The sequence below is a fragment of the Pholis gunnellus genome, assembly GCF_910591455.1.
Source record: "Pholis gunnellus genome assembly, chromosome: 18".
Lineage (NCBI taxonomy): Eukaryota > Metazoa > Chordata > Actinopteri > Perciformes > Pholidae > Pholis > Pholis gunnellus.
Genome location: NC_136545.1, coordinates 4888247 through 4960335, shown reverse-complemented (window position 1 = coordinate 4960335; position 72089 = coordinate 4888247).

Genomic DNA, 72089 nt, shown 5'->3' with positions numbered 1-72089 from the left:
GACTCCGGAGGTACATTCGTGTCCCAATTTTCTGATGTGGTTTAGCGGTTTGCCTTACGATAATCTGTGTGTAGTATCTTTGTGTGGTATCTCTGTGGAAACGTCAATATTTTGACTTATACAAATGGGTCTTTCGATTTGCAGTTAACCTGCATATTGTTCCCCTTTATACTCAGAATCAACTTCCTCCTCCTCTCCTCCTTTTTTCTTCTGCGCAAACATCCAAGGTGCCTAGAAAGCCTTTTCTGTCAGAAGGCGGGCTTGTGAGCGAAGCGCTGCATTTGGCTGACCTTCAAGTTTTCGATGCTCTTATGTGCGAGAAAAAACTGTGGGTGTAGCTTCAGTGTTAGCTTCAAGTTTTCAAAGCGAGTTCACTTTGAAAAGGGACACATTTTAGTGCGGTTTTTGTACACATCATTTGGAAGGTCATCCTCAATCTTGGAAATAACAGTTTTGAAAAAAAATCTAATTAACTCAAGATTTACATATTAAGTGTTTTCAAGAGCCTTGAATGAACAAGCCAAATAAAGATCTGGAAAAAGCCAATAAGGGGAAATAGAATCATTATGCGGTCCATTATTTAATGCCCATCGTGTGTTTGCATTGTGTATCATAGTCATGGACAGATTTACAGTGCTGAGACACCAAAGAAAAGTAGCTTCTCCTCTGATATGACCACCAGTCATGTTTGTTATCAGTGTCTTGTCGTGACTTTATTTTTATGACAGCTGACATGGTTGCATTGTGTGATGCATGTTGCATTAATGTTGTATTTGTGTCGTTTCAATAACTGAATGTATCTGGTGTTGTGTATCTTGACTCATCTCTCATCATCCATCCGGTTTGTTTTTTTCCAGTCATAACCAGACGCTGCGGTTCCAAACATCATCTGTTCATTCTGTCGTACATAAGCAAAGCTGCAGAGTTACCACACAAAGACATGCTGGTGTTGCCCTATATAAACACTGGCTGAATTACTTTGCTACAGCGCATAACTGCTGTATAAACATTGTGGGAATTACATAAGATCTCCCTCTGCTCATTCTGCAGAGAAAAACAAGGAATGGGGAAACAAAGAAATGAATCACGAGCTGATGTTTCCCTCAGCATCACATTTTTTTGCTCATGAGCTTCTTTATGTCGTGTGGACTGCTATAGTTAAGTGCCATTTATTTGGAGTAAAGTGCACAGGTAATTGCAAATGATAAGCCTATTGTTACGGTGCGCAGCGTTCTCCCTTCCCGGAATCCAGGAGATCGGAGGGGAATTCTCGCGCAACAATTACCTCATCAGGTACATTACATTCTGTGGGAGATGGCGGATGGCAAGAGATGGCGGATGGTATCGTTAACAGGCCGGCCTCGTCCTCCACGGTTTGAAGCTGCATGTACAGCAAATAAAAAGGAACACTGACATCGTCTTGTTGCAGCCATTTCGAGGGGCTAATGAGACTGAATAAACCACTCCATAAAGTTTGATACTGGTGCCTGATGCTTAATAAAGTCTTTCTTCCACTTGCTGGATGACTGGATGAGACACTGGCCGGCGGCACCACTCCAAACTGGCGCACGCAAGTTTTATCTCTTCATTTTTATTATTTGATATTGTTTGTACATCTTAGTTCCAGCAGGACACTGAACAAGTGCTATTTTAAACTGGCCAATATATCCAATTTTAAATCACATAACGTGTACTTTCACCACCAGAAATGTTATGTACAGTACAGTACAGTATTGCAAAGCTTATTTGACCATCCATCTATCTATATGCTTCATCAGGGTCATGGTTGTTGTGGCAGTGCAGCAGCAGCATACTCGACAACGTCCTCCAGCTGGAGGACTCTTCTCCCAGACCAGCTGGGCATATATATATATATATACACACACACACACACACACACGTACACATGTAAACTCTGAATGGAATTTATTGATGCAACTGTTGTGTTTGTGAATGTCAGTTATACTGTTTGCATAACCAACGTGATCTCACAGAAATACATGAAATGAGCGTGACCTCTAAAACAGTGCATGACGTGGCGGCTGCACATAATGTGAAAAACGACACGCCGTCAACAAATAAATGTTAGGTGTAAGGAACATAACTATCATTAAGTTTATGCAAATAAACCAACCACTTGGTTAGGTTTAGTAAAATCATCATGGTTGGGCCTAAAAATAGCTAAGTATACTACGTTGATACATCACACATGTCACAAACATAACTTCACAATAACACCTGTTGAAAGTCCTGCGTTTACAAATTACTTTTGTTAACGCAAAGCAAGTAGTGAGCAAAGTTTTCATCAAAGTCACAAATAACGCTATCATAATTAGAATTTGACAAAGAGTATGTTCAATTGTACTTCAACGGAATGCATAGTCGTTGATTTGACTGACAAACAGGACAATAAAGTCACTCTGCAGAATAAGTAACAACACCTGTGTGTGTGTGTGTGTGTGTGTGTGTGTGTGTGTGTGTGTGTGTGTGTGTGTGGGGCTCCACGGGGTTTGTGGCCTCTGATGTAAAATTACAGCTTCAATTCCACTGGAATCCAGAAGACAGCAATACATATCTGCAGGGGTTCGACGGAGGTTTTTGATCAATAAGAGGGACTGAACCAACACTTGACTGTGTGCTGAGAGAAATAGAATCACAGAAACAATTTCCTGCCTGGATTTTTGTTTTGAAGCGAGTGTCTGAACACCAGCGGGAGGATGTTTACTTCAAAAGAGAGGAGGGGGGGAGTACTTGAAAGAAAATCCACACTTCTACACTTCATGAAATATGAACTTTTTCTTATTTATTAGATAGTTTAAACATTAATATTGAATATCAGTCTGTCAAAAACGCCCCATCTCACAATATACATGATTTTACATGAAAGAAACACCATTAGCAGAACCATCCATGACCCTTTTACCGTCTCCAGTTGACTTGCCCATCTCTATTATGCTATGCCATGTGATAAGCTTGCATAACTGTTTGGATACATATCTGTGATTCATCCTTGTCAAACGGCATAATGACACGGGCATATAACAGCATTTCCTGAAACAACCAAGTAAAAATAAAATGTAAATGCACTGCACTGTACATAACCTGGATGTGCTTAATGAGGCCAAGATGCCGCCTCACACACGCTCGCTAAGACGCACAGTGGAACTCGTGGGGCAACCGACGTCACTTTCATAAATCACTTTTTTCCGGGTCTGGATTTAAGACTTGAGCAGATTCTAAAATCCATTCTGATTTCCATCGGGCCATGAGGTAATAAATCATTAAGCCCACTTCCTCATGCATCCCGTTTAAGAGCAGTGAACACCGGCTTGTAAATATCCCGTGACTTTGCCAACCCCACTCTCTTTCGGTCTCGGGGTAAAAAGCAAACCTACTCATCCTCGTTGCAGCATGATTCACCCTGGCATTTCTGGCCTTTTGATGTCTCAGGGAGCAGCTGTGTTGTACTGTAATCGAAACAAGACATGGAACAGCTTTTACGGACAGCATGCTTTGATTCTCCCCTTCTGACTCAAGTCTTATACGTTCGCATACAATAAGCCTTTGAAGGTTTCTGGGGGGGAAAAAGCTGCTGCACCCCATTTAAAAAAAAAACACTGATCTAAGTGAGGAGAGGGAAAATGGAATTCATTTCTGCTTTAAAAAGCAACCAATGTCAGCAAGAATGCTGTTGGTATAGAGGTAATGCACTGTGACGGACCTGTGTTTAGAGATGCAAAACAATCTTTAAGACAACACAAAAATTACAGAATAACTGGACTGGAATCAGACTTAAGTTGCAAAAGTGAGGACCTTGTTTTTAAATTTTACCTTGCCTGTTTGCATATTTCCCCACTATGCTCATCCGAACTTGGTTATATTTGCAAAAAAAGACATATTATATATATATATATATATATGATATTACAGCTTTGAAAAAGAATAAGTAAATGTTGCATGTTGGTCAGCATTCAAAGACCTGAAAGACTTGTTTTGACTGGCTTGAGATCTCATTGCACAACTCTGTTACCATTTCAGGGATTGTCATTCATCAATTTCATTACTTAAATAGCTTAACATTCATCAAATGTTCTGATAACACCTTCCGTCAAACACACAAGAAGTCCCTTTTTTATTTGCACTCTGGTCTTAGAAATCAGAGGCATCTGACCAAGACTGTATGTGTGAAAACTATTTTACTGTGATACAGTCCTCTGATAATGGCATTATACGCCGTGGCATTTATATGTTGCCACAATTGAAGAACTCTTCTTTGGCATGACACTAAGAACTCACCTCCAATTTCTCTGTGAAGTTAACAATTTATAGCTTTTCTATTGAGTTCATTCTGGGGCAAATCTGTCAGGGTTTCAGATCAAAAAGTGGACACCAGGCAGGTAAAATCAACAAAAGCTTCAGCAGGAAACAGAAACTTAGGGAGCGGGCTCAGGAAATACAAAGTACAAAGGAAAAACACCCAAAAAAAACAAGAACAAAATGTGAAAGAAATCTGACATGAGGAAGACCAGGAAGAAATGCCTGAAAAGATACTGAAAGAGGGGAAACACAGACTAAATACACAAGGAAAGCAGGGGGATTAGACACAGGTGGAACAAATCAGGGCAGTGCAGTGAATCAAAAAGGCGGGAAAAAACAACCAAAAAGCGCGATCTTCTTTTCAGGCTCTAGTTCTATAGAGCTACTAAATGGCAAGAGTAGTTTTGGGGTCTGGTGCCTGAATTATTTGTCAAACATTACACATAAAAACAGGAAAGCCAGGAACATGATAAACGAAGACTAAAAGTAATCAGCCTTCCTTAAATTTGTTTTAAGTTCTACAAAATGCTGCTAGTTGAGAAGATAATGACCTCACAAATTTGACTTTAATGTACTTTTTTTTGATAGAGCAAGCAATACTTCATGCACATCATATTTATCTGACTTTTGTTATCTTGGATCAAAGCATCAGTGGGTTGGCCTCAGTCTCTGCGGTGAAAATTGTACTTTTAACTGTTAAACTACTTTTAATGAATTAATGAATGCGATAACGCGTTGACTTGCCCAGCACTAATTAAAATACAAAAATAAATGTGAAGCCGCAGACTCCACAAGTGGTCGCGGCGCTTGGTCAGGCATCTCTGAATTTTTGTAACTTCACACTCGCGCGATCACGGTATTGTGAAAAATAGTTCACTGATAAAAGCACTATCTACATGTGTAGGGGTTGTACAAAGAAGGCCAATTTTTTGGGGGGGGTTTTAGATGCTTTAGAAAAAGGAGGTCCTAAAATTCTTCATTTCATTATATATTTTGCAGCAAAATCAAATTGTTTACAGGATATTCAACCTTTGTTTCCTTATAATAAATGTAATACTTAACTTCTTTCTTTACAGGGCTTGTACAAAGGCAATACAGTAGTCCATGCCTATGAGTTTAAAAATAATTAAAATTCCTCCTCTACATTTCTCTGTTGGTGAAAAAATGGGATAGGAAAAGTGCTACCATCACCAACTGGTCTTCCACTTTAATTGTGTGCAACAAATCTAAGACTAGAAAGGCCTCATCTCACTGTGCAGCAAGGAAAAAGGTGCAATGAGTAAGGCATCCCTCTGCTCTGACTTGTACATTTTTAAACACAGAGTGCTCAGGGCTTTTCTACCAAGAAATGCAAGGTGCGCAGAGCGGATAAAAGGTGGAGATGCTCAGTGTGTAGACTGAGCCTTTATATGTCCTCATTTCCATACACCCCCAGCAGCCCAATTCAATGTCATAAAGGTGTGCAGCTTTTGCCTGGGAAGAAGACGAATCTGTAAGCTCATGCTTTATGTGCTCTGGCATATGTGCCTGGTTCCTTTCCGCTTTGGACCAATTTCCAACAGAAATTTCTGTTGAAGCTGCTATTGCATCAGTTAGAGAACTGTATATCTTCCAGGCGGCAACCTACAGGTCTGAAAAGTGAAGTCAATGCAGAAGTGACTTATTCTCTCGAATGGCCATCAGTGGGCGACTTCTGGCTGCAAAAATAAAAATCAGATTTGATAGAAATCTATGAGAAAATGACTCTACTTCTCTCTTGATTTATTACCTCAGTAAACATCGTAAACATGAGTTTATGGTCTCAATCTCTAGTTTCAAGTCTCCTTCAACACAACATGATGTTCATTTAGTAAAATATGGTCCATTTAGAGTCAAATAGATCATGAAGCAGGGTCTGATTTAGGGCGGGGCTACCATGTGATTGACGGGTCGCTACCGTGGCGTTTTCGGTCCAACAGTTGTCCGTGTTTCAATCTTACAACTTTAACCCTTTCACAGTGTGTTTTCAGTTCATGAAAGTTAACTATAACGGTCGCCTAAAAAATGTCTTATTCAGCGTTCGGTTGTACTTAGCTCCACCCTCTCGTGTCACTTCTGGTATGCAAAAAAACAAAATGGCAACAAGCACAATGTTAATAACTCAAGGCTTCATCATGGTTCACAAACCAGTTGGTGACGTCACGGCCATTTCTTATTTACATTCCATGATATATTTGCTCGAAGAAGAACAATCACATGCACTTTAAAGGTTTTTTTGAGAATAAAGACGTGTTTACAGTACTTCTGACAGGATTTGGCAAAAGTTATGAATACCAACTCATAAAATACTAGCTCATCTCTGTCCAGTCCATCTTTTTCCATCACGTAGGTGTTTCCCACTTGATTTGCGTCAAGTCTCGCCCCAATGTGCTGTCATTGGATGGTACTGCTGAGCTGTAACTGGCCATCTACACAGGGCGAACCTAATCAGTGGTCGCTCAGTGCTACGTCCCACTTTAATAAACCGTTAACAAACAGAAAAGGAACTAATTCGCATCTGCACTTTGGTCTGGCAGGCTACTGCAGCATGTTAAGTACGTTAAAACCTGGTATATCATAACTGATGGTTTTCTTGAGAGAACACCAAGTCTCGTTTCATAATCAACATTACAAAATATAGTTTTGGTACCTTAAAGGATTTTGGAAATATTCCAGTAAAGTACTTTTTAGAATATTAGAATCCTCAAAAATCTTGAATACGTTTATCTTTTTACAAAAGATTCTTAAACTAGGTTTTTGAAGGTGCATGTGTTCTAGCAAGGACAAGGTCAACTTTAAAATGTACTGATTTAAGGTTTCACTGTGTTTGCTTTGCTTCGTCTGTTCATCCTGTCACTCAGAGCAGCATAAACCACCCTGCCTCAGATGGGGAGGTATGACACCTAAGACCTCTGCCAAATCTGCTCAGTGAAGGTCCAGTAGCATTGCAGTAGAGTCAGCATGGTGGCTAAGGTAGTTGGTTTTTTTTCTAGACAGCTCTCAACATGTCTGATCTCAGCTAGTCAAATTTCCAGCGACGTGCAAAAAGGCTCGTCTTCGGAGACATGTCTAGTGATCCTGCACTGGGAACAAGAGAGCAGAGTGCCCGCAAACCTTAATTATTCACAGCAGGGAGGCATTGTCTGGCGCTAAGGACGGAGAAACAAGAACTAATCAGTAGGTGCCAGTCTCTCCGCAGCCTTTGGGATTCAGTATCCTGGAATTTGATTTCTCCTTCAGGCCCCTCTCCGTGGAAAATGTAACCTTCTGGGAAGGGCTTAATGGGGTTTTTGCTTTTGGGGGAAATCCATCATGGAAAACATGACATTTACTGCACCTTTTTACAGTTGTTAATAAAAGGTATTCACAAACAAGCAGTTTGCCTCTCTCCGTCTGCTCACAGCAGAGCTGATGATCGAACAACATGGCGTGCCACAAGGAAATAACACGATGTGCGGCTCAAACAGCAAGCCGAGCCCAGCGCTGAACTGCATTGTGTATTATGTAGCTATTTAGCCTTTGATATACAGTGTCAGCTTTTTTCCCCCCAGCTCCACATAAAAACAGCATTGTGCAGATGTGAGAAATCGGCCTCGACTGCGTCTTCTTGGTTTGTTCATTTAAATGCTGCTTTGCCGAACCCTGCGTGGGTCTGTTTGTGAGTATTGTTGTTGATGCGGTAGGTGACGAGTCATGAATGATGAATGCTGTATACCTTTTGAGATAAACAAGCTGTAGAAAATATGATTTAAAGTAAGATGTTTTGCAATTCGTTGGTTCCCCCGATTGAAAAGGATGAACATCCTGCAGCTGTCACATGTGATTATCACCACTTACTGAAGGAATTAAGCATGAATTCAGATAGAAATGCAATACAGATGACAACACAGCTTTTTTTAAACTGAACGCACATGCTATCAAGATTCCTTAAAAGTTTTGTTCCTTATTTCAAATGTAGTCACATGCGAGGTGCGAGATCTCAAAATTCTTAGTTCTTTGACGGAAACTTCTCTCTTGTCACATTTGCTTTTGTTTGTGAGGAGAACATTCGGTGCGACAAGTTACGCCTCGGAATGCAAATCCCTCCATTAAAGCAGTCGTCATGTTGGCTGAGACGCTGGCACAAAATGACAAAATGTTATGGCCCAATGAGCTGCGTCAGCCGCAGTCAATCTGAGTGAAACAGAAGTATCTGGTATCTATGACCTAATCTGCCGAAGAAATCAAAGTAGAAATTCTGAAGAAGGGACAGACTTTATGTAAATGTGTTTTAAACACTAAAATAGAGTGTTTAAATAGATACGGGCTTATCTCAGTTATATCTAACGCCATAATGAATGGATTTAATGACAATCGTCTATTAGCAGTCTTTTACATGAACCCTGTCACAGAAGTCAGCCCTGACAGGACAACATGACTGGTATTCCTCATTGGATTAAAAACTATACAAACTGAAAAAACAATTGCACTTGCAACATCCCTAATGCACTTCATTCTCCCCTGTGAATACTTGCATCCTGATGTGCTTCCTTTGCAATTAACTAATTGCAACAAATACTGTGACATTCATCATCATGTCACCAAGTTACTTTAAGCAACAGAAGAGCTAACTTGTGTCTACTTCTCGAAGGTGAGACATGTTAAAGAAGATTAATTCCAAACTGATATTATGTTAATATTGTTTGGTTAACCATGGTCATAATGCTAAATTATGGCCATTAGGTCAAGGACTACCTTAATTGGGTCACTGTTCATTGCTCTTTCTTAGCCAAAGATTGTTTGTTTGTTGAGATGTGTATTGTTACATTATTCAAAGAAGTTAGCATGTTAGATTGCTTCTTTTTTTTGTTCAAAAACAAAAGAAATGGTTGTCAAAGAGTCTTTCGGTGATCAAGGAACCCAGCTTTAGCTAATTTGATAACAGTCCAGTTGACTCCAATATTAGCAAATATTCAACACATTCTCTTTCCCAACTTGTCAAACACCTCTTAAGCACATCATCAATCAATATCTTGCACCTTTGTCTTTGGCAGTCTGATAAACTGTGTTAGTTAGTTAGCTTGGGTTAGCTTAGCAGCCAAAGTGAGACAAGGGTGTCAACAGAATTAATTTAGATTATACATTAAATAAATATTAAACTTAAAATGAGATATTGCCAGTAGTCAAACTGGCAGTGTGTTTCCTTCCATGAGTATTAATGCAATGTTTGAAAGTAATGACTAGTTTTGAGATTAGGTCAGTTTACACAGCCTAGCATTGTTGATATTGTTGATGAATTGAATGTTCTAATTTCTTATGTGCAATCAAAACAACAGCGTGTATGTATAAAACATGTCTAATATTCATACCCATATCATTTTAATATAAAGTATGATAGCATAAAAAGTGTAAAAAGAGTAGAAAGATCACAGACTGGAAAATCTATAAATGAAAAGTCAGAATTTATTCATAAGCCCTTATTTTTTTGCAGGCCTTTCTATATGAATAACCTCAAATACCCCGCAAAGACAAAATTACTCAGAAAAGGGGCTCACCTTGCCTTGAATTGTATCTCTCTTCATACCAAGCACTGACTTGGGATGCAGGATGGGTGTCAGTGTAAAAGGGTTGCGCTGTAACCTGTGACCTACGTGGACGATTCACAGCATGGTGAGGTCTGGACCCACATGTGTAATACGGGTTAGAGGTCTGGAACGCTGTTTGATAAGACTGCACCTGCTGCTGCAACACCTTCTGGCCTTGAAAGCAGCAGACTTTCTGTAGATACAGAAACCTTTGCCAGTTGGGAGCGAAAGAATGATTTTGTAGATGTCTGCATGTCTGTGAGTTTCTAGGGATACATAACTTTAACTAAAACTAAACAATCATAACAGTTAATACATTTTAGTTTACTTTTTTTTTTTTTATTACAAAAAAGTGATCAAAGATGTACTCAATTGAAAGAGAACCCTGGCCTGAGGGCACAAGAACACACCTATGAAGGAAGATTCATTCATTCTTTATAGGACATCAAGGACGACTTCATAATTCATGGCATTATTAAAGTGCAAATACTGGGAAGTTTTCTCTTTTCGTATAATATGACAGCTGTGGGAGGGAATTGCTTTGCTCGCTCACCTGTGAATTTGTCTTTTGGAAGAAGAAGTCACTGTCACTTCTTTAACTTACAAAGTAAAGATTCGCCACAAGTTACAGCTCCAGAAATTTCAAAGTCATAACGTGTTTACTTCATCACAGAAAGCACATCATGTTCAGCACGATCTACCTCCATTTGGCTTTGCATTTATTTATGACAATGTCTCATCCTCCTTTCCCTTTCTCAGTTTAATTTTCCCGGCCTGTCCCTCCACACTTTCCTCTTGGATTCCTGAACCTGTTTGAATCAATGGAACAAGGCTCCAGGCAATGAAAAGAACAAATCAGTCTTGTCAGAGGATACCTCTCACTTTCAATTTCCTCTCTGATGTTACAGGCAGTGTATCATCTATTTCAAGCCAGCTATGTTACGTTTCTTTTACAGAACATTCAGACAACCTTCCCTTTTCAAAAAAGCAATATCTGAACTATCTGCATCTGCTTCTACTGCGTAATTCAAAAGCCATAGTTGGAATTATGAAGTCAATCATGAAAGAAGACTTCATCTTTCTTCCACAGATGACTGCTGATTTATATTCTCGTAGTCTATATCTCCCTTTCACGCCTGATCTATACTGAAAAATAACCTAAACGAGGCAAGCAAACTTCATCCCAATTGTATAAAAGACTGCAATGCTCACCTTAAGGAAAAATACATAAATAAACCAAAGCATTCACAAATATATCTGCTCTGGGCGGCAAGCTCCTGATCTAAAGAGTGAAGCCAATGCGGAAGTGCTTAAAACTTACATTCTTTCTAATCAGGGGGGGTGACTCCTCTGATGTCATAAATAAGTCTGATTGTATTGAAGTCTGTGAGAAAATGACCCTCAACATGAGTTTATGGTCTCAATCGCTAGTTTCAAATCTTCAATACAGCATGATGTTCATTTAGAAATGATAGTCCCACTTACAGTAAAATAGACCATAAAGCAGGGCATGCTTTAGGGCGTGGCCTGCTTGTGATTGACAGTTCGGTGTTATCCGGTCTGGGAGTTGATTGCGATCACTTCTTAGATACAGTCAATAGTCGTTAAGACATATGGATCTGAACCATAATGTGCTATTGGGAACAGAGAAATACATCATTTATTCAAATATGTATTGGGATTCATACTCTGGAGAACATTTAATAAAATGTGTGCCGATCCATCTTTGAGATGTAGAAATGGTAAATGGTAAAGTGCCTTTCTAGTCTTCCGATTACTCAAAACACTACATGTCATTCAGAACGAAGATGGACGACCCGTTCTACCTTGTGAGGCTCTGTGATGTGCAAAGTGAACTTCAACAAGCTACGGTACAGGACAAGACGTGTCTGTGTTTGCAAGTTAGACAAGAAGGAGACTTTGGAAGGAAAGCTAATGTGGGTTGTTGATGGAGCTACAAGAACAGTCAGTGAAGTTATTAGGATTCATCCTCTGGGCACCATGAATGTGTCTGTAAAAGTCTAGTGTGGATAAAAGGTGTAGATTTAAAACAGAAAAACAAAAAGTCTACAGTTTGAAACCTTCTGCAGGAAATTCCAGAATCAGATGATTAGAAGACTCTGACTTGGCTCTGACTTGAGAGGAAGGGAGACACTCAGATTACTCTGACTTGAGAGGAGGGGAGGAGGATAAGACTCCCAGGTGAACTTCTTAATGAGAGCTTGCATTGTTCAAACAGAAAGGATCCCTGTCTCCGGGAGACGGATCGATCTATGAAAGTTGACTGTAACTTAATTTCTTTGGTCTGCTTAAGAACAGCTGTATTACATGTATTTATCTTTACAACAGGAAATCACAACACACCAATTTGACTTCACACTACTGAGGTTACTTCGTGATCCTCATTGTCTACTGCCTTCAGTATTATGAACCACCAGATGCTCTGTGCCGTTGTTAATGACCTGTGGATGCCTGCAGGTCTAGATCCTTGAGTTTAGACTTCTACGTGACTGATGGCTGTTAGCAGGTATCCTGGAGGTGTCTTTCTCTTCACATACTGTCTGGAGATTGACCGATTGTTGCCTCGTCAAAAATGATTGGCTGCTGATCATATTCCCCCATGAATTAGAAACAGCGATATCCTGAATTGCTCCCCGTCTATGGCACGTGTTACAGCACAAAGCTTTTCCAGCAGTTGCTGTAAAGACCGACCGTCTACTTCATTATGCTTTCGTCTCACGCAGCCAAGTTGGGGCCTAACTCAATTCCCCAGTTGGACGTCTCCGCGCAGTCCCATCCCCAGCTTCGACAAAGCCGCAAGACAAGATCACATCATGATACACCGATGATTGCAATAATGAAACACCATTCCCAGGAGAGGTTCTCCGGCTCTCAAATTGTCGCTTGCCAATTCCCCGCTGATTCCCTGAACACATCCTGCCATTCTCCCCTATAAAGCGTGTTCACAGCTTCTGTCCTCATGACTGAAAGAAAACAGGTGACTTATACCAAACATGCTTGGATGTCATCTTACTTAAAAGGTACCCAATGGAGCTGTCTTGTAAATAAGCAGTTATGTTTACATCCAATGTTTCTCCCAGAATGCATTGTGTATATCCTTGATGCCTAACACATGAGTTGAATGCATTTCCTTCCAGATTACACACTTGCAAAGCCAAGCTTTCGAGTAAACGCTGCATTGTTTGTGTCCATTGTTGCCAGCGGCCAGTCTTCTTCCATGGTGTTTGCTGGCAAATTGCTGTTTGTTGACACATTACCTCCACCAGTCATTTTGAGTGCGTTAGTTGGGAGCTCCGCATCCTTTCCAGGCAGAAGAAGTAACTGAGGAAAAGTGCAAAACAAACAATACAGCCGCCAGCGGCACTCAGCAGGATGCAAATAACTAATGAGAACGAAGGTGAAATATGTGAATCCACACATGCTGCATCCCAAATTTCGACTAAGATTAGATCAATGGGCTGGGAGGAGTTTGCGTGTGCGTTTTTTAAACTATACGTTAATGTTGGGAACAAGTTTTTAATATACACTGTGACCCACAAAATCATGCAAATTTGCACTTTCATGTGTTAAGAAGCAAGAGTCCAACTGTATATGTCTCTGTTGGATCCACTATGAGAAGGCTGTTTGGCAGCAGAATTAAAGTTTCTTTTGCATTGAAAATATGTCATTGCCCATATATATACACAGTATATATCACCATATCACAGCATTTCCATTTGACTCATTTAAAATAATAACTTATTTTACATTGACTTTTTTTGACAGACCAATATGCTGTTCTTTATCACGGTCTACATGTGCAGCATGTCCAATGAGGGGAACATCAAGAAAATAGTTAATGCAAGTATTTGATACACTGCATTTCATAGAGCTCTCACCATATCCAACAGAAACATTATTGGACGAGTGCGGGGTTTCGATACACCCTCTGGATATACTTAACAAGTGAGTTCCGTGAAGACCGCTTTCCTCTCCCGGAGATGTGTTTTGGAGTTTGTATCTTGAAGCCAATTACAACTCTTATTGCTGGTTTGATAAAAATCGACTCCCTTAATAAGGAAAATTGGACTTTCCACCACCAGGCACATTTTCCCTAACATATTAAACATAGCCATGGGAACATTTCACCTCAGAACTGTTTGAGAGCATACGCTTTTTTTCATGACCAGCAGATTGGCACATGTGTAAATCACCGAGTGGTTATGCGATGCTGCATCTGTGTAGATACTTGTAAGCAATTAGAATCGTGTTTGTGTGTGTCCTTAATTATAACCACTTAATACCAGCATGCAGCTGTATTTTTGTTGGGGAGAGAGGTTGAGCACTTTGGTATTTTAATTGTAGCATTCAATTAACTTTGAGAAGAGCTGGTCAGTCCCCTGTGACAGTCAGAGCTCTGTTTCTATTAGAGCAAGGGGGTTTAGGCAAAGCTCCAGTGGGGATTAGACACAAGATGAAGGGGAGTAAAGGAGACTTTGCCGACAATAAGCCGGGGATGTTGGCTCCTGCTTATCTAAAATCCCCAGCGTATTGGGTCCTTATGTATAGCTATAAGGGACTCGGCAAGATTCCACACTGTTTTGGATTGCAATTCAATCAGATATCAATTTGACGTACTCACACACACATACATATATATTTATATATGGGAATATGTTACCTCACTTGTAACAATGCATCTTACTATTCTTATATTACAATGTGCGCTGCTAATTACAGTGCCAGAACGTAGTAAGCCTGTAACATATTTTTTCATTGTTTCGGCACATTGTGTTTGTAACATGAATTCGCTGACTCATGGTGTCGACATCCATATCGGGTAAACAATGTGGGACTCACAGTAATTTGAATTCCTCGTTACGCAACTTTAGGACAGTGCACATTGATCTCAAAACGTACAGAGCAAAGAGGACAGCACAACGGAGTGTTGTTGACTTGCCAAGTCAGTCATGTGACCTCAATGTATGAACCCAAAGGCCAAACATTTTCTGCTTTTTGCAGATACTTCCCCAAACCTTTTGTGAAATAGTTTCACTTTATATTACATTTCATAGCCTAGGCAGCTAATCTGTTAATTAAAAGAATATTGACAGATACATCAATGATGAAAGTAATGATTCATTGCAGCCATTCCTGAATCAATCTGAGCATGCGTTTTATGAGCTAGAAAGCCCCCTAAACAAGCAACAAGTGCCGATGGCTGCAGTAACAGGCCTGGCAGAGCACCAACGGGACTGTCTGCTGACACTGGCTATAAATTCATTACAGCAGGATTCAAAGGAGGTCTGCAGAGTGTTCGGCTCCAAATCGTTAGTTACTGATAGTAATAAATAGACAGCATTACCGATATCTGAACTAAAGTACGGTATCTGCCAAAATCAGTCACCGGAAAAAATGGTGGCCATGTACGTTGTTTGCAAACCACGGGATATGTTGAATGTTGAAATTTGTGAACCAAAAGTGCATTTCATATCAGCCTCCTATCAGGCCGGCAGAAATGCATAATTTCACGTGGTTAAGGTTCGTTAGGTTTAGGTTACAAAACTACTTGGTAAAAAGTTAAAAAAAAAGGTATCATAACAACGTAACTATTGTAAAAATATAACAACCGCCCATAGCGGACTCTCTTACAAAATGTTTTGTAACAAGTGTAACAACATTACTTAAGAAGTGTAAAGTCAACTTGTAAATTTGGTTTCACACAATCAATGGTCTCCTGAGTGAAAGTTCTGTGTTTGTTTGACCCACACGCCAACCGTCCCGCCCGCCCCTAGTGGACTTTCATGGTTGTAATTATACCACAGAACTTTCAATAATAGACACTTCACTATCTAGGACCCCGCCTCAGCCGAGGGCGAACCTTCGTCAATTATTTGGAGCGTTGAGGAATGGTTGATGGAGATTTGGCCAGTAGCGGTTTGGGGGAGGCTTAATTGAGGATCCACTGTGGCTCCCGGGCCTTGCAGATCCCCCGGTCTCCATGTGGAACAGGAGGATAATGACTGTGGAAAATGATAACCATGGGAAAAATGGTTTAGGGTGGGATTTGGAAAGCGCGAGCAAGCCGAGGCTTAGAGTGGGTAGGTATCTATAGGAGTGTGGCCCGAAGCGGGGGAGTGGCTGAGGCGTGGCCCTGCTACTGAAATTCAGCTAACTTTTATCTCCAATATATATATATATACTACATCACTTACCCTGCATGTAGCTCGTGTAGTACCTCACGTGCACAGAAAGCAAAAAAGGCTCTGGCAGCAGAAAGGCTGTGGAACTTTTGGGATCTTTCTATGGGATTTGTTGGCAATGACGACATAATGTCACCACACTTATCCTTTTCACACATTTTTTCCTATGACCTATAATTAGAAGGGTACTGTTCATCTGATGCAGATGTAAATGGACCCAATTGAAAGCTAAAAGCCAGAACTTTGCTGTTAAAAACTTGAATACACGAGAAACACGCATTACTTCAATATTCCAATTCATCTATATTATATACAGGATATGCATTAAGAGACTGTGGACTCTCTGGAGAAGTGATAAGAGCTGCATAAGATTCATAACAGATGGCATGCCATTACTATTTTGAATACATCGGAAATAAGATGATCTCAACAGGCTTATACGTTCAGAAAGCACCTTCTGGTGACAGTGAGAGCTTCATAAGGGCTTGGAAGAGTATACTCAACAGGTGTCCATTGGCCCTTATAGATATTACAATACAACACGTAATTAAAGAAGAGTGCATGCTACAAGGGAATTAGATGGAAAGAGACCTTTGGTTAACAATCTGCAAGACAACATCCACAGAAACATGAATGACTGATATCATTTTCAGCCATGAAAATGATATCAAAGACATTAGACAGAAAAAAACCTACGCTTTTAATGAAAGAGATTTCCACATTGGTTGCATCTAACTCCAGACCTTAGAACTGCTGTAAGAAGTCGGCAGATACACACAAGTATATATATTATATATTCGCTTAAATCTGACACTCATGTGGATTTCAATTATACTTGAGGTGGTGCTTTATTTTCTAAAATTGACTCGAGTGTGCTCCTTCCTGAGGAGACGTTTACGTATCTGCATCGCAGTAATCTGCTTTTCCTGGCTCCCTGCTTCTACAATCATAACAGTTTTTGGACTGTTATGCCCTGTTTAGAAATATCAAATGCCAATAAAGGAATTTTATTATCACGTATAATATATATATATATATATCATGTATCATGTATAAAAGCTAGCATTTTATTTAATTTTTTTTACATTTTATTTAAAAAGGGCACAGTGCACATTAATCAACATTCAAACAAATGTAAATGTACCCGGATTAGATTGGCAGTCTTTCACCCTGATGTTGTTAGGCATCCTGGGATAATAAAAACTCCACAAGCTGCAAAAGCACGACTTCCCTCACACGTGCGTATTACATGGAATATATGACTAATGGTTGAGCACTTCCACTTTGTTCTTTGGGGGCTGCTGCATGCTGCAGAGATTGTAAAAAAAAAAATCAATTCTCTCACAGGGGGGTTCCATATTCATTGTGATGTTTACAAATGAAGGGATGGAAAAACAGGCTCTGAATTCAGAATGAAGATGAATAGATCTGTCTGCCATTAAGAGCTGTAGCAGACAGTTTCTAAGTGTATGTAACCCCAACTACTGTGCCTTATGGAGTGTTCCCATAAAATGAGCTGTTTGAGTAGACACACACTTTGACCAGCGCTGAAGCCCGCCTACCTGCTGCAGGGAACCAAAACAGAGCAAATTCCTGCAAACAAGATCATTGATTCATTCCACGTGTCCAGAGGGTCAACAACTCTTTTCGGAGGTTTTTTTTCATGGAGGAGGAAGTCTTCTGCTTGCGGCGCCAAAAAGATGGACTTACTGAAACATCAAATCTCAACTGTGAGGAAACTGGCCGTTTGATCTTTGAACTAAATGGCCTAATCACCGCACAGCACACGCATATGTAAAACGTTGAGCCTTTTGGCGCCAGGCTTTGCTTCAATGCGAACTCCTTGCTGGGAAGACTATTGCATGTGTAGTCCCATAATCCTCCGTCTTCAACACAGCTTTCTTTTTGCTTTAGGCGTCGTCCCTTCCAAGCTCATCAGATCTATGCTTGATTTATTTATTTTTTATTCTGTGAAATATTTTCACCAATACATCTTGTTACACAATATTCCTTGTTTGAAAAATGATAAAACTTGAAGCATGGCAAGGAAGTTTAGATCCACCGGCTTTACTTGTTTCCCCACAAAAGACCGAACAGCAAGGCTCCTCACTCATGTTCTTTATAATGAACAGATAATAGATAACACAGGAATCAACCTTGTTATTATTTTGTTCCTGAGGCTATTACAGCGAGAGTCTATTGTTGGAACATATAATTGACTGAAAGGAATGCAACACTGTCAAGTTTGTCAAAAAAGATGAAAAAAAAAGTAGAGAGTGCTGGAGTTGACAGTTCAATCAAATTGTGGGTAATAGTTCATTTTATCTGTGTTCGCGTTCCTGGGGCCGTATCATGACCAAACACCTGCAACCCAGAGAAAATGTGAGCACAGTGAGGGGGCATGCAACTTCAAACAGGGCTGGGAATCGAGTCAAAAGATTTCAATCGGCACTGGCATTATCCCGGCCTGCAGGCATGGATCTGTGGAACTGTTCTGTCTATCTGCGGTCAGACTCGGGTCTCTGCAACACAAGCTAGATAGGTCTTTGACTCTGTAAGATTTACTGTCAGGAATATATTTAACACTCCCATCAAAACACTCCCATCAAAATTGTTCTGTCGCAGCAAAATGCATTTACATTTTGGCGGAGTGACTCTGCTCAAATCTGAGCATGCTAGACACAAACTGTCCCTGAGCTCACACCCCCCCCCCTCCCCCCCCACAGCTGAGCCTGATGCATTTAATGGACATTTGGTTAATTGCTAATACAGGCTGGGGAGGAGGAGGAAGTTAAATGTTTGATAGCAGGCAGCAGTGAGGGTACAGAGCTCAATGTTGCTGAATGCAGACTGAATGAGCTCCAAATGTTTAGCAGAGGAACAGTGAATCTTCCTTTCAATTATGACCTGGTTTATTTTAAGCTGCATCTTATCTATTTTGATTTGGAGGGGGGGCGAATAACTACTACACAACAACTTAACATATTTTAACCAGCAAGTTGTTACAGAGCTGTTGTTTAAGCAATTGCTGACTACGTATCCACAAGTCTCTTAATTGCATCCACGTTTCCCTCACTTTGCGTCTTAGTCCCTCCCACCAGGGATGCATGGAGAGAAAGAAAACCATGCGAAGAGAGGGGATACAACGAAATATGTTTTAGGAGTAATGAGACGTCCTTTCCTCTGTAGCGTCGCGTGAAGCGACATCTGTTTCTGACGACGATGCATTTGTCTTATTTATTGATTATTTGTGTCTGCATGTATGTCTGCTGGTCGCATGTCGATGTGTCCTTGAGCAAGACCCTTAACCCCAAAATGGCCCCTGTAGCTGTGCCTACGGCGTATGAATGTGATAGTCTGATAGCCAGGTGGCACTTAGTCCCCCCCTTGCAATCAGTGTGTGAATGGACGAATGATGACAAGTATAGTGTGAAAGCACTTTGAGTGGTCGGAAAGAATAGAAAAGCGCTATACAAGTACAGTCCACTTACCATTTACTATTTATGCATTCATAGAAAATATTTGTTAATAACTTTACAATGGCTTAGCTGTATTGCTTGATGTTTATTTCCTTCTATTTGAGAGTCTGAGACTTGAAACATAGCTCTATCTAAGCTATGCTAAACTAAACCTCCAGTGCCTACACAAAGACATTAGTCTTCAGCAATGATAGCATCTCAGGCTGTACTTGCAAAGCAGCGTTTTGACCTAAATGCTAACATGCTCAAAATGCCTATGGTAACATGATAATGTTTAGCAGATATAATATTTACCCCAGTAACAATCTTAGTTTAGCATGTTAGCACGCTAATAGTTGCTTTATAACACAAAACATAAACTAAAGCCGACTTCGACCGGATTGTCATTTGTTTTGCAGGTATCCCAAAGTTTTGGATAATTTTAAAATTTTGACTTGATGGGGGCGCTAGATAAAACTTACGGGATAAGCAAAGTCATTGGGGTTTATCCTTTAGGAAGCATGGATATCTCCAGAATTTGTAATAGCAATTCATCCAAGAGTCATGAGTCAAGACATTTCACTAAAAGCCCAAAATGTCAGCTGATGCAATGCTGCATACTTTACAGTCCCCTAGGAGAAACCATGTCTGTGGTAATTCTACAAAGAATTGTTGTTTTTTGTGCAAGAATTCACAGAGGCAGGATCTAATTTTGTCGCGTTATTAATATATGCTGTCAGTAACACATCGGTAAGCAGCAATATTATTTTTTCAATTTATTACTGGAGAAATGACCCATTTGTTTGCTATTGCTGGTTTCATAGGTTCATTTATAGCTTGGTTTAAATTGTTTTATGTAATTTCCATTATGAAACAAATTCACATTTTCTACGTTATTTTTATTTAATGTTTTTTTTTTTTTACTGTAATGGCCTTGCATCATTTCTTATCAGTTGCAGTAACACTGTAGCTGCTTGAGGGAACTTTCTGTATGACTTTTAAACGCTCTTGTGTGGATTGGGGACCAAATCAGAGTTTGGTCAGGGTTTAACTCCAGGGGATCGTGTGCAATTATGTGCTAAAACTCTCCAGCATCACCTGGCATTACCTGAGTCCCTGCTGGGTCAGACTTCGCTCCGGTGTGAGAGGGGAAAGTCTAAAAAGAGCTGATGGGGCATGAGGACTCGGTTGCTGGGATAAAATAAGAGTACTGGGGCATACGTAATATTCTGAAATCTAAATGCAAATTGGAAAACCTCCACCACACAAATGTACATTAGTGGTGTTGGTAAGTTTGCACAGATGTGTGTACCCCCATGTGTACTAATTCACTCAGGAGTATTCCGCAATATGTTTAGCAAGCCTCTGAGGGGCTGGCTGGAGCATCCTGATAAGGACTGTTAGGTGTAGTGCAGATGTGTAGTGTGCTGGGCTCCAGTGTGTGTATTGTGTAGTTGGTGGTTTGGTATTGGTGTTCTCTCCTGCCTCACCTGTTACAGTGTTATCTGAAGGGACCCAGGGAGCTCCTTAGGGGTGGGTCTCAGTAATGACAATTACGCTTATCACAGCAGCGGGATAGACAGCCCTCCGTCTCAAAGGCTGTTTCATGGAGAGGGTTGACTCAAAATGTATTTATTTAAACAATGGAAAGTGATGTTTTGTGTATATATAAATGAAGTCTATAGTTCAGTCAACAATAGGGTAAACGCATTTATGACCGCCAAATTTCACACAGAATCCATTCCTACTAAATAGAATTGTCACGATCAATATTCGCTTACAGCAGTAAAGGAACTCTGCCTGGAGCGCTTGCCTCAGTTTCACCTTGATAAATATCCACATTTGTGCTGCTAACCAGGTGCAAAATATCGTGACAGTGATGACCATAAGGCATGGTGACACAATAACGTTAAGTAACCGAATAGAAGAAGCTCATTCAGCAGATATTTAACACTTCCTTTATAGGTCATTGGTTGTACAAATAGCACATAGCTCCAAGCTTCTTAGATAAATGCTTATTTTTTTGTCGGCCTTTTCAAGAGTTTATTACGGTAATTTAGAACACCTCTGTCACATGTATCCTGTTATACCAATCAGAAAGCAGCATTCTTTATAGTATGAATTCACGAGATAGAGGGAGGGAAGCATCGGGCTCTCGAAAAATGTCTGAGCATAACAAAGTGCGAAGTGCCAAAGAGACATCTTGTGTGAGAGATAATTCACGAACTAGCGAATGAATAAGGGATTCCGTTAACAAGATGAATTGAACACAATGAGTGGGCGGAATAAAACATTCAAAGACAAATTGGGATCTATCCGTCTTCCCTTTTGACTCCAACACTGGCTGCGCTCCAGGTACTGTTCCCAATAAGTTTAAAATGTCTCAAATTCTCGAGCTTGTGAAACACACCCATGTGAAACTTGTATGTGCGTGATCATCTGAACAAAATTAAAAACAGTCTTTTAAAAAAGTCAACCGAGCTGCTTCGTGGATGTAAGTTTACGTTGAAGAGCGTGGTTGACGTAAACTTGATTGACCAATGACTCACGTGACTACGGAGTGACAATCGAGTCACATGACTCACGGCTCATGTGACTAAAGACTGACTGGACAAACGTCTACTTTACTTGTAGTTTCGCACGGGCCATGAACAGCTGTCTCCTAGAAGAAAGTCCTGTTTGTAACGCTCAAAGCTTAGCGGAAGTTCACTCAGGACCACTCTCTCTACACTCTCATTCATTCACTGATCTAAATATTAATAAAACACATTCTGCCACGATCTGCCTAAGCCAATCACATTGCTGAAATCCTGCTCCTCATCCCATCATTGGATCTGTAGCAACTCCCTTCACTAGCACCACCACCACCAGTGTCTAGACTCCAGTGAAAATATTCTTGATCTAACCAAAGCATCACTGCCCCATTTTTATATACTACCTCACGATAGAGGCAAATTACCAAAGGCTCTTTACTATCCATCTCGTTGTGCATGTGTAATCAATTATTGTTCCACTCTAAATGAAGTCTCCTGATTAAATATATATAAATATTGTCCAAACCTGGTCAGGAATTCAACATCTGCGCTGTAGCGGACATTCATCGAGAGATTATAAAACTGGAATGTCTATGACACAATCTGAACTAATACACTTCTTTCAGGAACTGCTCTCATGACCCAAAGGGCACTAAGTGGATTTATTTACCATATGCCTGGATAAGCTCAAGATAGGACTTCATTTATTATTATGCATATAGGTAGACACACATGTATATCTACGTAGGTCTGTCTGTGTCTATCTATGTTGTGTAATTGTTTGATTCATTAAATCTTTAATTGTTTAGGTTTTATTTAGTGATTTATATCAACTGTTGATACCTTTTTTTTGCAGCTGATAGCACACATTTCAAATATGGAGAATTAAAAAGACTATGAGATTTAGTAGTAATTCTGTAAAATAAGGTTGAATTAAATAATCAGGATAGATAAGATGGAATTGTTGTTTGCTGTTCCCGCCATAAACTGCACCCCCTTTCTCAAGAAGAAAGCCAACGAGAAGACTTGTCTCTTGGGTCTTATACACTGGACTTCGACTCTGGAAGTTGACGCTGAAGGGTGTCAGCCCTCAGCAAAGAAGACGACCAGGTTCCAAAGATATCAGAGAAAGACGAATCAACTGCCGCTGAGCGAAAGATGGAGGAGTGCTTTTCAACAAACTACAATCATTCAACCAGATGCAGATTTCCAAACAGAAACAGCCGCCATTGCATGCAGCCATCTGCCAACCAAACAATACCATTTCCAGGGGTAAATTAGTTTGTGATGTTCGCAGGCCAAATAAGTTTAAGTCACATACTAAAATAAGCTGAGATAGAAATATCTTTAACCTAAAGATCTAAATTGTATACAAATGAAAGTAATATAAAGGTGCTTCATAATCTTCCCTGGTGCTTCTCAAACTATCAGCTGCTGAACGGTGCATAAATGTGTTGAGCTAAATTTAATGTAAAACGTCAATCGATTATTCAGTCAATGATTCGACTTGGTCACATGTAATCCTTCTCATTTAGTTGTGGTTCATTGTACTCTACATCCTATTCTTTATTAATTCCTTTCATTTTGTTTATTTGATCCTTTATTCATTTCTTTTCTGTTTAGTAGTTTAGTTATGTAGTAAGTCAAATACATTTAATTTATAAAGAACTTGCTCATTGGATTTGTGTGTATATGAAATAGTATGTCCCTGTACACCTTGAGAATAATTCAGTAGCAACCCTGAGATTAAGATTTAATTGATGAATATCACATTTTGTCGTTTTCCTAATTTTTCCAAAATTGGGTGGTGTCCAAAATTTAATCTTATGTTAAATTATGTTAGTCAAACTAATGGTGGCTTATGGTGTAAGCGAAGTACCATCATTCTTTGATACTAATTTATAAATTCATGAATCATAATTGAATTTCTAATAATTAATAAATAAATTGACATTATTTATTATTAACACTACACCGCCAAGCATTGTCCATTTGCCAGATTAATGGACTTTTTTGAGCCATTTTGCGATTTCTCGATGCAACGGCAACATGATGAAAACTCATTTTGCATGTTTGTTTAATACAGTATGTGATATCACATCTCCATGCCCAAGTGCTCCTGCCAGGAGCCTTGGTGTGAACCAATATTACCATGGTAACAGCTCTCAAAGCAGCCGTTATGTAGTTATATGTGTCCATGAAGAACACTCAATTTGCCTGCATCCACTTGTTGAGCGCCGGGGCCTGGCAGTGGGCTGCTGGCCTGCAGCAACGGTGAACATGCTGCTAAGAGTATAAGATTCCCTGTGGTTGTGGGGCAGCGTTACAATAGAGGGGCATCAACATTTCATCTAACACATCCAACGGGTGGGGGGGGGGGATTTCGATTGTCCAACTGAAATGATAAGCAAGAAAGAGTGCCTAAATGCCGCTTTTATTTTACAACATCGTCTTGGCTCCTTTCCTGGAATGTGAACGTGGTCCTAGGATAATGGAGGCATCATTATCATACAAGAGGGCCCCTCTCATGGGAATGCACTGTCAGACAAACAGCATGAAGCAGTTAAAAGGAAACATTAAATTGTAAACAACAACAAAGGACAGAGAAAGCGGGGAGAGAAAAAAAGAAAGAGACATTAAGAGAATCTCTGCAGAACTTGTATTTTCACTTGTCACATGTTTTCTTTACACCCTCCTCTTCCTGGAGAGTGAAGTATGAACAACGTTTGTGGGAGGATCGCTGTCAGTGCATCAATGTGGTTTGCAAGTCCAGCAATAAAAGCTAAAACTATGAATGAAAACATTTGTACATTTTCAAAGGAGGCTTATGGATATTTTTTTTCCCAATGAGGCCACTTGGAGTTCGACCACTGTGATGGGAAATGTTGGTGTGCTAGTACATTTATACTGTGATTTAGTTTATGTGCCTTACTCACTAACAAAACTATATGTGACATATGATTGTGTACTGAGAGAGTGGGAACAGGAACATAATGGGGATCTCTGCCTTTGCTTTGATAAGGGGAAGTAACCAAATGGGGGTTGCAGGTTAATGTTTAGGTGTGAAGATCCTAGGGATAACCAAAGGTAACGGAGACAAACGTCTTTGTGTGACAAGGCCCAGAAGAGGAAGGGGCTGACGGAAGGTGTCAATGGGGAGCTTGAAACTACTGACCAATTGTTGTAATGTAAATATCTGATGTCATTTTTTTTAAATCGCCGCCTCTGTTACGAACCTCCATGACCACATCACACTTGACGAAGCACGCAAAACCGAGCTAAACTACGACACCAGTTCCTCTCCTCTCGGAACGGCATCTCCTTCTTCTACGACGAACACATCACCAAGCCGGAAGACATCTAGCTTTTCACAGACACAGCACCCTCCATCAGCCTCGGCGGCCTCAAAGGTGACAAGTGGTTCTCAGCCGCATGGCCGCCTGAATTCCCATCCCTCACTCCTTCTTCTGCGATCTACGAAATGTATCCCATAGTCATAGCAGCCATTATTTCGGGGCATGAATGGTCCAAAAAAGACCATAGCCAGCTACTCAGACAATAGTGTCATCGTAGACAATATTAATAAAGGACGGTCACTTCATCTAGACATAATGCTGTTCAAGTCCTCCACCATACGGGTTACATACGTAAGTGGAATCAACTTCTTCACACAACCGTCCTCAGGGGCTCCGCGCCAGCCTCTACCCACTCACAAATCGCCATGCTATTCATAGGTCTCCGTAAAGCTGAACCACGCCCTACGCCTAAACGCCTGTCCTTCACTTCGGACCTCCTCACCTGCCGCATCCATACACTCCGCTCTGTCCATGAAGGGAGATAGATTAAATTACAGTATTACAGTATTGAAGTCCACGTTCTTGCTGGCTTTCTTCGGCATCCTACACTGCTCCGAGTTCACCACCTCGAACTCCAACCACCATCTGTCGTGACATTCCACCGCACCCGACATTTCATCCATCCTCCCGACACCTCCCGTCGCGTATCACGCTATCGGACACCAACGGTCCCCCATCGCTCGCCCAACCTTCGTTCTACGACCCTCTCTACCCTCCTCGTTTCTTCTGCACTACACCCTTACATCCCTACCCTACATCCCCCTACCCCTTCATCCCTCTCCCCCTATCCTTACCCCTTCATCCCTCTCCCTCGACCCCTTCCGCCTCCTAAATCTAACAATCATTCCATCACACAATAAACCTCTCGAAACTCATATTGTTATTGGCATGGTCCTTGTTAGTGAATTGTAATTTATGGTGCTGTTCGATTGCTGCTCGACCGCTTCGCCTCCCTCTGCAGCCAGCAGGAGAGCAAACAGTTTTCTGACCTCAGTGACAATGTTTTTTCTGAACTGAACGCCAACAAAAGTGGGATTGAAGCAGATATTTTATTTGAATAAAAAACATTGTGAATTTTGGAAATGATTACATTCATCTTTTTTCAATTAATTAAATTACTCTGGAGTTATTGGAAATGTTTTCATCACAAGAGTCAAACAATGTTGTGCAGCCACCTGCACTGGGTGGTGGCCACAAATAGTATAACAAGTGTTTTCTCCAACTGTGCAACCTGGTTGAGACAGAATGAATAGACATGCAAATAAAAAGATAAAGAAGCAATGCAGTATTCTAAGGTTGACTTAGAATTTGGATGTCAACATTCCGTTCACGCTTTGTTGCTGTCTATTAACGCAATGTTGATGTAACATATTGTAACAGGTAAGGGCCTCCAAAACATCTGTAGCCCCAGGGCCTCAAGTAAACTAGAGGCATTTCTGGTAGAGACAGGAGTCTTTGTACACACTCCACAACTTCAGTCGATGCCTGATGATTGAAAAGGCTTTTTGAATCTCTTTAACCTCCTGCCCCCCCACATTCCCCTCTTACCGTGCAGGTTCGTGCCAACTCAGAGTCGAAAATAGTAGCCTGTAGAAAAATACTTGGTTGTCCTGACAGAACAAAAAATCTTTACAAGGGCACCCAAGTCTTTTGCTGTCCAGATTACTTGTGTGAAAAAGAAAAAAAGGAGGGAATATGAGAATCAAAAAAAGGATATCAAATCCACTGGGATGTAAGGAAGCCCTTTTGTGGCCTGCCAAGCTCTGAGTTCTCTGTAATGACACAATTAATTCCTTCACCTCTTCAGCAGCAGCAGCAGCAGCAGAAAGATGAATCAAAGAACTTCTGAATACCAGCTACACTGGCCTCTCAAACCTCTCAGAGTAATGACCCAGTATATGAGTTTGTGACAAAGAAATCAGTATAATAAGATCACCAGAGAAGCTTTTGAATATATATATATATATATATTCCCCCCAATCTTTAGCGTAGTTCATTTCAACACTTCAAATTGCCTATAAAACGAGTATCATCTTACAATAGGCATACAGGGTTTGACTGTGCTTGGCATTTAGAGAGTAATTCAACAATCTGTAACAAGGCAAAGATGATTCTATCATTTATATGTTGGGCTTACATAACATGCTGCAAACTAATTGCATTGAGCGCAGCCATGGAAGCAAACTGAGTTTGTGAAGTACAAAAATATTGCTTCAAGCAGCAACATCAAAAAAATAGAAGAAAATCTTCATGAATTGGTGTTAAACGAGATTTGCACTCTTCAGCCCTACAGAGAGATATTCAAACAGTTTATCCAATCCACTGTTTGTTGAGCACAGATCACAAGAACATCTTTTGTAACATAGTGTCCTTCCTTTACGCATACAAATCTCTATTACCATACCTTTGATGAAGAACTATTCTTATTCTTAATTTCACAGGGCCAGAATACACTTAAACGCATTTGATGAAATATTATGCACTGTTGAGAAGCAGCAAAGGATGTTAAACAAACACGCAACAGCTGGTGTTCTGCCACTTCGGCGACACAAAGCACAATGGAAGATTCTAGAAAAGAAAAAAAGAAGCGTTTTTTAATGATCAACTGATTAGGTAACGACACCAGCAGAAATATATCTCCTCTCTTTAAAAGATCTGCTCCTCCTTTCATCCGTTGCCGTTTACGCCCACTCCTGTGCGCCGTGTGCAGCACAGTGGCAGAGGGCCTGCCTCTCTCTTCCCTTTGACACTCTTCCATTTTTTTTCACACCGGGAGGACCCCTCCGTCTTAAGAGAATGTGATGGAGATGGCTGCGGGGTCGATTGAGGACACGGCGGGGCCCTGTGGGTTAAAGTGCCGTGATCAATCGTGGGATTATGGATCAAAGAGCCTAGCCGAATATCGACTGTGAAATGGGGAGCACTCCTGCACGAGCAAACACAATGGCGACACCCGTATCACACAAAAACGTTGTATTTCAGTCACTCCCAATGGATTAGTTGCATGCATAGCACATTATACAGTGTAGTGTGCAAAGATTACAGTATTAGCATTCCTGACATTCTGCACAGTAGGTTCTAAATCATTTTAGGCGTTACGTGAATGAATTGCATTTGTCTCGCACGTCTCTCTAAAACATCTCTTGTACTATTATTTGGCACGCTGCTCGACTAGAGGCATCGCATGATATTCTTCCAAAAGATTCATTCCCTTTTGGTGTTTTTATAAAGCTGGGGGAGAGCGTATCCCATTGGGTTGAGATATGGTGGCTGAGACAGTCATAGCATATTTTTCTTATAATTTTCCCTCACACAAAACCATTCATTTTAACGTGTCACAAACCGAGAGTCCTTGCTGCTTGGTACTTTGAAACCTTAACCATTTTTTAGAGTGTATTTTCTTTTCACTTGGGCATGTGAGTACATTGATGGTATATTGGGCAGTTACCAGTGGTGGATATCAAATCAAATAATTTACTTAAGTAGTAATACCACGGTATAAAAATACTACTATACAGTTAAAATAAAGAAAAATAGGCATCAGAACTTACTTAAAGGATTACATACGACATTCAGAGCATTAATATAGCAGCAAACAACTATTTTCTATATGGATACATATAGTGGAGTAATGTCTGCCTCAGCAGAGAATGTAGTCAATCTCCCTCTGAGGGTGTTTTAATCAGAGCTTCTTCCTGCTCAGTTTGCCGCTCTGCGCTGCTCTCATACGACAGCTAGAGCTGATATACCGCCATCCTGACAGACGGTGTCGCCTGGGAAGCATAGCACTCACCCTCCAGTTCCCCTCAGGTAAATACGGTTAACTCTGTCAGCCTGTTTGCACTGTTCGCGCTGATAGCGTTGTTAGCTGCGAGCCACCGGATATGCCGTCACAATGTTGAGAGGCAATCAAAACGCTCACAATCTTGTGTTAAGCACCAACATGCAGAGTTTGTACTTTTATATTATTGGATAGTTATTATTGATGTTTTAATATCTAAGCACTACTTAGGTGTTGTATTTGGTTAAGGTGGGGCTAATTTGGACTACTTTTAATTAGTTTTACCTGTAACAATGGATACTATTTTGTAAACTAATCATATGTTGTAAAATCTTGATTTGATAAGTAACTAAGTCTTAAATAAATGTAGTGAAGTGAAAAGTACAATATTTCTCTCAAGAAATATAAATCAGCATGACATGGAAATACTCAAGTAAAGCAAAAGTACCTCACAATTGTACCAAAGTACAATACTCAAGCAAATTTACGTAGTTAATCCCCACCAGTGAAGCTGCTAAAATCCATCTCACAGCAGCCCCATGTATAAATGCACCTGGTGTGGACACTGATGGAGAACTGCAGCTGCTGCTAATGGGCTGATGACAAGGTGCGAGATTCATACCATGTAGCTGCGGCATCATTCCAGCCAGCGACCTTCCTTTTCTTCCCATGTTGTCTCCCTCGAATAATGGCAAGATGCCAAAAAAAGGAGAGGGAGAGAGAAAACGTATCATTGCCGCATACAGTGGTAGTTGTTTAAAGATCCCCAGAAATGTTCTCATCATTGAACTTCAGTAACATTTCTATTTATTCTTCATTTTTCCTCATTTTTTCCCTTTTCTCTCAGACCCCTTCGACTCGTGTTGCTGCTCCTCCCACCGCTTCGTAAGGACACATCCGAACGTGCAGCTGCCTGGCAACACCTGGTCTTTAGAGGATCAATTACTTGCAGCAGGTATAGGCTGCATGCACAGATCAGCGTTACATCTGTTGTTGGCTATACATAGCATGCACAGTGGGGATTTGTGTGACTGAATGGAGGGGGGGCGTGTATGATGTGTGTGTGTTTTGCACACTAATGCAGGTGTCAATATAGTATTATATTTGGGTAGTAGTAAAGTGAACAAATAGGGGAAATAGACACGCACAAGATACCTTTTCTACATTATTGATTTTCCATTTTCTTGAAGAAAATTGCTTTTATGCACCGGTCCACTGCTACTCTAAGTACCTCCACTTGGTCATGGAAGCTCTTTCCTTCACTGACATGCTGTACTTCTCCGCATTCTTTGGCAGCGAATAATTCGAGACGATTGCTGACCAGACACATTTGCACTCCTGTCAACTCATCACATGCCCCATTAAAACCAACAGCTCTGAATTAAAATCATTAACGAAGCCAATCTTGGGGGTACAATAAACTACTGGCTTTCTGACACGAGGAATGCAAAAGCAGCAGATTGAAGATGCTTCATTTACAAGATAACTCCAGTCACATTGCCTGCTCACAATAAGGCCTGTACTTGACCATGTTGGGGGCAAGTACATGCAAATTGAAAGGTTTTAATGGGTGAGTTTATGATGTTCTAAGGTACCCATGCCCTAAGAGTTTTGATTAGGTGCCAACACTCATTTGGAATTTGAAAAACAATCCTATACCCTCCAGACTTTTTTCTATAATCCGATAACTTTTCACAACTTTCTGTTCATTCATCTGTCCACTGGTAGGGCACCCGAGAAGGCATTGCATTTGGTCCACCTGGAGGGCCTCGTATTTAGTTTTGTCGTATTTAGAAATTTACACTTGAGGGTGCTCATCACCTTGTCTTGCATATTGGACTACAGAAGAGGGCTTTTTATCCTGTTTTATCTGCCATTGTGGCATCCAAGAGGGCACTTATTGTATAAAGTGGTTCATTAAAGATAAGGGCACCTGAATAAATAAATGTACTAATATATATATTTGTTTACCATAAAGTGACTGCTTGCTTAGTAATATCTTTCTCTTCAAAACCCAACCCAAATCAAAATGTTGACAAAATCAGCCCAAATTGAATCGACCAGCGCACAGCTACCTTTCCCCACCCTACAAATGTCAAGCTCTTAGCTGTACCACAATCAGGGGTTACACCAAAGTTTTGAGGACTCATCTTCCCTCAAGGCCCTTAACTATGGAACACCATTCCTCCTTTGGATCTTAGAAGAGTCTTTCAAAAATCTTTATTAAGTAAATTAAGTAAACACCTATCTTTTTAATTTGGCTTTTAATTTGGGTTGCCTTAGCTTATTTATTGTTTTGTATTTTTATCTCACGTAAAACTTATTTTAATTGGCACATACATGCACACTTTATTTTTCAGTTATTGTTAATTTTCATCTGATCTAGTTTTGTAATATTTATCGGTTGTGCGTAGTAATACAAAAAGGGTATTTCAGCAGGTCAGCAGAGTTTTTTCCCCTTTCTTTATTGTTTTTAACCTTCTGATGCACATCATGGGTCAAAAGTAACCAGAGAATTGTTTTTTAATTTGAATAACATTCATTTCTAAAAAGAAAAGTCTATTAACATCACTTGGAGAGCCCTGCATTACATTTTGTCCACTGGAAGGGCACCCTTTAGAGCCCTGCATTGCATTTTAGTCTCTGAGTGGGAACCCTGGTGGCCTAGGTCCTGGTTGTGTTTGTCCAATGAAAGACATCCTAGAGGGCCCTGCATTACATTTCATCCACCTGAAGGGCAACCTAGAGCAGTGGTTCTCAAATGGGGGCACGTGAAGGCACTCCAGGGGGTACGTGAGATTTAAAAAAATACATATTTAAAATTAGCATCCATTCAAAATTCCTTTAAAAATTGTTATTTAATAAATATTCAATAAAATGTAAGTGTAAGTTCATAAACTGAATTTTATATTCAGTAGGCTATTCAATTTCATTATTATTAAAACTCAGAGTCTCCCCCATACCAGGATGGTTTGACCCAATCTTTTCATTCCTACTTTCCTGACATGGAGGAGAAATCTGCACAGCTGGATTAGGTGAGAAACACATTTCTCTTGTCCGAAGCAAACGGAAGCAAGCTACCGGTCACTTATCAGGAAAAACTCCTGGAAGTGTCATCTGACCGTGGCCTCCAGATGAATTTTGCCACATCCACACTCACACAGTTTTGTGTGTGTGTGAAGCAGGAGCACCCTGACCTGGGACAGAAAGCTTTGGAGCAGCTACTACCCTTTGCCTCCACATATTTATCTGAGGCCTCCTTCTCTGCAATGACTGTGATCAAAACAAAGCAAAGAAACAGACTGTGCCTGGAGAAGAGCTTGATCACAGCAGTTGCCTCCCTGCCACCAAGACTGACAAAGATCCTCAGTGAAGCACGAGCACACGTTTCTCACTAAAATATAAATGCAGAAGCACCCAGTTCAATGTAACAATGCAATCTTCAGTGTTGACAGTTTAATAAATCAGACACTGATGGCACTGCGCTATGGTTAGGGGGTACTTGGCTGAAAAGAATATTTCACAGGGGGTACATCACTGAAAAAAGGTTGAGATTTGTTGACCGGAAGGAGACCATAGAGGGGTGGGCCCTGCATTGCATTTTGTCCACTGAAACGGCACATTAGAGGACCCTGCATTGCGTTTATTCCATTGGAAGGACATCCTAGAGGGCCCTTCATTGGGTTTGGTCCCCTGGAAGGGAACCTTAGAGGCCCTTGTATTTTATTTTGTCCACAAGACGTTTACCAAAGAGGGTGCTCATCAGCTTGTCTTGTCTTATCCTGTTTTAGCTATCATTGTGGCATCCAAGAGGGCACTAACTGTATACAGCCATACAGGGCACCTGACTACAATAATGTACTAATTCATAAATGACAACATTTCAATTATACATTATTTATGTAGCATCAGAATTGTTGCAAAAACGCTAAATTTGACAGAAGCATAATTATGTTTTGTCTGTTTATTACTCAGGCCTACAAGTTTCAGTCTGTGATTTGTGATATTGGGTTATACTAGTAAACTGAATTGACATTCTGATCCCACTGTCTACATGTTGTTACGTAACATACGGTTTGAGTTGTTGACCTTTCAGTGCACCTGGCATTAATTAACAAAGCAATAATTAGCTGGCCACTGAAGAGTTATGTCACAGTTGGGCTTTGCCTCTGGTGTGTGTGTGTGTGTGTGTGTCTCTCTCTCTCTCCTGATCATGCTCATTCTCTTCACCTGTGCCCAATCACCTGCCCCTGGCTTTACCCGCAGCCATTCCCACTCATCTCAACTCACCTGCCTGCAATCTTCTTATCACACCACACAGATGTATACTCCCCTGCTTGCCCTGTTCCAGTTGTCATATTGTCATTTGTTCTTCCCCCAGGGTGCTTCATGTTTTGGCCTTGTCCCTCCCCGTGGGGCTCATCGTGTCTCCAGTGTTTATCCCTCGTGTTGACCCCCTCTGTCCCATGGTTAGTGGCTTTGCCTTTTTTGTGACTTTGCCTTTTATTCAGTTTGGATTTTTTCCCGCTCCCTGTAGGAGTTGTTTTTAGTTCCTGTTCTTGACTGCTTGGTGCCCAGTAAAGAACCTTGCATTCTACCTCACCTTGTTTCCTGTGTCTGTGCCTGAGTCTCTGCTCTACCACATATGTTGCCTTCGGACAGAGCAAAGACGAGGGGCATTAGTAGAGTGGTTATTGGTCATATTCAATTTCAAGTTTGCATACTTTGTAATTTCAGGGTATTTGTAGTTAAAGAACTACTTGAGATTTGATGGAAAAGGCTGAAATATAGCCAGCCATTAATTGCAAGTCTAAGTAAATAAAACAAATCTTAAAGGCAAAGATTTAGTTTCATCCTCCCAGCATTCCATTACTGTTTTGAATGGCTCAGTTTACAGTTTATAATCCCCTCCCTGTCCCCTGGGCAGTGGTATGACCGTCTCACAAGCACTTGAGCTCACAGTACGGCACAATGAGCTCCTTCCACTCGGGTGAGCAGCTGATAGTCCATAATGAAAGGTTTAGGAGTCATTAGTAAGGTTTTCATATGTCTATGCCACTTTTTAATTACTTCACAGCTAAAAGTCATCTCCACTGTGGAGGAGGTGGGATGGGGATGGATGAGACGTCCTCTAAGGTAAGACACCACAAGCAAGAATCTTTTTCAATTTAAAGATTTTGGGCTATTTAGCTTCCATATGATGTCTTCTTTCAGACTAGTGGAAAGAAAACATTCAAAATACACATTTTGGTGGTTATTCTACTATTTTTGGGTCTGTAGATCTTCTAAATTCACCAGATGTTAGCATTAGATAATGACTGATTTACATAAAATTTTTCGAAAACTTGCAATACAAAAGACAATTTAATGTAAGTAATCAACTAGGTGTGTTTCATGGTGATATCTATAGTTAAATATATTACCCTATTCACCTGTTGTCTTCAACATGTTTATTTCACAAAACATGTTTAAAGGCCATTTTTGTTTTTCAAACTCTGACCCATAAATCTCCACACCAGTAGCACCAACATTCACCAAACATTCCAGTTTTATTCCCATGCGTATTCTGAAGGTTTTTACAGACGTTCATAGCCTGATTTATACAACATTTTACTCCTGAAACACTGAGATTTTTTTTTATGGCAGTGTTATGCAGTTTTTTTCTGATATTTGTACAAAGAAGTATCCAAAATAATGTAAGTAATCAGCTGGGGCCGTTTATTGAAGACATAGTAGCTTACGTTATTACCCCATTTTAACTAGGGTGTCTCTCTTTGGAGGAGCCCTACCTTTTTACCAGGCTTTTGGTGTTGAGAGCAGTACATGGAGCAAGATGAGGTCCGCATTTGTATTATAGGTTGTTCATCAATCGAATACTGCTTAACATAATACCATATTGCCTGGGCTGCTGAGGGGCTGCTGTTATTGTCATGATTGTATGTGTTTTGTTTCCAACCAAATGAGCTGAAGTGCTATCAACACGAAAAGGCCCCTGTTCAACGTGTATATTATGATGAGCTTATCTGTGCGCCTTAATGAACTGCGTGCACATCAACATTCCGGAGGCCGTTTTCAGCCAATTACCAGTGAAATCAGCTCAGAGCAGAATAGAAAACAACCTGCTGCATCTGGAGAAAAGCGCTGCGCTGTCCCAAAGCTGGAACAGATAACCCACCCCATTATTTACCTCTTTGTTAACGTTGGCAGGATAGCAGTTTCTTTTTCATTAAAGAAATTCCTCACATGATGTTGCTCGCTTGCTGCTGTCTTCAAAGCTGAATATATTAAATAGTATAAGTTTTAGTTCTGCAGCACATTCATAATAACAGGGATGGCCCAAATCTCTCAAGATGTCCCAGAAGAAACCGGCACTAAGCCGGATGAATCAAATTTAAGTTGTAAGTTCACTGATAGCTGATTCTGGATCTTGTTTGAGTATTTATACTACACGCCGTGCACCCATGAGGGAAATGTTACCCCAAGTAAGCGCCATCAAGGATGTGGTGTTCAATTTAGCAAATGCTATCAGTGCACATTTGCACATTTCTGAACTAATTAAGAGGGACCAGGGGAATATTCCTTTTCATTTCTGAAATAACTTTAGCCTGTATCAACTAAATGATAGCGCATTTCATAATGCTTTTTGTTTTTGAAATATTTCTAAATGCTAACCAGATGCAAAATTGCTATGACAGAGTGTGGATGGCACAGCCTTTCCTCATTTAAAACAACACTGTTTGTGTTAAGATGTGCCAGGTGGGAACGATTGTGTCGAAATCCACTTTCTTCATGGGATTTATTAAAACACAAATGCATTATGCATGCACTAGACTAGTTAATGCCTAGAGGAAAGACGTCTTAATTCTCAACTTGTTCCAAATTATGTATGTATGTGTATTTTTGTGTACCACTGCACAGTATTGAATATGTGTTAAGCAAAGAAAATGAGGATAAACGGAAAGATCAAAATGAAGGCAATGGTGCCAAGTGACTGTTTTGTACCAATTATTTCCCAGTATACAGAATATATTTATTTATGTGAAGACAACATATCCATAACCTTCAGTAAGTCATTTTTGTTGCCTCACAGTAGCTGCTGCGATGCCAAGGAATCATTCATTTATAAAAGGTGACATTGAAAGTTCAAAGTTTGCTTGCATAAATATCCATCACTGAATAAAATAGACAGTATACCGTCAGTGTTGGGCAGTAGCAGTATTTTTCAGTAACCTGACAGTAGCGAAGATGTGTTCTGAATCTAATACCTTTTCAGTAACTTAGCTCTTTTATTGATCAAGTAGTGAGGCAGCAACCACACTATACCACATATATATATTCAGACCCTCCATTCCAGACTTTATAGAAGCTCATAATTAATTAATCTAAACTTTTCTTTGAAATCCTCTTGGGTTCTTCGATTCGATGAAAATGTCCATAAAAAGAAAGTCGGGTCACAAAGTTGTCTTATTGCTGCCACTAAGTTAAATGGATGACATTAAGTATGCTATAAGTGCTACCCGATTTTTGCCATATGTAGTGTTTGGCATTCAGGTCATTGAATACAATTTATTTTGTCTCAGAAGAATACACCTTTTATTCCCCCGGTAGTGGTCCTTAAGGTGCCATTTGGCAAAGTCCAGGCACGCTGTCATAGGCCATTTGTTCAGCAGCGGCTTTGGTCTAGCCACTGTCCATAAGGGCATGATGGATGGATGGAGTGCTGCAGAGAGGGCTGTCCTTCTGTAAGGTTTTGTCATCTCTGCGGAGAAGCTCTGACACTGATCCATTAGGCTTTCAGTTATGTGTCTCACCAAGGCCCTTCATGCACAGTTAATGACAAGTTGTCTGAATACATTTTTTTTTTAGTGAGAAGCGTTAGGGGTTTTAGTATCTCTTATTTGTATATCTCTGGTTTGGCACAGCACCAAGACAGAGAATGCAGTATGAATCAAATGAATATTGCAAAAAATCAATCTACTCTTGATTCATTGCAGAGATTGATCAAACTCAGCAAAACACATCATCAGATCAAGTAAGTTGGCTGTTATCGAGTCCTAAAATTTCATTTCATAAAAGAAATGAAAACATCTGCCAGTGCAGCAATATTATTTCAATCTTTTTGCAGTACAACTCGTTTGATGTGATTGAATTGGGTGATAGTATCATTAAAGAAAACAGAATAAGACAATTGGTGCACTAGAAAAATGAAATTTACTTTCAAACTGGAAACCTCACTGTATGATTGTTCAAACTCATTACGTACGATATGACTTGTAGAATTCAATAGTGGAAGCAATACCTCGTCTATGAAGACCCTAGCAGCTACTTGGGTACAGTTGTACTTAGAGCTCAATGCTAATGTGTTTGCATTGCGTATAGGTTTTGCCCTCAGAGTTATCGCTATTGGGATTATTATGCACAGACCTGTTTTTTCTTCTTCTCCGTGCCCTTTTTAATCAAATGCCTTTAGAGTAGCTGCAGTGTCGAACGGAGTTCGGGTTACTAGAGGCATGTGTTGATTAGGGATACGAAGCAGCATTGACTTTCTATACCTCTGGAATTTCCCGCTGCTAAGGCACCCTGTTTTTCAGGAAACCTAACTCTTTTAAGACGTGCATTGCTGACCTTAAAGAAGTATCAACCACCTTCCACTCACCAGGGCGAGTCAGTGGTGATATTCTAGGAAGACCAGTGTCAGACCTAGCTTTTAGACGCACAGTGTTGAACGCTGACGCTGTCATGCATTTTCAGTCCCCCTGGAACTTCTCCACATGATATAAATCCACAATACAATGAGACAGAAACCTTGAAGATTGATGCCTCCCTCACCGCAGTCAGACCTGGCGTACTGGAAAACATCCCAGTGTTCTGTTGCAGGGGGTTCCCCTTGGGAGTGTGACGTCACAGTTATCATTGTTTAAAGACGGGTCCCTCTCTGGATGGGGTGAAATGTACAAGTCCCAGTGGTGGGTAGGAAATGGAAGAATCTGATTTCTCCATATAAAGTGTATAAGCTGTCAGACATGTCATGGTGAGAACAAACATTTCAGCGGCAGCAACCATCAGGGCAGCGTGCAGCTACTGGTAATAGTGCCGTGTTCTCAAAAGCACCTACTCCCTCAGAGCGATGTACACCTGAAGAACGGTACCGCGCTGCAGACTTACGGTCTCGTGGGAGTCCATCCCAACACGAGTGGAAACTGAGTCCGGTGCTTCTAAAGATGATGTGGGACAGGTTTGGGATCATGAAGGTGGATCTGTTCGCCTCAGGAGTGAATGTACAACGTGCAGTGTGACACTTTCCATGAACACACGAGACCTACCTCCGCTAAGAGTGGTTGGAACTCACCTGTCGCATTTACCAAGCAAGAGTGTGTCATGTCAAGGTTAGGACTGGCCCCTGCAGTGGTTTGCACTCTACAGGAAGAAAGAGACAATATGAAACGAGTGTAATCAAACAGTTTTTGAGACTTTACCATTATATTATTACATTAAGAGGATTGACCAAAGTCAATAACATAATTCCTCTGGGGACCATAAATACCAGCAAAACATTTCAAGGCAAATTGTAGTTATTAAGGTACAATAAGTCAGGACAAAATTTGTGAACTGACATTGACATCCCTAGAGCAAAGCTAGCGTGGCTTAAAATGACTAGAAAATATGAAGATTTTGGTGAATAAACCTCCAAACTTGAATGTGTGTTTTCTGCATGTATAGACTGAAAATACAGTTTATAAAAAGTTCCTCTACAATTTAACTCAACAGTATGACACCAGTATACATAGAGTGAACTGAATTGATTACTCCAAAACATATCGCTGCATGTATAATCACGAGGTGACTTTCACTCTTCCGTTGGAGTCAGTAAGTGTGAATACAAATGCTACGTCTGGTGATTCTTAAAGGTTGCCCTTTACTGAGCCAAGCGTCAGCGCACCTATTCAGCTGTGATACGGCGCTCAGTATGATGCTTCAGAAGTGACACCTTGTGCCCAGGGACTTTTGAAAGGTGAAAACTTTCACAGCACTTAATAGTAAACCATCACACCAACAGATCAGAGCAGCAGGACGGAGCAATGAGTAAGGAAGACGCAAGGCCTGAAAGAAATCCTCCATCAGAAACCATCCAGGTGTCCTTGAGCTAGATACCGAATCCTTAGCAGCTGCAGAAGCCCTGCTCTGCTGCTGATTCTTACCTCTTAGTGGCTCACGGAGGAGGAAGCAGAAAGAAAATTACCCAACAGGGATCAATAAAGTATGGTGTCATTTTTTTCCCTTTTTTGTCGTCAAGAGCTATTTTTCTCTTGCTGAAGTGTTCCTGAAATCTCAGAGAATTGGTCCATTGAGATAATGAAAAGTAGCTATTGTTTCTCATTTAGTTAATCAGGAAGAATGTCAGTAGGACTGATAGATCCACGCTTCCCGCACACATGCACGGTATTCCATCTACCTGAGACATCAAGGGCCAATGGTACGGCCAATCAAAGTGATGAATTCCCCCCTCATTGATGTTTCGCTCTGTATCAAATGCATATTCACAGGCCCAAACACAACCACATAAAAAGCCCTTGATATGAGAGTCCCCCCTTTGATTAGTGTGATGGCTCGAGGAGCTTGTGACATGAGGTAGGAAGTGGATACAATTATCTTTCACACATAGTTAAGCTTCTATGTCAGTTACGCCTTCAAACGCAGCTGGAGATGTTTTATATCAGGCTCCTTGATTTTGCTCTCGAGGATCCTTCTTCGCCAAGACAAATATCCTTCAAAATGTGCTGAAGCAGCCACGCGAAGCTTCTGTCAGGATTATTTGCTTTGCCAAGGTGTGATGGAGTGGCCTGGGTCCCTCCTGTGTCCTCGTCATTGTGTCATTCACTGACGGCCTCCCGCCGAGTCACTAAGTTATTCCACCGCAGGGAGCGACCATTTCACATATAAATTGTCATAAAATTTGTCACTCATCCATGTTGCTGTCTTGAGGGCTGCCGTCTTTCCCCTGCTTTTTATGGTTCTAAACGGTAACTTGAGAGTTACATGTTTGCCTTTGTTTAACTTTTCTGTAGAAGTCACAATGGCGATTTTACCGGGTCAGACAGAGATGAATTTCTGTAACACTCCCGCAATTTCTGACTTCAGTACCATCTGATGAAAAGACTACACAGTCAAGGTTAAATATTCAGTAATTCATATTAAATGCACGTCCTTTTCCGCCTCTTGAATATTAATAAATATGTTATTTGAATATAGTTTTTTATGCACAAAGAAAATAAAGTGTTTGATAAACCATGTAATACTATTGAGTTTGAGCAGTTTTTTCATATCTGATCTAAAATGGGTTTTCATTCCCCCAAACCTCACAATGCAAGGCGAAAAAAAAAAGTCTACCACCATGCTGTGAGGCACTGTACAGCAGCGCTTTGAGCCAACTGCTAACATGCCTTTTAACATACAATGGTGTGATATGTTAACTTTGGTTTAGAGTTTTAGCACAATGCTAACACCAGCCAATTAGCATTAACTACAGCAGAGGCACATAAAGTCAGGGGATCAACAACATATTACAAAATCTGATGACATTTTGTCCAATGGGACCACATTTATGGACCGACAGACCGGGCAACATGGCTTTCCCTGAGCCATGCCGTTGGCATGGCTAAAAACATTTCAACAACACAAGTAATCACTAAGCAGTCCTCTCAAAACCAGCAAAAGGCTTTTTCTACACCACATGAGGGAAATGCATTCTCTCTCAGTTTGAGTACAAAGTTGATAAAATGAAAATCACAACCAACATATTTGACATTTTTAACAAAGCTTGAACACTGTTGGGCTGTGTAAAATAAGCAACCGAATTTTGTGGTCTATGTAGTAAATGATGAAATTGATGATGGAATTCATAAGGGGACCAACTATTGAGAAGTGGAACGTGCTCACGATGGTCATTAAGCTGCACAATAAGCTTGAAAAGCCATCACTGACACAGCCTGTGAGGAAATGGAGAATATTCTTCCTACAAGTCAGCTTGCCACTGATCTCCAGCAGTGCCAGCGCTCCCGCTCACACACCATGGTGCCCCATATTGCATGAGCCCTACACATCTGAAACAATGCTGTCATTTTTCTATACAACCACTTCAAAACATAAGGAAGAGCTACGTTTGAAAGGCCAAGAGACGGTATGTTAGATAATATCTGAAGCCTGCAGAGTTATATATTCAATGTCTGAAAAGAGTTTATTTTTTACAGTACATGTTACCAATACCAACATCTGCAATGAAAAAGAAAAAAAAGGAGTAGAAAGTGACTCATACCATGGCAATCAGCGATGGTATCAGTCCTGCTTTTGAAGTCCCAGTGAGGGGTCTTCTCCAGCTTTAAAAGGATAATCATCATAACTGTTGGATAATATAATGATTTACGGAGATTGGGAATTCAAGATTCTATGAAAGGGCAATTTTCCATTTGACATATCAATAATGATACTCAATGACGAGGACAAAAACAACCACAAGAAACGTCATCCATGCTCTTAGATAGTGGTTTCAGAAAGAGGTTGGCGGAGTAAAAATATTGATTTAGACGCATAGCCTTCTTCACCTGAGTTAATGAATCATTATTTTCACGTCTGTACCCCGAGGACAGATAAAGTATTGTCTGACTGGTCCAGCGCATTGGATGATTAGCACTCTCATTAAGAGTGGAGCTGGAGTGTGTAAATCTCAAGAGAGATGGAACATCGAGAGCAGTTGTACAAGCAGAGTGTGCAGCCGTGGCACACACTGTCTGCGCCGTCCCTCTCTATTGTTTATTGCCTGGCAACACCACCGTGAGACACTTTAATTCCTTTTGTCTACAGCTATAAGTTATCTTTACATTTTGAATTGTCTACACATCAATCTTTTTTAAAACTTTTTAAGTCTACAGTCACACTATGATAAAAACAAATTTTAAATGCCACAAAGTTGTTTTGATAGTTGGTCATATTTGTCCAAATAAAATAAAAAAAACAATCTGACCTGACAGCTTTGTCAGAAAGACGTGCATGCACAGCGTAAGAATGACAAGGGATGTCACATCCATCCTGCAGTCCTCCTTGCTCACTGACTTGGCAGTGCTGATATGAATTAGGTTGTGAGCTTCATGATGCAGTCATATGTAGGTCACAGGCTTCAGGACCTGACGACTTTATGCTGAAAATTCAGAACGCAGGAAGATGTAATACTGTTCTGTGTTTCTGTAGTCACATCACTTCCACAAAGACAGTGACCCATAACTTAACACATGTATATCATAAAGCCGTCCTCCCCTCAACAGATGGAAACCACTCAAAATCAAGGCTTTTCACAGCCGCTGCTGTACAACTGAATGCGTTCTGCTGATGAGGACAAACTGAACTTTTTTTTTTTTTTTTTTTAACAACTGGACGGCATCGATCGTTTTACAGCCGGAAAGACATATGTGCAGTTCACTCATTGTGTGGCGTGCATCGACGTTTACTCAACAGTCCTGAGCAGAATTCTGAGTCAGTATGAATGAACGTGTGCCTGTTGGTACTTGTGCAATCTCAAAAGTTTTGATATTGGGATATGAAGATTGCAAAATGAAATGTTTATACACAGGACATTAGCAGGACACTGCGAGGACATGTTCAGTCACGACTGGGCTGTCCCACCCCAGGTACAACAGTGTAATCATGCCCAAAGCCTTGTTCTACCTGCGGCACATAGAGGATCTGCCAATTGGTCCCTAGGGTGGGACAGGATGTTGTGGTACTTTTCCAGATTTTGTGGAGGTCCAAATACCTCAAATACCCAATGACCATCAGCTAAGGCCGTGGCTGCTGCAATCACAGTTGTTTTGTCAGATGTGTTGTCAAGATAATAAATGGGGACAACATCAGCTACAACCACCCGTGAATGCTGATAAACGACGTGGAAGCGTTCCAGTCTGACCTGCAGATGTTGGAGAAATATAAATTTTTTTATGCTGGTGTTCATCTGTTGTGTTTTCAGTTGTTTTAATCGCCTGTTGAAGAGCCTCCAGAAGAAGATGCTGCAGATGTGTCAAGCAATCCAATGTTAAAAGAAAGAAAAGAAACCCTCCCCCCAGAAAAGTCTGAGTGAGTGAGTGTGCAAGATTCACAATAGTCAAACCACAGCATTACGGTTACTCTTGTTACATTTGTGTTACAAAAACGTTCATAATGCCCTAACATCGTGACTGCACCTATGATGTTATGTCAGCCAAACAACATGCCAGGGTGAAAACGGCATAGTTCAGAAATATACTTTTGTCAACCAATATGATGCTACAGATGACAAAACCACACCTTTTTGGTTGAAAGTGACATTTGAACTTTATTATCTTCAGTCTTAGAGAGGCTCTCTGAATCTGGTCCAAACCTTCCTGTAACCACAGATCAAATCACTACAGAACACTAAATAAAGTAGTATAGGAAGCCATCTGGAAAGCTTTGGCTTCTCGCAACATCCAAAACAGAAGAAACCAGCAGATGTGGGGTGTAACAACAAAATAAATACAATACCCAGAATTCACTTAAGCCACCTGGGTGTGGAGGTGCTGCAGCAGCACAAATGTCAACCAATCTCATTTTCTCTTTTTACTTGAAAAGGATTTTGGGAGGTGTGCATAATGAGGGGCACATGAAAGACCATAGGTGGATATTGCGACCGAAAGCCCTCCCTTACCCTGGATAGAGAAGTCTAATATATTGTACTTGCTTGACAAACCTTTACGAGACCGCTCTTGTGAAAGCGAGTATGTGAGAAAGATTGAGAGAGAGTATGGAGGGAAAGATGGAGAAATCTCATCAAGGAAAGTCCTCATATTTCACTTGGAGAGAGTGGGTTGAAGAGTGAAATGATGAAGAGCAAACCTGTACGGTTAACCAGAACGACTTTGATCGTCTTCGGTGACCTGCTTCAGCATTGAACTTTACCCTCTCTTTTAAAGCATCCATCATTCACAGCACCGGGTCGAGGACAGGGCAACCCCATTTTCCCTCACTTGCACAACTCAGGAACACCTGCTTAGTTACCCAAGTGGAGAAAGGGGCAGGTGGGGCTGGACGTTGGGGCTGGAGATATTTCATGCATTCAGCCAACTTTCCATAGAAGGGACTTTTCTCCTCCACAAACTTTATACTCCTGCTCGGTTGTCCTCTTTTTTTAGGCGAAGCTCGCAAGTGAAAGTATGTTTTAGGAGGATACGTATGTCGGTGGTATTAATGCAAATATTTGCTACTGTGGTTTGAAGCCTCATGACTATAGACTGAAGAGTAAAACATGATAGATCAGGTTTAATGTAAAAAAGTCATGGCTGAGATGTAAATGCAAATATATTTGATTTATGGAGCCAGATAGTGTATTTGCAGTAGGATATTTATATTTTTATTGATTTGCATTTTTAATTATTTATTCTTACATCCTAATGTAGTAAAAACTAAAGAAATGTGTGCAAATTCAGAAGGACGCTCAACACTTACTTTTAACCTCTCACTAAGACTTGAGAGGTTAAAAGTAACACTTAACTCGCTTGTAGATGAAAGCCATTACTTTTTTTTTATCATTACATAGTTTGGAAATCTTTCCACTCGTGACAAGAACATGTTGCGTAACAGTAAAAGAGGCCAGTAGGAACACTGGTGTTAAACTGCCTGTGCTGCCTCACATTCTAACCAAGAGAATTATTGCACAGGCTTAAAATATTTCTGAGTGTCCTTTTCATCTCCGGAGAGCGGAGGCTTCAGAGGGGGAGAAGGTCAGGGATTGCTTTCTCTTTCATGCAGCTGATGAATTTTCATATAAAAATTGACGGGTTAACGGTCATGTGAGATGATGATGTTTCAACTGTTGATGTTTTAACTGTTGATGAATGGGTCAGATGGTAGTTGAATGCACTTCATTTTTCATGCTGTGAGTTTTTGAGCTGTATTTTATGGAGGTAGCTTTGGCATTTCTTTTATACATGCATTTCTATTGTGCTTCTTTGTATTTTATATTGTAGATGCCATTTAATTTCTTCAGGTTTTCGTGTCGTCGTTATTTAGGAACAATAAAGTAGAAGGCAAGAAATCAAATGAAAATGTGTGAGCTTATAGAGCTTACATCAGTCTACATAGCTTTTCACTTATTTTGTCATGCATTAGCGGTATAGTTGGGTCTTGTAAAAGTCCTGCATTCAAATAATTACTCAATTAAAAGTACAACAGTATTAGCATGAACGTAAAGTAACAAAAGTAAAAGTACTCCTGCTGAATGGCCCATTTCCCCACATAACAAAGCATGTTAGCAATGAGTTGCCAACATAACCATTTATTTGCAGCCATGTTTCTGGACCAATCCAACATTAACTCTCTCTTTACCTCCAACTACTGAGGGAAATATTTGGCTCTGTAGCTGCTTAATGCTCCTCGATGTTCACCGGCTCAGCGCTAACTCTGTCTGTTTGCTGCCGGGCAGGTACCATAGAGGGACCTTTATCCCTGAAAAACAGCCGTCTGCTGAGAGTGGTGAGACTGAACCAGATCGGTCAAAGTGTGGGCCATAAAAACAAAAGAATGCGCTGAGAGACATTAAAACTCCCCATTGAGCTTAGGGGATCTGCAAAATACGATGATAATTCTCAGAGTTCATCACTTTGGGCACCCCTTCCACACTATGCATAGTTTCTTGATCCATTTTTTATATAAATCTATAGATTGGGGCAGCTTTAAAGACCAACTAATTGTCAAATTACAAACGACTAATCTCCGAAATCGGTGCCTGTGGTGTGATGTTCTTACCTGCTTCATCTTTGAGAACTTTTCTAGTCGTTTTTCGACATTCATGTGTCTCAACAGTAGGTCCAGGCAAGCGCAACCCTGTTCTTCCTCCCACACATGGCAGCGATAAAAAACATTTATTAAAGAAATGGGTGGGTGAAGCGAACGGCTGGCCCGCTACAGAACGACTGAGTTCACTGATCAAAGTAAGATTTCATCTCTGGCTCCTATGATCCTTTTGAATCTCTCCCTTGCACACTAAGTACTGGAACACAACGGCACCTAACTTAATTAAGTGCAATCATGTAATTTCCCTGCCTCTCTGTCTAAAGGTCACAACTCTTCATTGATTTTGAATGGCACTTGAGTAACACCTTGCATGTCAAACTGAAAAAAACAGCATTCAATTGTGTCTAGACTGTTGTTTTTAAAATTTTTTGCAAAAAAAAAAGTCATTTTAAAACATTATTAACAGAGTATAGAAAATGTTCTGCCTCAAATTTCCACGAAGGGAAATGAAAGGCTAAAAAAGAGAAGAATTGAAGAAAGTTTAAGAAACTTCTGTCAGAGTCAGGTTCGCGGGGACCGTTCAGGATTTGGGACCGAGTGATTAATTATTTTCCAAATGTCGCTGCTTCGTCAACCTCACTCCCGCTCCAGATAAATCAGTGCGGGTCAGTCTTTAACAAGGAGGACTAATGCTACAGTCTCCCTCCGAACACCATTAGCCTGTCTGTGTAAAAAGGACACAGGAAGGAGACCATCGATTGTGCTTTAATCTCTCACTTGCAACCTGCATCCTAGCAGTTAGCCTAATTGAACCGATAGGTTTCCATTGGCGTCAGCATCAATCGGGTTGTTGAAAACACATGCTGTGCTTTCACCGCATGGCTGCAAGCGCTCACATAAAATTCAGAATGTGAAAAGCAGGTCGGGTGATATAAACCTGAATGTCCCTCAAAATGTACAGAGCAACCTCCCAATAACAAATGGCAGTTTGCAAAACGCCTCACAGCAAACTTTCCTTCAGTATCACTGTTCGCAAGCTGATGTCTCCTCCCAGATTACACCGGATAATTGATGGAAACATGCTGCCATCAAATGGAATTTCCTGCTGTTCAGTTCAGTGTGTCGACCATAAGGCTGTGATGGTACGGGCTTTCTTTTTTTTCCCCCAGCTAAAATCCAAAGCACAGTTTGTGCAAATGTGGCAAGTAAGTGAGAGAGCAAGAAAATGAAAGAACGCAAGCAGCATTGGGTCATTCTTGTTGCCATGCAACAGAAGTTTTTTGACAGAAAAGTGCAAAGCACCATCTAGATTAACATCAGCTTGCTAACCTGAATTAAAATGGGGACATGTTGAGGGTAAAGAGCTCATGAAACCGAGGATATTCCTTACATGGTATCTACATGCACAGAGCAGTAACCATAATCTGCTGCAGGAGCTGGATAATGACTTTGAAATAGTCTGCTTTTTTATTGATGTGGGGTGCTGGGACCCCCCAAGCTTTAGTATCGCCACCATCTCGGATTTCATCCATGAAGATTGCAATGTTCTTTTTGGTTGCTGGGAAATGCGTTGGCTCAATGCAACAACAACAAAAAAAGTTGAAACTTTTGCTTATCCACATTTAATGGGGCGTTTTAAACAGGATCGCTGTGGTTTGGAGTGCTAATGGACACCATTGTTTTCATTAGCTAAGGTACGTAGCATGGTTCTGCCATAGGATTTTAAACCACTCAGTGTTACAAGACAAGCAGGCTCTGTCCTGAGGGTCTGGGGGTTGCTCTGAATAATGATGGGATGCCAGATGGTCTTCGTCAGGCAGGCTTGTTTTTGTTTTTTTCCACGTAGATCTGGATTCTGCCCTGTACAACATCATCCGCCTGTCACAACAAACTAATAGTCGGGGAAATAAGACGGACGGGAAAAGAAATAATACATCATATGGTATGTAGCTTTTTCTCTGCTCTCTCGCTCTGTGGGTGGACCTCACTGGTGCTGCATCAAAGGTGTGGTGGTGAGCTCCTCTGTTCTATCCCCCCCCCCCCCCCCCACACACAGCTTTACAGAATCTACTACCTGTCACACACATACCTGCAGAGTCATCATAGTGGGGACCGTGTTTTACTGACTAAAGTAAACATGGGCTTGAACTGCAAACTTCCTTTGGTGTTTTGGTGTATAGTTTTACAATGACCTAACATGGAAGAAAAAGGATTGGGAGGAGCATGCATCCACTGGTCCCCTGCCTGGCCACATAACACCGGCGCTAAGGAGGTTGGAAGTTTTGAAGTTTATAGTTTCAGACTATTCAAACTCTATGTGGAGCATACGAAAAGAAAAAGTAATTTTCTATGATGTTTTAATGGAATATAGTACTGACAAAATGCATACTGTTAGAAAAATTCAGGCAAGACCGATGGAAAATCATTAATCAGTTAACATTTATTCTTTGCAAAGAAGGAGACAGGGTTGAACACATACAACAACGTGCCAAGACTGCTCCGAGATCTGGCTCTGAGACACTGATATATATACTTGTTTTAGCATTCTGTCACAGGAGGTGACACATACACAATACAATACATATGGCGTCAAAAGAACAAAGGGTTTGTAACTTCACTAGAACATTTGGTCTTCAATGAAGGTCACTTTCTTGCAATCAGGAGGAGGTTTGGGCCATAACATTGCTCTGCCCCCACCTCCATGCTTCCACAGTTCTTTGTTATCCTTCTACTTCAGAATATGCTGCAGAGAGGTCTCTCTCAGCAGGCCTTAACACCTAAGAAGAATAGACAGTGGTCGTCTCTGAGTGACAAAAGGAAGCCCGCTAAGTCTAGCAGGACGCCATCAATGGTCACTTTGATCATCGGAAGATGCCATGAAGTATTGACGCCGTCTACAACTTTATTTACCATTACAATCAGTGCTGAGTGTTCTTTCGGCTAGACTAAACAACTGTGGCGCTTAATGTCAGAGGAAGTTCAGGACACCAAGCTTTTTAAGCACACCTTATCATTAGTCATTTAGATTTTCCCCAACACATACATCATTTTGAATGTGGACTTATGTATGTATTTATCCATATTCATGCAATAGCACAGATGTGGGACATAGGGGGGCTGAGGCACCTCCTTAAACCAGGGTTGAATGTGTATCGGCAGGTCCACGTTATAGTACGTGTATGAAATGGCTGTATGGTCACTGCGCTGCATTTTGAGAAAAACAAAACACACACATAGATACACACACACACAGGTTTTTTTTGTACACACTTTTATGTCACACTGTACAGCCCTGCCGGCCATTAATGAGCTTGTTTGCACATAATTCTAATTTCTGTTAGTTGACATACAATAACCCGTACAGCCACATTGATCTCACCTGCACGTGTCACTATCATTGCGGCCATTTTTCAGGGATGTATAGCTGGCTGGGGAAGTAGTTTTGTAGGAAGATGATGTCCCCATACTGTGGCATCACTTAATCGGGCCTACAAAGCTCTGATTGGTCAACTCTTTCTCCATTAGGCAAAACACTAAACTTATTTGAATGACTGAATCACCACCCACATCTGTCATCTAGGTTATAACTCTATTGTTTATATAAAAACAGCAGCTATTTTAAATCTGTTGTTTTCTCTTATTCTATTGTTGTACTCTTTGATCAATCTTTTGTACAAGGATTTCCTTCAGGTTTAAAAAACATATTTTAGGTTAGGCCAGGACATTGTTTACTCTACTATAACTGCGTATTCATACACATTTGCACTTTGTACCCATTGGCATTATCACACAGTCTGCTCTCAGAAAAAAAAAGCATCGCTCAGACATCTGCAGTGCCACCACTTCTGATAAAAATCCATCAAGGGGCCAACAGTCAACGGCGGGGCAGGCGATAGGAAAAGGGGATAAGGTTTGTCGGCCCCTTGCTGCCACCAATCTGTCCCAGCCGGGAGGAAGTGCCCACAGGGGGCCAGAGATGAAAAGGCCACTGCAGAATAATACCCACAAACATGGCTTGGGTGCTGCGGGAGAGATATATCTCCCAGAGGTGCCCAGGCATGCCCCAGATAGCTGCCTCTCATGCGAGAGAAAGGCGGAGGAAGCAGCGAGCGGTTGTGCAGAAGAAAGCGACCGACACTGGGATGTTCTTTAGCAGTGTGGATATCTCCAAAAGTTTGTCATTTAGGGAGCCAGGGGTACAAACCCTGCCATTTAATCCCATTCATCAACTCTTTTGATCCAGTCCAGGATTAATCCGAATAAACAAAAGATAAACATGATCAACAGATCACGAATCCTGTTGTATAATGTAGGGAATGATGATACATTTATTTATTCAGCAACAAGCTGTATTCCCTTTACAGGTATACACAGTTTAGCTGCACACCCTTCAACACACACACACACACACACACACACACACACACACACGTCATCTAGTGGAAGTGAAAGACCACGATTTGAAAGAATATCATCGCTGTAGAGTGAGTCATTTCTTGCACACAGGATGTTACCATTTTGAACTTGACATTAACAATTAAGTCCCTAATCAAGAGTGTCATACTGTGACATGGCAGCAGCTGGAGCTGTGATCATCCGAAATCCAAGGTGACGGCAACACAACACCATAAACGTGATCCACGGCTGTTACATCTGGTCACAGGTCAGTCTTTGCTTTGTTCCAGCAAAGGTTGTTTTTAATTGGAATATTTATCAATGCATTTTTAAATGAGTTACAGTAGTGAACTTCAAATATATGTATTTAGCATTTTTATTTATTACAATTATTTATTTTCTATATAGCAGATGTCCTTCTCCTCAGCCCTGGGGAATCCCAAGAGGTTCCTGGGCCAGAAAGAGCACAATCCCTCCAGCTTGCTCTGAGTCTAGCCGGGGGTCTTTTCCCAGTTGCATGTGCCTGAAATACCGCCGTAGGAAGACTTCCAGAAGGCATCTCCAATTGCCTCATCTGTCTCTTCGCAGCACAACGGGAGCAGCGGTTCAATTCGGCGCTCCCTCTGGATGTCTGAGCTCCTCGCCCTGTCCCTGAGGGCGAGCCCCAGACACGCCGCTGAGGAAACGTATGTTGGCTATTTTCGGGGTCGAAACGTACAGTCGGTAAAGCTTGAGCCTCACTTTTCACCCTCAACTCCCTTTTTCGCCATATTGTTCTGCAGTTCACAGTCTGGTGATTCTAGTAGAGCTTCACCTGTGGTGAAAAGTATAGCTCTAGATGTAACTCGAAGCTCATTGATTGATTTTCTGTGACCTCTAGTATTTCACTTATATTATGAAATGTGACTGCACTGTTCATTAGGTACCGCAGTCTGTCCCAGGGGTTGAGATTTACATTCTTTTGACTCACAGTTCAGGCGAAGCCATCTTATTTAAATCCAAGCAACTCATTTATTGAGATCCCGTAGCAACTTAACCTCGAGAACAACGAAGCTGCAATCCTTAACAGCCCTGAGTGTAGAAGCTGACGGAGTTGGCCCAGTTACAAGGCCTCGTTTTTCACTGAGGCTGCATGCTCTGAAACCAGTGAGTCAGGAAATATCCCGCAACTGCTGTGAATGTGAGAGAATCTTGAATAAGTAAACAGCAGGAGGATGCGGCTTGTGACACACCGATTCTGTTCCGCTGAGCAGATTGTTCGTCACTCAACGAAGTAAAAAAGCAGCCCATATCACATTTTATTAATCCCATGATTAGTTCCTCAATTCAGGCTGTCATGGGTTTAATGTCTCAGCAGTAGGCTGGAAAATGATTGTCTAGACATTGTCAATAAGTTAAAGTCTCTCTCCTCTCACTCTCTCTCTTTGTTTTAGCAAATTCTACAGAAAGAAAATTAGCTCTACAAAGATTCAGTTGATAGAATATGTTTTTTGCCAGATGGAATGGGTGCAGCAATCAAAATTCAGCACACTTATCTATTGAGTTCCTGTTCATCATAACAATTATCTTACTCAAATGTATGACAACAGACATTCACATCATTAAACTCATACAACTAATCAGTTTTTGTAGTAAATGAGGAAATTCTTTTAAAGAAGAAATCCCTCTTATCTGCAATGTAATTAAGTACATGATTCACTTTGATTTGCATACTTATAAATGGTTTCTATAAGCGAGACATAAACTAATGGAAAATTTCACTTTAATACATGTGTACGATTAGCTGCCATTATCATAAGGACAGAGGAAACAGTCAATGATGTATTGAGACAGTTACACCATGGGAGGAGTAAAGATTGTGTATGCGTCTCTGAGAAACGGATGGATTTACACCTTTTCAACATCTGGCCGAAAAGGTCCTCTATATTTCAATTTGTCTCGATTGCTTATTGGATACATTTACGCTTGGCTTTTTGAGATCGGACAGACACACCATCTGCTCAAGATGCATGAAGTGGCTTAGTGTAAATGGAGTCATACAGCATACAAACACACATGTTGACGAAGGTGTTGTCGTCTTCTGACAAATTCATTTCACGTAATGATTAAAAATAACAATGCATGAGATTAAATCAATGAGAACATTTTTTTAAACACATATGACAATACAATTTTTTCTTTGCTGCTTACTCGTGACATGGTTCCAGGGATTTACAAATCTGGTACGTTGGTCCTTTAATTACCTCAAATCTCAACAGCTTCATGGATTGACATGGAACTTGATATAGATGTCCACGGTGCACAGAGGATGAATCTGAATTTGGGTGTGAGTGAAATGTCTCAACTACTATTGAATGGACTGTCATAACCTAAAGTTCCCCTCAGAATGATTTAGATGTTTTGGTCTTTGGTGATCCCCTTTACTTCTCATTTAGCACCAATACGTACATTTTTTTAATTGGTCGAACACTTAACGGTGCTACTTTTGATATTGAGAGCATTAATATAGCAGTAAACAACTATTTGCTGTGTAAGATGAATGAAATCACTCTCCCTCTGAGTGCGTTGTAATACAAGCTTCTTCTTGATTTGTTGACATAGCCGGCCCCGGCAGCCTGTGATTTCATTGCATATTTGTTCATGTGACCGTGCCCCACGGGCTAGCTAAGCTGTGGTCGCAGAAGCACAGCACCCCCTCAGGTAAACACTATCAGCACTGTTGCCGTCGTTTTCACTGTTAGCTGCGAGCGGCCGGCTCAGCCGTCACCATGTTGAAAGCAGATGAGCTGCAATAGAAACGCTCCAAATCTCGTATTTAGGCCCTTTAGGTTTATGAATTCTACTTCTACTAAACTGAGATGGTGATATGGTTATTGTGCCTACTAATCAGAAACATGTTTTCATTGTCATTTTGAGCATGTTAGCATGCTGAAGTTAGCATTTAGCTCAAAGCTGTGCCTAAGTACATCCTTACAGAGCTGCTAGCGTGACATGCTAGCATCAGTCTTGATTCTACAATTTATGTCCATGGCTACGGTGTGGCTATGGTCAGAGAAAGATCATGGTTATGACAAAATAAACAATGGTTACATACTAAAATGTTTTGCTTAGGTGAAGGTTAGGCAACTAAATCATTTTGAATTGCGTCATAAAGGTCTGTGATGGGACGAAAAACTCCAGTCTCTTGCAAAAAAAGGACCTCTACACATTTACTATCTGCTTCCTGGGCATACCTACTTCCTGAGTTGGCATTTAATATTGGCACATGACCTGTAAATCGTCCGATATGAATACAAGACTTGGCTGACAGCTGACTCAGGTGTATTTTTTTAATACATATCGTAACTTTGGATCTTTTATGCTCCGTCACCTCACGCTCTGCAGGCCTAGCAAAGGTGAAGGGGCCTGGGATAGCTCTCACACACAAATACCATACATGCACAGACTCTGTCAATGGATTTATGTACAGTATTAAAAAGCTAATAAGTCAGACAAAGCTGTACACCAGTGCACACGGCTGAACAAAGGGACTCACTTGAACGAGCTAATATTCAATCATTTCCTGCCATTTTGATAAGTTTGAAAACACTGCTGTAATAGCCTTTTCAACATATTTCTTCACACCGTTTGCACAAGCAATCTCTGGAATTAATAGAGTAACAGGCACAGCTGTTGTGGTTGGGCATCATAGACCAGACTTGCAAACATTATTTTTCACAATGACTTATACTTTCACACCGGATAGGTGCTTTCAGTTTGAAAAACAAAAAGAAAACAATAACCTTATCAAAACCAACTTAAATATATAGGTTTTTTTTGTGCAGAGGGAAATGAAATGGTGCAATTCCAAAAAATGACATTTATTTCAGTGAAAAAAATGCTTATTCACAGATATATAAACAAATGTCGAAAAATGATGTATAATTTCAACAGCACCCATAATTCCTTAACAACAATGAATTCATTTTTTTTTATCATGTTTGCAAGACCTGGAAACCTGACAATTTAGAGTACTCTCCACCACAGCTGCACAATCCAAGCTAGATTTGTTTTCCTGGAACATTAATGCTTGCTTTGTGAAAAGAATGACACAAAAGGCAAAGTGATCATTATCTCGGAAATGTGTACAAAAAAAACCCCAAAAAGATATCATGCCACTGCAGGACCACTTTAATTTAAATCAAATGGCACCAAATTGAAAAAGGGTATTGTATTACATTGCCAGGTTTGTCATTTCAACTACAAATAATGCAGTTGAAATTAGATATTGTTTATGTTTATGAAAGTGTGTCATCAAAGATCCAGTTTCAAAGGCACAAGAATGTGGCTCATTCAAATACGTGACTCTGCTATATGAACCTGATTTGGTGGGGAAAAAAAGAATCAAGACAAAATTAAAAATTTCGGAAATGTTGTCAGGCAGATATGGGTGTGGCCTATACAGCTAAATGTTGGCTTCAAATTAGGAAAACACTACTGGAAAAAACAGAAAGAGCTACAAAAAATACATTTATTCCATGCGCCAGGATATATAATTAAAATATGACATGTTTTCCAAATGTTCTGACGCCCTAAAGGTATAGCAAATTTGTATTAGATCTGTTTTTCAGATGCACTGCTGACATAACCTTCTCGGCAAATTCCCAAATCTGAATGACAGTAATGCAAAAATGCTTTTAATTTTTTGCATTTGGTGTATTTAGTCTTCTTGTGCTGTACAATCAGTGATTGATAGTGTTCACATATTCCATTCTGCATTGGATGAAGCTCAATCCATATTTCATTGTGCTCACATATAATAAGAAAAGACCAAAGACTGTCTCAGATTGATCATGCCTTTCCCCCCCCAATTAAATAGAGGGACCTGCAGGGGATAGGAGTCTAATGAACTGATGAAAAAAAAAAACCTTCACAGGTCTGACTGTGACTGACTAATGCTGCCAGTAATCACTTCTCAATATCAGACCCATCAATGTCTTTGTGTTATCTTCATTGGCCTATGCCATTGTGCTCTCAGGCTGATAAATTGGGTTGTCACTATACAGGGAGCAGTGCAGCTACAGAAGGAGGCCAAACGCATTTCAATTTTATCAGGCCATATCCTTAATAGGGCTTTATCCACCCCAAGGATACTGAATATTTATATAGGGATACCACGCACATAGTTTTGTTTTTGTTTGTTTTCTTTTCTAAATGTCGTTGTGTAACTATGTAACCTTTTAACCCTTGTAATTCTACAGTCCAACGTAAATAATAGATTAGCTCCTATATTGTATTTTTTAAATGTATGAATAAAAATAAACTGTGCTGAAGTTCTAGTTGTTTGCATTTACTTTCACACTTTTGGTAGCAGAATGCACACAAGGACACTAGAAATAGATGAACTATACTGGGGAAACCATGAATAGCAGATGGGCAGAAAGCAGGCAGGCAGAGACAGACAAATGTACTGGAACAATTTAACAATAAGCAGAAGGGCTCTATATAGACTATGCATGAACTTAACAGGCTGATGAGGTACAGCTGATGAGGCAGGCAGCAGAGCACATGGGGAAATCAGCAACAGGTGAGCTTCTCACAAATAGTATGCAGCACATTTTGTATATACAGTATATACCACTACTAGTATGGTTTTGAAGTTAATATACAATTGATTCATCTACTTAAATATTTGGTATAAGAAATGCAATACATGGGACAAATCATTACATGCAGCAATGTAAATGATACTAAAGCCACTTCTATTTAACAAAGAGCGATTACTTTCCTTTTCCTTTTGCTCATCTAAGTGTGATAAGTGGGGGCCAATGGCTTGGTGAAAGTGAATTCCAGAGCTTGTGATGAACCGCTGTAGCTGGCGAGCTAACTTTGTCTTTATTGTTAGGTTTACTTTTCCCTGGCATTTTTGTTCAGCAATGTGCACCATTTTCAATAAAAAGTTATTTTTCAATATTACGGTCAGTTATTACCGTAGTTTGTCAGCTCGTTAGCTTAGCCTAGTCGCTAATGGGACACTCAGTTCACATAGTTTATTTACACGCAGACATACTCATTGACTCCAGCAAACCATTGCTCTTTTGTAGAACGAAATCTACTCTGACGAGGAAGTTAAGTAAACGTGGATTATGCAACACAGCTAATAAGCTGAGATAGTTTAAAGGTCGACATTGTCAAGACAGCTTGCTATTGGTCAATAGCACTAATTTGCGTGTCATGCACAGCACCATCAAAATACTAGCCAATTTTAAACGCAATTTTCTTTCACATTTCTAGTGTGAATTCATGACTCAAACTCTAACGTGAACAAGAAAGTCAGGTCCACATAGAGGTTGGAAGAATCAGCTGCAATATGACAGTGGAGAAGCAGGAGGAGTTTTTGGGGAAGAGGGAAGGACACCTGTGTGACAAAGTCCTGGAGGAGACAGACAGAGGCACAGGGATGACAAAGAACCAGATGGCACGGCCTCGCCAAAACCGAGCAGCCCGGGAGCTGCAGCAACAATCTGGACATGCAGGCAGAGACGGTGAGGAGGAACTCAGGTGGAAAGTCACAGGACACAGGCCTCAAGGTTTTCATTGCTGTGGCAATGCATGGAGAAAGCTGTCTCTGATTTTTTTATTACGTAAAGGAAGAAAGAAAGTCTTCTGAGAAACAGTAAAAGTATATTTTCTATAAATCTGAATACACCGTACGTTGTGTTTTATCATTGTGGTTGTGATGCTACAGTGCATGTAGTCACCATTGCAGTATATCTGGCCTGCAGTTCGAGTTTCAGCAGCCTGGTATTTTGTAGACATAATGCTCTTTGGGTATTGGTGAACATCCGTTTCATACAACAGGTTTTCTTATGATTGCAACAACCCAAAACAAAATGTTAAAGAAAATAGTGTGTATTCTAATTTCTGTGTGAGAACAATTCTGCTTACTAATGTACCAAGATCTTCTTTGCTGTAATGATGTGCGCCTTTGGGTGGTGAGGGTATAATCCTCGCCAACAGAAAACAAATTGACCCAATTGTTAAACATATCATTTGGTTTTCCAAATTATCCTGGCATGTTCACAATATGGCCAGTAGCCAAATGGATGCTTAGAATTACTCAACATTATCATTCACTTTTTTCTATTTAATATCAAAATTGACAGATTATTTAAGACTTAAGCTTTTGCTTATTCCAGTGTTTTGTGCCGCGTAAGAGGAGTTTCCTCCTGTGAAACGTAACAAATAATTCCTCTTCTTTTGTTTTGGAAGGTTTTCTGCGTTTTGAATTTTGCAAATACCAACGACAACCTGCTGAACTGGAGGCCAATGAATTGTCCAACTGTGTTTCCTCCACAACCTATTTCGCAAAACCATTTAGTAGTATCTGATACTTATATGCACAACCTTTAGCTTTTTGAACCCTGAACTACCTGAATATATATGTATCATTGGTGGATTGACACAGTGAGTGTGGGTGCCAGCTCCTCCCATTTAGTTTATTTCAACCCAAATGTCAATATACCCTCATATCGCCTGAATACATTATGCAAACGTTCTTTTGGCTCGCTGTACTGCATATGCTACAAAAATATTCATGAAATGTATGCAGCTCATTGTGCCCCCTGCAGCCCCCAACAACTGTGGGAAAATATGCACAACTCCGCTGCCAGAGACACTTTCCCTCAATCCCAGAGGGACACACAGCAAGTACACAACATCAACTGATGGAATAGTAGTAGCCTTCTCTGTGCAAGGGTCAACCTAAATCAAGACAGCAATGAATAAACGCTAGTCATAGGCAGGGCGAGAGTTGATTTCAGGGGTGGCACAGCCCACAAAAGAAACCCAAAGCGATGCTAAGACAAAAGACACAATATCGCAAAACAAAAAAAAGATGCAAAACAACAACAAAGTGATGCATATTGAACACAAAGGTATGTAAAAGGATCTCAAAGTGACATACATTTTCACAATGTAACGGAAAATAACTAGAAAGAGACACAAGATCACCCCAAAGGGGTGAAAATCGACAAATTGACCACAAACAAAGGTGCTGTAGGAAGGGTCGGGGGCCTCTTACCAACATATTATCACTCGTCAAATGCCACTGCTCAGTGGCATGTAAGATCGACACACTATGTACCCCTCTCATGTCAGCTTTCAACGTGTCGGAGTGGCCTGTCAATATATGCTCATTACTGGTGTCTTAAAAAAAAACTTCCAACGTAATAGAAAGTCAGGTTGAAGCAAAAACAACAACTTATAGTTATGTTTATGAAGAGCGTGGTTGAAGTTAATTTGACTAATTAGCAACTCAGTCACTAGTGAGTGACAAACGAGTCATACTTTCTGAGTTTCTTTCTCACCCCCAACTCATTAAATGGTTACACTTAGTCACAGACCATATGCTTCAAACTTTGAAGCTCCAGGTTCCCCTCTAGTGTCAGTTTTGGACATGTCGGGGCCATTTTCATACCAAAAAATAAAAACTAATAAGTAAGGGATAGGAAAAGATCGTGGTTGAAGCCAATGTCACTGAAGAACAACTCACGACAAGCAACTTGGGTGACTTATAATACTAACAAGTCACGTGACTAACAACTGAGGTAAGAAAAAGAGTAAACGTTGACTTTTAGTTTAACACGGGACACTAACAGCGGTCTTTTAGGTCAAAGTCCTGTCTTTGTTTAACCTATCCAACAATACTCCAACCCACCTTATGAAGACTTTCTTCCTCTTCATACTACGTCAGACGGTGAGACCGTCGATTAATGACATGGGTGGGTTTACATTGGAGATGGTAGAAAACCTGGTAGGTCTCAAACAGACGCTAAAGGGTGCCTCTGTTCATCAGTATCCAAGCAACGGTATTTGACGAGTCGGGAGTTAGAACGGGTTAATCACTGCGTTATGTTTATAAGGACGTACGCCCCTAAAAGAGCACCCGGTGATTGTTTCAATATTCCAGTTGCGTTTGTCATACTTGTCTTGATTGCATCTCTATCATTTGCCTGCTGAGATAGGACAGCTGAAGGGGGGAATTTGTCAGATCGCCCACTGTACAGTGTCATCAACTCAGTCACAGCTGCTACTCCATCAATGTCATTGTTGTTTACCATTGTGCTGCACTGCGTCTCACTTACGTGCAGAGCTCTGGCCTGCGAGACTCATCTTGCAACTGAGTTTTATCAACTCCATAAAACTTAGCTTCACATGCGGTATCTGACACAGAGGTCACAATTCCTAGTGAGACCAGTGGAATCCATTTTATTCTGCAAAAGAAAACAACATCAATAAGACCCCCATCCTGCAACTCACAGCACCAGATGAAGTTATCTTTGGTGTAAAAACAGAGCAGCAGCATTCAGGCTTGATTGAGGCAACAGGACAGACTTTCTTTCCTGAAATTTACCCAGAGCTCTTTGTTGATCCTCCATGACACATCTGCTAAAAGGTCAGATCAATCTCTGGTGTTGCCGTCTACCTGTGGACAAGCAAGCTTTGATATTCATACTGCTCTTCTGTTCAACTTCGAGAAAATCTTCGCCATTTTGAACAGGGTGGCCTGCAGGCCTACCCTGTGCGGTGATTTAGAACACTTGATAAACTGACAACCGGATCTTTGGGGATTTGAATCAACACTTGCCAGCCAATCAGAAACAGGTATATTCTGTGGCAACGGCATGATTGTGTTGAACAGAGCCTCTGTTATTTAGACCTTAGCTAGGATGATATCAACCAGTGTGTCTACCAGCTTAACTAATGTCCCATTTGTCAGCCTTGGTCATATTGTAAATATAGATTTCTATTGAAAAGGCTTCAATCATTTAAAAGCATCTTGTTGCAATATGTAACACTTAGTTGTTTTCCGTAATCACAAATGCCCCAAAACCCAAACCAGCATCTGCAATACTGAAACTGTACATCAATAGTCATTCAAATTGATTAGATTCAAATTACATTATGTAAAATATAACAGCAGATGTATGGTTTAAATTAGGCACTACAGTAGTCCTGGGGGACACTGCCATTATATCAGTAATTGAAAAAAGATAATGGGACAATTAGCTTTCAGTTAATACATGAGTTAATAAAGTACCAGATATGATCATTGCTGAACAAAATACAGATTATTGCTGTAGCAAAGCCATAAAACTGTTTATGATATGATATTTAACAGTGTTCATAGGGCCCCTTGTGACAGAATATCCGATGCCAGTGCACAGAGGGAGATGCAAAATTGAGGCTACTCGGTTCCATATTTCAAAGAAAAAACTGAAAGCTTTTCTTTTCGAATGAGTTCCCGTTACTATATCAGGCGTCGGGAAACATTTTCTATTCCCCCCCAAAGAATCCTTTGAGCTGACTTCTGTGAGCGGGGTTGGAATATGTACTATAGATAGAAAAATGTATATATAATTAGCGAGCCACGTGATAACAGCGTCTTTGAATACTGAAAGGCAGAATCTTCTCAAGAAAACCCTGAACATTTCTCAATTCATTTGAAATGTTATCTTAACTTTGACATAAATATGTATTTTGTAAATACAGTCCATTGACCGATTAGGAGCTTAGAACAAATCAGCAAACCTCTGATTTGACACAATTGAATGTTTTGTACTCTCTAAAACCCTTAAATCACGAATGAATCATGAATTATATCTGAGGTCTGGGTTTTTTTCAGTCTCGACAGAGACCTTTTCCAGGTCAGGGCGGCACACATTTACGTCAAGCTGTGCTTCATACTTCATTGTACTTTCTGTCTCCATGCTGTCTGCGAAGTCACAAGATCACCTACTATTTCCCTCTTTAGAAAACTACACACAATGGATTCTGTCACACAAACTGTTGACTTCGTTTCTCACACTGAGAGAGATGCCTGAGCTGTTGTTTGTCACTGCTATCCACCATATAATCCCAGTGTAATTGTGTTGGTAACAATTGCTGGTTAATACTTTCCATGTTGCGTTTTAGACTCATGCTGTTCAGGCTTTGCGGGACAACTCTGAGAAATGTTGCTGTCCTGTAGCTGTTGTACCATCTCTGGAACACTAATTGCACCCATTTTCCCTGGACATGTTTCCGCTGCTGTCTCCTCAGATAGAGCAGTATTGTGTTTCTCTTTGGCTTTAGACAGATTCTCTGGTGAAGGCATAGTTAGGGTGAAGGATGAGAGAAAAAGAGACCGTAGAGAAGACAAAAACTAGAAAAATGGGGAACTGAGATAAATAGACCCTTCAAATCTCTTAAAATAGTGTCGCCTTAATGATGGCGAGTCACAAATTGGTTTAAGACTTGCTATTTCTGGCAAATGGCCATGAAAGTGTCCTAGCACTGCAGCTAGAGAGAATTGTCCTTTCAGCCTTGGAATGATGTGTTCATCTAGTTCCACATCAACAACTATTAACAAAAACTAACAAAAACAGAAGAAGCAGTAGCTATTGACATAGATGAAGTAGAAGTAGTAATAATACTAGTATTCATTTAAGTTCATTGACTTTAATTTACCAAGTAAAAATATAATTTATTTCAGTAACAATCCAGTCAAAAGGCAATCAGAGTTTCAGGTACAATGACAGTCATAACAACACAAATTGGCCAAAGAGAAAAATGTGGCATCAGCACCGAGGAAAGGCGCACCGAGGCAAGCCTTGCAGCAGAAGGGGGTGGGGTCCGACGGGAGAATGTAGCCGGTGCAGCAGCTGGTACAAAAGTGGACATTCTTTATGTTCTTGTATTCACTTGTTGACTGCTGATCGCTAAAGAAAAAACTGGAAGATGGAATTTCCTGACAGTGTTTTATACCATATATGAGGACCTGAAAGAGGCATGTGAACAGTTCACAGTGGCGTGAAAGAAAAGGGGATAAACCTTATGAAGTCAGTTCTGAGAGGGCGAAGCCTATACAAAATAGAACATGTTTCTTTGCTGCACATGCACACATTTTCATATAGGTAGCCTACATATGTGTGTCTAAATAAGAAAGGACCCAAGTACGAACTTTTTCCTTCTAATTTCCACCGTTATGTACCTCCTCTCGAACAAATCTGGTCCCTCAGAATTCAAAATTAAATTATTGAGTGTGGTTAATTGAGGGCAGGAAATGCTATAAATATGTAGATGGTCTGAGGCTATGTGTAAGGTGGCCATAGCTAAATGCAGAGACATCAAAGCTTAAAAGAAAAAACTAAAACAACCTTAAAAAAAATGGTTTGCTTTCATTCGGTTTGCATATTTGGCATCATTTCTTTCCACAACAGAGTTTACATCCTGTGGGCAGCATCATGTGATAGTGTCTTTGGAATATGCTGTACAGTAAAGTGCATATTAGTAATGCTGTCCAAATCCCTCCCCATAAAGTGCATAATGAGGTACTCCGGGTTCAGCCGAGACAAAACCTCTTCCTTTTTTTCTCGAGTCTGGATCAAAACCTGCCAAACTGATAATTTCATGCAGCCTTTTTTCTCCCTCTTTGCTCACTGAGGTGTTTGACGATGTGATGAGCACCATGAGAAGTGTGGGAAGGCTGCCAGTCTTTTTGATGTCAGGGAGATGCCAGCGTGCGGAGGTGCACACCAGAGCGGCATTTAAATTCACAAAGGCAGCTTACTCTTTCCGGGCTGGAGGATGGTGAACCCCTCTCTTTCAGGTTTTAGGTTGTTTTTTCTGGCTTCGGGGCCAGCCGGCGTCACTTCCTCACTGCTCAGTACTGAACGTTTACGAGGGAGGAGCTTTTGTTAGAGTGCATAACTTGGTCAACATTCAAACCATCTTGGACTATACCGCAGCTCCAATATATACATCCAATGCCATTGTTTAGGGCCAATGCAGGTGATGGTGCTACTTTATGTTGCAAGAGGGAATGTCAAACAGTCCCTAATTTCCATGCACAATGTGAAATGGAACATGCTGCTTTGGCACACATGGTTACTATGGCAATAAAACAAAGCACCACAGGTACTAACAGCGTGGTAAACAATTGAGCCATAATTCACATGGCTTCACATAGCTTAATACAAATGGATACAAATGATACAAACACAAACAGCCTTTCCCGTAGTGTCACCAGCAGAGTCATGTTTTCACTCACCCAGTGAAATAACCCAACATTTGCTGGATGTATCAACACAACATTCTGCCCAGACATTCATGATTCCTAAAAGATGAGTCCAAAGGACTTTGGAGATCTCCTGACTTTTCCTCTAGCGTCACCAGGGGGTGTGTGGTTTTGAGTAAAATGTCTCATCAACTGTTGATGGATGGCCATGAACAGAATAATAATAAACCTCTGTCTTCACAGGAAGTTAGTTTCGGACAACAAAACAACTTAGTTCGGTTCAGGAAAGAGTGTGGTTGACGTCAACTTGACTAACCACTGAGTGACTTACAACTCCCGTGACTCACGTCACTAACAACTCAGGTGACAAAATGTCAACTTTGACTTTAGATTAGCAAAGGGACACAAACAACGGTCTCCTGGATGAAAGTCCTGTCTTTGTTTGACCAATCCACCTCCCCTCCCATCCATCCTAAGCAGACTTTCACTCACTTTAAACTACCTTTTACTTTCCACTAATGCCGCAGTAGGGTTTACATTGGAATTATTGGAAATCCCCTACTAAACAGTCTTTAATGAAGAGGCCCTCCGATGCCGAGGGGCACTGACCAAGCAGCAGTATTTGACGGGTTGGGAGTGACAACAGGTTGCGAGGTCTGCTGCCGACATTCACGCTCTCCGTGCGATGGACTATGATCATTTTGGTCATACCGTAGCATTTTTATGTAGCATCACCACCACGTCAATATTTTCACTTTTCTTTGTTTTGCAATTGTTAAGGCCTTTACACACTGGGCATGTTACAAATATACGAGACAGAAATGCAAAATACTTGCCCGCAGATATATATTTAGGGCTTTTATTGTGAAAACTAAGAACGGAAAGAGTTGACCTGGTATGCGTTGCCTTTAATAAGGTTGAAAGGAGTAATAAAGTTTGCAGTCTTGGTTCAGACTACTGAGCCTTCAAGTTCTTGTTTCGTAAATATGTGATTGGCAGATTATTGTCTTTGCCATGCAAAAGCTCGGAAAACTCTGCCTCATTCTGAAAAAAATGTTTGCCTTCTCTCTGCAGAATAATTTCATTCTGTGTGAAAGTTTTCATGTCACAGAAGGTGAATGCAAGGCAGCAAGGGAAGGAGCCAGCGCTGACGATCATTAAGGATGTAAAATGTTCAATGACAGTTATAAACCAAATTGCATTTTGATCTGCCTCAGCTGAACTCTGTGTTTAGCAGTAATTAGAAAATGTTACCATGCCAACATGCTAAATTTAGCAGATAAACCTAACTGCTAAATACCTGCGTTTTAATTGTGAGCATGTTAGTATGGTGTTGTTAGCGCTGAGCTCAAAGAACCGCTGTGCTTAAGTACAGCCTCATGAAGTTGCTAGAATGGCTTTATAGGCTTGTAACTGCAGGTATACCGTTGGCAGCTTCACACTTGTCTGGTCTCTCTCAAAGACTCGAGGAAAGGCATTTGATTTAGTTTCAAACTTCTGAGGCCCCTTTTTGATTTCATGCCTTGTTAATTTTTACCCTTCTGTTCCGACAGAACACTTGAGAATCTGGAGCTAGTCTTGTAAAAAGAAAGTAATTATGATGTCACCATATTCAGGAGTGGCCTTGTTCACTACACCCTGAGTGGCATCTGCCATTTTTATTATATTGAATCTGTGTGAAATCTGATAGAATTGCGTGTATAGCTCACATCCATGCATCTATCCCCATTTACCTTACTTGTGTCAAGAAACAAGTTTTCCTTGTGTAGATCACCACCGTGTGACATTCTCTCAAGAACACTTTCTGAAGTTGTTTCTCAGCCCGCTGCTCAGTTACACTGCTTTACTCTATATAAAGCCAAATGGCTTTGCCTCCTACTATATGTCTGTGCTTTTGAAGAAACACTGCAGGGCGTATCACCACAAGGTGTCTCATTTGCCTTGTTGCTGGCTGTGTCACTCCTTTGTGTATTCATTATAGTTTGAAAACCAGAACTTCCATGTCCCCCTGCTAGCATTTGGACTCAGTTGAACTATCCGAACATTTTCTGTTTTAAAACAAGCGTCGCAGGGAGGAATGGTTAGTTTTTCCTTCATGTTCGTCCGTACATTTGTCTGTATAATATATATATATAATGTATTTGTTGCCAGATTTACATTACTCTGGTGTTGTGGCGATATGAGTAAAACTGAAGCGGAACACTGTCAGCTCTTATCATTTGTGTTGCTGGAATAAAACTATAAAGTCACTGGGAGAGTAACAAATACACACTCAGAAGCATTCTTCGACTTCGTACTTCCTTCATGCTGAAATAATGGTCAAATTGAAGGAATTGGGAGATGTGCTTTATCACTTTTTGGTAATAAGAAAAGCTCAAAAAAACCTTAAATATAGTGAATGTGCATACAAAATCCACAAAATGTTATGTTACAAAATGTATTGTAGATGGTGGTAACACAGTGTAAGGAACACTTCAGAGCACAAAACAGAAAATGTATTAAACATTCCAAAGTAACAGTTCCATTGATTTCCAATAGCACAGGCCTTGTACCATTGGCTGTTAGAACAAATCAGTAATGGCAATATAAGTATATTATAAAAATAACTGCAGTATATAGTACATATTGCATAGTGATTGAAGAGGAGAAAAATGTAGAAGAATCTATTGTCTGTGATTGTTCCCCAGAACTATAAGTGTATTATAATCTTAACCTTTTAATCCCGTCGCAAGAGTGTTTTGCGAAAAAGAGCGTCATATAAATCACTTTTCCGAAACGAATATAATGAATTTTACCCACATGCTATATACCTATTTAACGACGAGATTCTGAGAAAAAATACCCTAACCCTAACCCTAACCCTAACCCTAACCCTAATTTTACTTACTCAAAACACAATTATACACAAAGTAATATATAAACTACCAAGTTATAGCACAATACCACGTATTATTTTTGAGCTACAGCGAGCTACGCACTCCGAATGTAGATATCATCACAAAAAAAGAGACCATCATGGCTGAATGATAGCTTAGCAAGCATGAGAATTCCACCCTGAATCCGCAGATATCTTCAATATTTCTCTCCTTCAAACCATTCAAACGTTACACCGTGGAACACACACAACAACAATCAAACCACAGAGCAACAAATTTGAAACGCACCGTACCTTGAGCTGGTTTTCTGGGTGAAAAACTCTGTAAATCCACTTAAATCCTTTCGCTTCATATGCGCCCAGTCCCTCTCTTTCTTTTGAGAGTAAAATAGAGATAATCCAGGCATTTATGCATAGGTAGTCCTCCTTTTACTTTTCAGCGAATCATTTCGACGCTCGGTCTGTTGCGCAACTCTTTCGGAGTTTTAGTGGCTAAAAAGTCTGTCAATCACCTGACTGACCGGCCCTCCGCATTCTTAGACGTATCACATGTGCAAATTGACCAATCATAGGCTTCGAAAACTGCCAATACACACAGGGAGCGACGAAAAAAATCACATAAAACACATAAATCAGGCCCCTCAGAGTTAAAAAATGGTTCAAAATGATGCCAAACTGCTGTATTAGATAGATTGAACCCCATTAGTGATAAAACAAGTGAAATATATAGTTATATAGTCTATGAAATTAGAATAGAACAGCTGGAAACCTGGTTCCAAATTCTGAAAATTCTGAATTTTGGCTTGAGCTGGCATGAACTCTCTGTACTCAAACCTCTATCAATTTGCCCTGCTTCACTTTATCAAAGCCAATTCTTTTTTTAAAAGGACTGCTGACATGTTGTGCTATGATTGTGGAGAGTTTTAGGCTTACTGCTGCTTTATTTCAAAGACAAAAGTGCTTTTTCTCCCCAGGCGAACCTGAACATTTTCAATTGGAGCTGTGTGTTATATTCATTCAACATTTACCAGTAACATATACACTGATATGTACACATATTAACAAACTATCACAAGTGTTCGTGTTATAATTCCATTGAAATTATTCAAATAGACCTTGTAGTTAGTGAGATAAGCCCCTTTGAGTATGGGTATGAAATTTTCGAGCAGAGGCCTCAAAATAGGCCTAGAGTTTAAAAGGCCCTAAAGACGACATCACTTGTCATTGCCTTCCAGACCCAAAATTGCTACAAATTACTCTTGCAAAACCATAAAACTTTTATAAACTGACACCAATATGAAATATGATGGTTTGAATTGAATAACTACTTGGTAAAGGTTAGGGAATGATCAAGGTCATGGTTAAAATAAATGTTTACTGTTTAATAGGGAGTGAATCACGAGACAATTTTCAATGTGGATGTGCTGTTTTGGCTAGTTGTTGTTGTTTTTCTTGTGTCTGAGTCTCAGAAAAACCTGCACTCAGAAGATCACAACATGTTGTATTCTATTGTGCTACAATATATTTTTCTACTGGGGAAAGTGGTATCATCTCAGACATAAACAAGAGTTAAAAGCAACCCCTGTGGCTTTACAGAGATATACTTCTTGGAAAAGGAAAGGCCAGATCCGTTGAATGGAGGCTTTGGTGATGCAGCCTCCTGGGAGTCTTGGTGGGGAGGTGGACGTGACAAGTCCTTTAATGACAAGAGGCCGTGAACAGCAGTATGAGCTAAGCTGTGTCAAATAATTTGCTGCAGTCTGATGGCGACAGGGAACTGGTGTGCAAGTTTATATATTGGTTCTGGAGTCACTTCCTTTTAATAGTGTCTCAGTCAGCTGTGAAATGTTTTCCAGTTGGCTTTGGAGCTAAAAGTGACAGATGCTACAAGTTTAAAACGTAGGCCGGGTGTGGGCTGAGACTTCTCTGCGGATGATTGATGCTTCTCTGCTTGCAACCCTCCTGTTGAGTTTCATTGAAAGCCACGCTGATATTCAACAGCTCAATATTTCTTCATGACTTGGTATCGATCATCACGGGACCATGAATGTGTGACTCTCCGTCTGCAGTGACTAGATGCAAAGGTTTCCTCCATCACAGCTGTTCTAGTGGTTGCTAGTAATGTGCCCTTTCAATTCACGGTTACTTCCCGCCTGCGTATAAACCCTGTAATCTATCTATGACTCATCTTCCTTCCACGCTTCCTCGTTTTTTTTGCAGACTCAAACAGCAGTCCTTTCGTTAATCGTTCCTTTGGAAAAAGTCAGTCTACTGACGCAAATATTTTGGATGTAACCTCCACTTTTCCTTTTAAGGAAAACAGTTTATTCAAAGTTTACTTTAAAAGTCATACAAATAATACTTTGGATTTCGATTTGCGTCCTGCATTGTGTTCTTTTCATTTGTACGATTACTTCTCAAACTAGCGACAGCCATTTGGCCACAGCAATCAACTGCGTTATATGTACCATTCATCACTTTTGATTAGATTTGTCAGCAGACTGCATGGCCCTCAAGTGCTATGAGTCATTGAAAACAACTTGAAGTTGACAGATAAATATATCGACATAAACATCTAGCCTATTGTTTAACATCTTATTTAAATTGAATAAATCCTCATTTTGAGGCATTTCACATTACAAGTCCATTATCATAACATCATAAATGACACTTTCTTGAGCTGATACTGTTTGGTATCAGGGCTAATCCAGGAACATTTAAATGGAGCGTATTGGTTCAAATATTGCAGATCCTTAAGTTTCTTTACTGTACTCTGCTGTGATTTATTCACCTCAGCCTGCTGGTGTTCTAGGGCTGCAAGAGCATTTCTCTTCATATTGTAGTGGAAATTAACGATGTGTGACTGTGACCAATTATTTGGACGAACAGGCCCACTTAACTCCCACACGAACAAATCTGTTATCTTTCGAATTAGCAGGGAGCAGTGTACAAAACATTCAGCTGGCAACTACTTTTTTCAACAGCTGATCATGTCTCCTAATGTCCAGGAGTCAAATTCACCCGGTTGAACTTTCTCCAACATAGCAGATCAATAATTTGAGTTTAAAAACTTGATCGTTTTGAACCAGGATCTTCAGTATTTGGATCAAACAGCTCATGAAAAATGAGTTGGCTGCATAGATATGTAATGATTAAGGTAAATATATTAGATTATAACTACAGAAACGGAGACTCATTATTAAAGGAACTCAAATCGGGGTCGATGGATTGGGATATCAGTAGTTTTCATACCAGCCATGGTCATAATAGCTATAATGTCCATTGGAAAACGTTCTTAATGCATGTGTAGGTATCTGCACAACACAAAGTTGTACACAGAAAATGGTCACAGAAAGGGGTAAAGGCGTTATGTCTTTAAGGATATTTATGGTAACTGAAGCTCTGTTGTAATATTGTGGTTCTGACTTAATTAAAAAGAGTTCCTGTGTTGCGGGAATTAGTGGAGGTTGCTGCGCTCCACTCAAGAGATTTATCCAGAACACTGTGATCAAAAAACAAACAATGTTTGACTTATTTTTAGCCAAAGCTCTCCAATATCTCATCACTCAGACTTCAAAGGGGGGCGGGGGGGGGGTATCATTGTTTTATTAGATAGTTTCATTTTCTCTTTCAGCCATTTCAAAAATGGCTGGATCAAAAGACAAAGTCAAGTTATTATCTGGGATTCTGGAGAAAATGCACATCCAATGAAGCGTGGAGGGAGGCAGCAAAAAAAAAAAAAAGAATTAAGAATAAAAAAAATGTTTTGATTGTTATTCTGCGTGTGATGAGATGATACAGGCCTAATCAATATTCCACAGCCACAGTTTTGTTTGAGAGAGAAGTCCACTCCACTTTTTGTCATGAAGTTCCCCGGAGTTGGCCTCAAGCAATATTAATAGCATGAATTAGAATTGAAAGGTTGGCAGCGGTTGCCATCGAGCCGTTACATTTCACATGAGTGGATGAACACTTAGTGACAGGAGTTGGCTATTGCTCCCTTGGTTGCAGCAATTATCCTGTTCAACTGGCACGCAATACATAATGAGGGAGACTTCACCACATCTCTATGTATGCCTCACCCTGATATATCCGCGGAGCAGTATTGTTACGCTCGGGAGGATTAACATGGCATCCATATTAATGCAGAGCTTTCACATGCGGGGTTCGAGTCCGGTGCAAGATTTCAGTAATGAGTGACGTCTCGAAATCACATTATCGAAAGATAACAGACGGCGCTCCCATTTACAATGCAAACTATGATTCCCCACAGTGGTGTGATACCCAAGAATGAATGAAAGAGGTGTAAAGTACAGAATCACCACAATCACAACACACACACATAGATGTGATACAACTTTTACGCATGAGTGTGTCAATTAAATTAGGCAGCAAAAAAAAATGTTTCTGACCTTTCGCACTGATAATAAAGCCATCAAACAATCACGTTGTGCAGAACAGTCATATTCAAAATCTACACTATATTGTAAAACAATACGGAGGCTCGAGAGTCTGAACCAAGACAGCATTATATACTCTTTGAAAAAGGCCGAGCAGACCAGATTCACTCCTTCGGTTCCTTCTCTCAATAAAAGCCCGAGACATGTACACTTTGTAACTGTTTACCAGAGGGAACTCAAATTAGTTTAGAGCATTTTGCCAAAAGGAAAGTCAATGAAATAGCCTACAGTTGTTTGGATTATAGAACAATTTACCTCAGACAGAATGCAAGACGCTGTTGTAGCTCAATAGTTGTCCTCTGCGCAAATCCATTCAAACTTTTTAGCTGCAACGGTCGCAAATTCGCATTTCTGGAGGTACAAATGTTTTTTATGTGAAATATTTGCATACGAGTATTTGTGTTCTTTACCCGCTACTTTCTGAGGCCTTTAGAATGTTGTTTGAGTCCAAATAATGTTTTTATATCTAAAATTCTGTTTTTATATATGTAGCCCTTGTGTAAATGTTAGGTATTAAAACAAGTTATAACTAAGGCATTCAAACTGAAAGTGATTTAGTTTAATAAAGAACAAAGTGGTTTACAGAGAGATTAAAATAATGTAATCCTAAATAAAGTAGGATGTAAATAAGTGAGTAGGTGTTGAAATAAACAGCTCTAAACAATATTGATGGCAAGTGGCTTAGTGGGTTAAACTAAGTGAAAGAGTTTTGTGCAAGTGTGTCTGTGTGAAGCTAAAGTTGCTGAGTCGCTGGACCAGAGGACGCCATTGCTGACCGAAAAGGACTGTTGGTGTGTTTCTGATGAGGACTTCACTGGCCGTCACCTCCGCTGTCAATGTGTTTCATCTTTTGGACCACGAACTGTTTCTCCAAGACTGACGCTGAACCGTGAGTTAGACTTTCTGCGTCTTTCTGCGAGGATGAGATTCGGGAGGCAGCACCGCACCCGAGCTACACAGGCCTGCAACTTTTCTTATTTTTGTGTGTGTGAGTGAGTGTGTGTGTGTGGGCACACGTGTGTTAAAGTCAATTTAAGTATTCTGTTATACACTGAGTCCACTGTAGTAAAAAAGTGGAAATAGGGATTTTTACAAAGAAAGCTGAAGACACTTAAGTTGTAGTGTTTTGATATCAGCCAATTCAGTTTTGTATATTTTTCAAAGCAATTTGTTTACTTAATAACTTTTGGTTTCAGATTATTATTATTATAGAGACACTATTTCTTATGTTAAAGGGGTCTCATTTGTGCTGGTGTTTTGTTTCTCGTCCCCTGAAAGGGTAAATATTATTTGAA